Source organism: Pogona vitticeps, chromosome 7 (genome assembly GCF_051106095.1).
Source record: "Pogona vitticeps strain Pit_001003342236 chromosome 7, PviZW2.1, whole genome shotgun sequence".
NCBI lineage: Eukaryota > Metazoa > Chordata > Lepidosauria > Squamata > Agamidae > Pogona > Pogona vitticeps.
In genome coordinates, this window is record NC_135789.1 from 8,041,709 (window position 1) to 8,111,439 (window position 69,731).

Below are 69,731 nucleotides of genomic sequence, written 5' to 3' on the forward strand. Positions count from 1 at the left end.
CAATCCTGATTTCCTTTGCCCCGAACCGATCGCCATGGAGGTCCAGACGGTGGATGGGATTCCGGCTTCCGAGACTGGGCAGAAGTTTTCTGTGTGAGCTTCAAGTCCTTTTCTACGGGGAGGGCTCCGTGACTTGAGAAGCCAAAGAGGGTCGTTGTGAATGGCAAGAATGTCAGAATAGGAAGGGGGCGGGAAATTGGGGTTTGCTTTCCCACTTCATCGTAACGCTCACCACCAGGCATGGGGTTTTCAGATTTTGTGGATGATAGTTCCCAGAGGTCTACAGAAATGACCCTCCCATCCAGACCTCTGGGGTTTTTAAGCAAGTAAGCAAGTACAGTGGTGCCTCAATAGACGATGATAATCCGTTCCACTGAAATCGCTGTTTAGCGAAATCATTGTCTAGCGAAAAGCATTTCCCCATTCGAATGCACTGAAACCTCTTTAATGCATTCCAATGGGGAAGAATCGTCGTTGTCTAGTGAAGATGGACCATAGGAAAGCTGCTTTGCGAACCGCCGATCAGCTGTTTTGTGAGCACGGAGGGAGCTGTCAAAATCGTTGTCTAGCAAAAATTGGTTTGCGAAGTAGGGACCAAACATTGTCCAGCGAAATTCCCCCATAGGAATCGCTATAGCGATTGCAAAAAGTCAATGTCTAGTGAAAAAAACTGTCATGGAGGGTAACTGTCTAACGAGGCACCACTGTAATCCACTAACTTTAGTAATACACCAACATTAAAACACTGACGGATGTTTTAATGTTATTGGATGCAGCCTCAAGCAACCATTTTCATCCTGTGGAGAAGACAGGAGAAACGGGTGGGAGGAGTAAAGGACACGCCATAACTGGCTCCAGCTACAGGAAGCCAGATTTCAGCTGAATATCAGGGAAAACTTCCTAACTGTTAGAACAGTATGACAACGGAACCCATGACTTCGGGAGGGGGTGGGTACTCCAATGCTTGAATGCCTCCATTGCTGAGGCATTCAAGAGAAAATGGGACAACCCTCTGTCAGATCTGCTTTGATCTGAATTCCTGCACTGAGCAGGGGGTTGGATTTGATGGCCTTATGAGCCCCTTCCAACATAGTTATTGTAGGATGTTCTGATTCTCTGTGGGAGTTACAAGGGATTAGGGGCCCCCCTGTGGCACTTATTTTGAGAGACTTCCTGTGCAGAGCCTCATGGGCAGAGACTCCCAACCCCATAAACCTTTGCCATCCCACAGAGCTCAGAGCATGACCTGCTCAATTCCCATGTCTTCTCCAGAGGACGAAAATGCGGCTTGAGTTCACTGCCTCAAGAATTTTTAAACACATGTCAGGACTTTTGATTTCTGAATTTGTGGACTACAGACCCAAGAAATCCGGTTGGGGGGGGCTTCTTGGGGGCTGTTCTGTGGATGATTCTGAAAACCCCTTACCTATTCACTCCAGGGCATTCGACGGCAGTGGCATTAGATGGCGGCCATGCCCACTCCAGCTTCAATGTTAAATGTGCTCTCCAAGGTGCTGAATCTTCTTTGGAAAGAGATTTTAGCCCCATGAAGAGCTCCTGTGAAAACATTCAAGTTAAAACATGGAGCCGGTTGAGATTCAAGTACCCCATCTTTTCATCCTAACCTGTCTTGTGGGACTCTTTCATAAATCTAAAACTCCCTGTTTAGAAGTTGTTGCCTTCCTGGATCTCAATCTTCTTCTGATTTCTTGGCAGCAGTCTCTATTTGGATGGATGATTGATGAGATCCATACCACTGAGGGAATCCCACTTTTCGGGGGACAAATGGGCCCACCTCAGAAAAAGGCACAATTCTGTTGACACTTGGTGTGACCACCCTATTTCTTAATCAGGAGATGTTCTCCTGTTGCTTAGCAGACTACTTCGTCCTGTTACTCCTCTAGGAGTCTCACAAAAGTCCTACTAGCTACCTTTCTTCATTCCATCTCTGATGCCCTGTGGCTTCTTATGTTCCCAATAGGAATGATGCCAGCAAAGGGTTTGCTTGTAAAAATGCCGAGCAGGGAAAAGGAAAGAAATGCTTTGACTATCAAGTACGCTTCACTTGCCCAGAGTCCTACTGTCCTCATCGTGAGTAGCTTCACATTTTTCTTATTGATGTTGCAGTCAGGGGTGGATTGTTATTGGGTTTTTTCCCAGTGTGGAGTTGAGCACAAAATGTGTGGCTGAAGGGAGGGAGAAGTGCAGTTGAAAACTGATCTGCTGGATAGCTTAGTGGTTTAAGTCTCCGGCTGAAGAGCCAGCGGTTGGGAGTTTGATTCCCCCCACTGGGCCTCCTTGACAGGGGCTGGACTGGATGATCCATTGGGTCCCTTCCAGCTCTGCAACTCTAAGATGATGGTGTTGTTGTTGATGATGATGACAACAATGATGGTGCCGTTGACAATGATGGTGAAAAATAGGATATCGGATAAGTAAAAGAAGAAATGAACGTTAGACAAATTATGCAAGTTAAGAGCCTATTTGGCAGTGTCACGTTGCACATTTTCTAAGTGCACATACAAGGGTATCGAACTGGACACTTTTAAAGCTTTGTCTCTTACAGATTTCATGATCTGACTTTTCAAGGTGAATCATAGTTCTGCAGATGGTGGTGAATGGGCAAATCTCCAGACATTTTGGCGCCCATCACTTGGGACAAAGAGAAGCACATCCATCTTCTATGAACCCTATTCAAAGCACCAAAACATCTCTGTGGATTCTCAGATCTTTCTTATTTATCTGAGCAGAGACAGCCAGATCTGTAATCCAACCAAAGGCTGGCATTGAGGTTTATATCTCCCACAAGCACAGCCCATGTCTTTCTATTCCAGCTTTTGTGCTATCTTCAAGCACATAAGGCTCTGGGGGGGGGGGGCTGTCCTTTGCATCACTGGCAGGGAATGTTGTGCCAGTTGATGGATCGTTTGGCCAGGATCAAAGGGGAGATCAAATTGAAATGTAGCAAATGCAAACGGCGATCACTGGCTTCACCGTGGTCATTAAAAAAACAGTGGTTAAGTGGTGACTCGCTTGCATGCATGATAGGTAAAAACAAAACGAAATGAAACTAAAAATAAAAGAACAAATTTAAAAAAATGTGGTGGCACTAACTGTTATATTTTAATGTGAGGTTTCAGGGACAAGTCCACCTCCTCAGATATAATAAGAGAGAGATAACATGGGGAATATTCATGCATGTCATAAAAATACAGAGATGTTGGTTGGTTGGTTGGTTGGTTGGTTGGTTGGTTGGTTGGTTGGTTGGTTGGTTGGTTGGTTGGTTGGTTGGTTGGTTGGTTGGTTGGTTGGTTGGTTGGTTGGTTGGTTGGTTGGTTGGTTGGTTGGTTGGTTGGTTGGTTGGTTGGTTGGTTGGTTGGTTGGTTGGTTGGTTGGTTGGTTGGTTGGTTGGTTGGTTGGTTGGTTGGTTGGTTGGTTGGTTGGTTGGTTGGTTGGTTGGTTGGGTTGGTTGGTTGGTTGGTTGGTTGGTTGGTTGGTTGGTTGGTTGGTTGGTTGGTTGGTTGGTTGGGTTGGTTGCCTGGCTAGCTGGCTGGCTGGCTGAAATCCTGATGCACAGCATAGTGCATCACATTCAGAGTAGGCCCATTGAATCAATGGAACTTAACAGAGGGGTTCACTCCCCAAACCCCCAACTCTCATTGTGACTTACTAAGCTGAGCAACAGGTTTTCTTTTTTTAAAAAAAAAGTCTACTTTGTTTCGTACTACACGAGTCACTCAGAATATCTGGTCCCTGTGTGTCAGCCCCAGCACTCAGCTGGCTGCTAGGATGTTTTCCAAACTGCTGAAATGAAACCAGAATTGCATCTTGCAGTTGGTGCACACCCGGGATAAAAAAATGTGCCACAGGGCAAAAGCACAGGGAGAAAAACAGGGTGAACTAGAAGTGCAACCAAATCAGCTCTTATTCTTACCTTTCAGCCTCTAGTCCTCAGGCTACGTCCAAATCGGCGACATCTCAGGCTGAACCAGAGCAAACCACCCCTTCAGAAACCCACAAGGGAGGTAAGAAGCACTTCCAAGATCAGCTCAACTTGAGGTCACAGTGATGTGGATTAACAAAAAAGACCACTAAATATGGGTGGGCGAAGGTCATGCCAACCTAGCCGTTCAAAAGCATGCAAATGCAAGTAGAGAAATAGGTACCACCTCGGTGGGAAGGCAATGGCATTTTGTGTCTAGTCGCGCTGGCCACGTGACCACGGAAACTGTCTTTGGACAAACGCTGGCTCTACGGCTTGGAGACGGGGATGAGCACCACGCCCTAGAGTCGGACACAACTGGACTCAATGTCAAGGGGAAACTTTACCTTTACCAAAGGTCATGGAGCATGCAAGAAATAGTTGCTTATGTAACTATGCAATAAATAGTTGCTTATTATTTATCAGGTATTATTCTTCTTTTGGATAGACAGTGTGGTGTAGTGGATAGAGTAAGGAGCTAGAACCCAGGACACCTGAGTTCAATTCCACATTCCACCATGGAAAATCACTGGGTGGGGGGTGAATTGCTAAAACAGCTCCGTGAACATCTTACCTACCTTGAACATCTTTATAAAGGCAAATGGCAACAATGTGGAAAATGGAGACATAGTCAAGAAAATTGGAGAGATAAAATGTTTGACTATGCCACAATGGCAAAACTCACGAATTATGGAAACAGAAAGTCAGTTAGAGAATTTTTTTAAAAAAAGGGGAGGGAACTATTTTTACTCTTATAAATAGAAGGGGCATAGAACCAACTTTGCAAAAAGTACTACAAAAAATGAGTAGAGTTCACATTCTAAAAATACGTCACTGTTTGAAATAAAATGTATACTATAGATGTTAAAACAAGAAGGCTATATAAACCATGTAAATGGACTGTCAGTTGTCCTTGATATTCCGTATTTTTCGCTCCATAAGACGCACCTTTCCATAAGACGCACTAATTTTTTAGGAGAAGAAAACAGGAAAATATAATCTGTTTTCTTCGCTCCATAAGACGCACAGACTTTCCACCCCCCTGTTTTGTGGGGAAAAAGTGTGTCTTATGGTGCGAAAAATACGGTATATAAAATGTGTGAAAATATTTCTTTTTCTATAGCTTTCCTTTTGTCCTGCTACATATTTCAAAAATAAATTTTAAAAAAGAAAGAAAGGAAACCTTGTAAGGGCTTCTATAAGTCCCCCGTTTCTCTGAAAATAAGACCTAACCTGAAAATAAGCCCTAGTATGATTTTTTCAGGATGCTCGTCATATAAGTCCTACCCCAAAAATAGGCTCCATTTAAGTGAAACCCCGCCCTCCACCCTTGTGCAGCAACCGGAAGAAGATGACAGGACTGCATCTGAATAAATGTAGATTGTTGTCCATGAAAAAAATAAAACATCCCCTGAAAATAAGCCCAAATGAGTTTTTTGGAGCATAAATTAATATAAGACCTTGTCTTATTTTTGGGGAACTAGAGCAAGCCACCAGCCCTCAGAGCGAGAAGGGAGGTAAAACAGGATTATAAGCAGAATTGGAATGGGTTGCCAATCATGGGGCCTGTATGACAAGGTCATATTCGAGGAGAAAGTTAACCACAAGTCCAGGGTCTACTGTCTATTATGTTTCTTTTGGCTGAAGGATTCAGAGAGAGAGAGAGAGAGAGAAATGAATATGGGATAATGAATATGTTCTTGTTATAGTTGCTGTATTCGCCAATATGAAAGCAGGCAACAGAGATTTCTTCAGCAACCTGCAAATAGATACAGACTCAAATTTCCAGAGAACAGTTTATGAACCATCATTTTCCACAGCTCAAACATGATTGAACTTCAGGAATGATTTTTTTTTCAGTTCCCACCTCCCGGGCTCCTGTAAAGACAGAGACCACCGTTCCTTCAGTGAAGACACCTGAGGTCCCTGTGAAGCCAGAGACCACCATTACTCCAGGCAAGACACCTCAGATTCCTGTGGAGCCAGAGAACACCATTACTCCAGGGAAGACCCCTCAGGTCCCTGTGAAGCCAGAGACCACCATTACTCCAGGGAAGACACCTCAGATTCCTGTGGAGCTAGAGACCACCATTACTCCAGGGAAGACACCTCAGATTCCTGTGGAGCCAGAGACCACCATTACTCCAGGGAAGACACCTCAGATTCCTGTGGAGCCAGAGACCACCATTACTCCAGGGAAGACCCCTCAGGTCCCTGTGAAGCCAGAGACCACCATTACTCCAGGGAAGACCCCTCAGGTCCCTGTGAAGCCAGAGACCACCATTACTCCAGGGAAGACACCTCAGATTCCTGTGGAGCCAGAGACCACCATTACTCCAGGGAGGACCCCTCAGGTCCCTGTGAAGCCAGAGACCACCATTACTCCAGGGAAGACACCTCAGATTCCTGTGGAGCCAGAGACCACCATTACTCCAGGGAGGACCCCTCAGGTCCCTGTGAAGCCAGAGACCACCATTACTCCAGGCAAGACACCTCAGATTCCTGTGGAGCCAGAGACCACCATTACTCCAGGTAAGACACCTCATGTTTCGTTCCAGTCAGAGACCACCATTACTCCAGCCAAAAAGCATGTCAAGCGAGAAACGACATTTGCTCCACCTGAGACTCCTCAAGTTCCCATCAACTCACAGAAAACATTCCCTCCAGCCAAGACTCCTCAGGCTCCCATCAAACCAGAAACCACCTTCTCTCCACCAGAGACCCCTCAAGTTCCCATCAAGCCAGAGACCACCTTCCCTCCGGCCAAGACACCCCAAGTTCCCATAAAGCCAAAGACGACCTTCTCTCCTCCAGAGACTCCTCAAGTTCCCATCAAGCCAGAGACCACCTTCTCTCCTCCAGAGACCCCTCAAGTTCCCATCAAGCCAGAGACTACCTTCCCTCCGGCCAAGACACCCCAAGTTCCCATCAAGCCAGAGACCACACTCCCTCCGGCCAAGACTCCTCAGGCTCCCATTAAGCCAAGGACAACCTTCTCTCCACCAGAGACCCCTCAAGTTCCCATCAAGCCAGAGACCACCTTCCCCCCGGCCAAGACACCACAAGTTCCCATCAAGCCAGAGACCACATTCCCTCCAGCCAAGACTCCTCATGCTCCCATTAAGCCAAGGACAACCTTCTCTCCACCAGAGACCCCTCAAGTTCCCATCAAGCCAGAGACCACCTTCCCTCCAGCCAAGACACCCCAAGTTCCCATAAAGCCAAAGACCTTCTCTCCTCCAGAGACCCCTCAAGTTCCCATCAAGCCAGAGACCACCTTCCCTCCGGCCAAGACACCCCAAGTTCCCATAAAGACAGAGACAGTATTCCCTCCAGCCGAGACCCCTCAAGTTCCCATCAATCCGGAGTCCACCTTCCCTCCAGTCAAGAAACTCGTCAAGCGGGAAACAACCTTTCCACCAGAGGAAACACCTCAGGCTCCTGTTCGGCCAGAAATTACTTTCCCACCATCAACGTCACCCCAGACTCCTCCTGTCAAACTGGAAACAAGCTCTCCACCAGTCCGTACTCTTCCTCCTAAACCACAGCCTGTTACCCTTCCCAAGTGTGATGAGAAAGGTAAAAATATAATAGTTGACTTCTCACAAGCTCTACTAATATTAAAACAACATGCATAGATATATGAGCCTGATAAGAACCATCTGCCTGTTATTTCATCTTGTACTGGTCTGCTTTGCTTCGATTCAGAGGTCAGCAAAGTGAAGGGCAGGGGGCGTTAACTGAAGTGGCAGCCATTTTGGTTTTGTCAGAAAGCCCAGTTTTGGAGTATGTTCTGAGGCATTAGAAAATGGCTGCTGATTATTCACTCCCTATTGGGGGGAAATCACCACTGACTGGATAGCAAACAGATATGTGCAGAAGCACTCCTTCTGTTGCAGACTAGATGGTTAATCTTTTTTTTTTTCAGAGATGCACAAGTAAATGCCATTCAAAATAAAGAGAAATGACAGAAACAGGATTGTTTAAAACAAAGATCACAAGCCAAAGTTCTGTTCTATATGTTACACATGCAGAAGCATGATGGTGTCACCATCAAGGGGAGATTTTAGTTATTCGAGACTTCCTCCTTCTGCGCTGCAGCTTCCCCAACTCTCATGTAATCACTTTCATTATGTGGGAGGCATGGGAGCTGCGGAACAGAGGGAGGAAGTCTTAAAATATCAAAAATCGCCACCAGATGAGTTTATAATCAAACACACTAAATATGAATGAGATAAAACCTGTAGGCATTACCCGCAGATAGACATTTTTCAGTAAATAAAGACCCTCCTTCCATCCCAGCCCTCACATACAATGAAATGGATGCACGAGACAAACCATGGGACAGAAAAAGGAAGTCTTTCATTTCCAAAATGTCCCTCCACAGCTGATGTCATCACCATTTCACAGGTGTAACCTACGCAACAGGACCTTGGCTGTTGGATCAAACTAGAGATTGTGATGAACGTGTTCTTAGAAGAGGTGCTCCAAAGTGGTGAAAGACAGCATTTAGATAGAATGCATGATTTTCCTTACCTATATATCTTGCATTTAGCCGACTGGTCACTGAAAAGTAAATATAGGCTTAATGTACAGTTCTGGTTGCTGAGGTTCTTGATCGTGGCAGGAAAAATCAGTTATTGTTACAGCTACTTACCACCGAGCAGCTTTAAAAAAAACATGCTTTACATTTTGATTCAAATCCAAATAAGAATCTCTCCCAACTCTCCCTCCTCCAGAAAAGACCCAAACGTTTTGAAAGGAATCCCATGTCATTTGGGATCAGAGAAACGCAAGGAACGTAAGATGGACAGAATTAAAGGAACTAAGTATATCTAATTGGTTCCTCCGATTCCATGCTATGTCTGGCAGTAGCTTTGGCTATGCCTCCTACATTGTGTATCTTAAAATTGAGTGCTCGTTTTCTAATCACCTTCTCTCTGCTTTTCAGTTTCAGTTTGCACTACAAACTGGTTTGACCAAGATGATCCTTTTGGAACCGGAGATCATGAATTTCTCACATATATCATGGATCGAAACCCTGATGCCGTTTGCCTGGAACCAATAGCGATAGAAGTCCAGACTGTGGATGGGATCCCAGCCTCCAAAACCGGACAACAGTTTCTTTTGTGAGCTTTCAGACTCCGGTGAAAGGGTTTTTGAACAGTCTGGATGCTGAGTCATGGCAATTGGACTTCTTCTTAGGCTGAAACATTTCGCTACTCATCCAAGTTGCTTCTTCAGTCTGAGGAGAGTTGGTAGGAGACCCCCTGATCTATTATCCTCCATATTGGTTTCACTCCCCCCTGATCTGAAAAGGCTGAATTCCCCCAGGGGGAAGTGAAACCAAAGGGGAGGATAGATCGGGAATCTCTGATCAACTCTCCTCACACTGAGGAAGCTACTGGGATGAGTAGTGAAAGAAGAAAGTCCACTTGTCATGACGCACCTTCCAGGTAACCACACCTGGATGACTGAGAATCTTCACAGATGGTTTTGAACGGTGTTGTGGAAGTATGAGTTAAGGGAGGGATATGCCTTTTTGAATTGTGGTGCTGGAGTAGACTCTTGAGAGTCCCCTGGACTGCAAGGAGATCAAACCTATCCATTTTGAAGGAAATCAACCCTGAGTGTTCACTGGACAGACAGATCCTGAAGCTGAGGCTCCAATACTTTGGCCATCTCATGAGAAGAGAAGACTTCCTGGAAAAGACCCTGATTTTGGGAAAGAGTGAAGGGAAGAGGAGGAAGGGACGACAGAGGATGAGATGGCTGGACAAGGTCATGGAAGCGACCAACATGACTTTGACCCAACTCTGGGAGGCAGTGGGAAACAGGAGGGCCTGGTGTGCTCTGGTCCATGGGGTCAAGAAGAGTCAGACACGACTAAACGACTAAACAACAACATGCCTTTTCCAGATTCTAGGTCTAAATGTGATGTCACAGATTATGTCATGGTGGAATCTTCCCAAGGTGAATTCCCGAAAGAAGCAGATCTTCAGCTAAGGAAATCTATTTACAAGGAGGTTTCCAAACTCTACAAGACAGATCACCAAATAAAGCCTAACCCCACCACCATCCTCCATTGTGTAAATGTAATAGCATTACAAAACTACATTCTGAAATACAAAATAATCCTCTTGTGCTTTTTAACAGCAATAATGCCACCATTGGCTTTTCCTGCATCAACGCCATGCAGGGGAAGGGCGTGAGATGCCTCGACTATCGGGTACGATTCACCTGCCCAGAATCCTTCTGCACTGGTGAGTGTGTGTGCCTGCTTTGTTTCTTGGTGGCAACAGTTCTTCCTGCCTCTTTCTAGTGCCGTTGGCTTTTCCATTGGCTTACCTAGTGTTTTCTCCATCCTCCTACGCAACTCGCGTAGGAGTAGCAAAGAATTTATTTCTGGAGCACAGCTCTCAGAATCACCTCTGCCTTAGCTGAGCAAGTTTGTGGGGGAGTCAGAAAAAGATACTGAAATTAATTCAATCCAATTTTAAAATTTAGGAAATTGCAAATAACAACTCAATTGTGGGATATTTTTTAGACCTTTCTGGGCCTTGTCTGACTCCAGGGAGAGCTGCTGGAGACAGACCCTAGGCCAGCAAACCTAGCCGACCCCATTCTAAATGGAAGAGGATGACGATTGCAGAAGATTTGGCTAAACTGTAAAGGGGGATACAAGAAGGACTCGGAAATTCTATTTAAGTGGGGCAGTCCTCAGTCAGCAGTATCAAACAGTGGATCTTTTCCAACAGGTGGCAAAGAACAGACCACCCCTACATCAGAAACAACGACACCTCCTTCTCTAACTCCCACCTTAGAACAAGTCCAGAGCACTTCAAGCATTCCAGTGAAAGGTATGGGTAAGAAAATGAAAGAACGAATAACGAATGGACGAACGAATGAACAAATAAACAAACGAACGAACGAACGAACGAACGAATGAATGAAATGAAATGAAATGAAATGAATGCATTTTAAAAATTATAATACAACAAAGTAAAAGACTTCAAAGTTCTTTTGACTTATGTTGACCCTACAAGTTGATGAGATACCCAGTGTGGTACAGTGGATAGCGTGACAGACTAGGTTTCTGGAGATCAGGGTTTGAATCTCCATTCAGTCATGGAAACTTACTGGGGGAGGTGGAACTGTTAAAACAACTCCTTTTAAAGTTTGGACTAAAACCCAGGACAACTTCACCACCCTCCCAGGTGCTGCTAGTCCCACTGAGTTAGATCCATTGGAACCTTTGTAGAGTTTATATGGGCCATTATAAAAGTAAACCTCAAGAGCCTGTTATACAACTATTCCTCTTTCTATTTCTGGAATGTTAGAGAGACGTCTTTGCAGCTAACCTTCCTCAAAAGGCTCTCTGCCTTCATGTCCATATTTACAGCACAGGAGGATGAATTTAAACTGTGTTTAATCACACAGCCACCATCGGTTGTTGGGGTGTGCAATTTTGCTGATCCCTCTTCTTTTCTTGACCAGAGTGCAAGACCAAATGGATAAACCGGGACAAACCCACAGCGACCGGAGACTACGAGTTGATCTATTACATCAGAAAGGATCATCCGAAAGATATTTGCCAAAAACCCATTGCACTAGAAGTCCAAACTGTAGATGGCACACCAGCTAATCAGACAGGTCAACACTTTGCCCGGTGAGGTTTATTTCCAGTCTGTTCTCCGTGTGGTGGGTTTATAGATAGGATGGATTTACACCAAGATAGGGCTAAAGCAACGGTGGGAATCGTACTGCCCATGAGCTGTCAAGGCTGTTACTATAGCCCCCTGCATCCCTGACACCATGAGTCTTTTTTCCCCTGCATAAATGAAGAATCACTCTTATGAAATCATGCAAGAATTACAGTGGTGCCTCGCTAGACGATGATAATCCGTTCCACTGAAATCACTGTTTAGCGAAAAGCATTTCCCCATTGGAATGCATTGAAACCTGTTTAATGCGTTCCAATGGGGAAGAATCGTCGTTGTCTAGCGAAGATCGGCCATAGGAAAGCCGCTTTGTGAACCGCCGATCAGCTGTTTAAATTACTGTCTTGCGAAGCTTAGGTCCCAAAAACACCTGTTTTGCAAGTGCGGAGTGAGCTGTCAAAATCGTCGACTAGTGAAAATCGGTTTGCGAAGCAGGGACCAAACATTATCCAGCAAAATTCCCCCATAGGAATCACTGTTTTGCGAATCGCTATAGCGATCGCAAAACGTCAATGTCTTGCGAAAAACCTGTCCTGCGGGGTAACTGTCTAGTGAGGCACCACTGTATAATTCTTGGCTAAAGCAAGAAGCATTTCCGCACCTTAGCTTACCAAATCCCCTTTTTCTGAACCAGAAGTGATATGCTAGTCACTTTGAGTTTCAGTGGAAATGAGAAGCATGGGGGGATTGGAAGGGTGCCCACGAGACCAGATAGTGTCCCTAGTTCTTCTACAAGTGCAGTGGTTAAACTGCAGTACTGCTGTCAAGACTCTGCTTAAGACCTAAGTTTGATCCCAGCGGATTCAGGTTGCCGGTTCAAGGTTGACTCAGCCTTCCATTCTTCTGAGGTCAGTAAAAGGAACGCCCAGCTCACTGGAAGCACTTAATTATGTTGTAAACCATCCAGGGAGAGTTTTAAGCCCTATGGGGCAGTATATAAGCAGCACACTCGGCTTTACAGTGGACAACCTCTGTCTTCTGTTGTTCCAAATATAACATTCCCCAAAGAAATCAGTTGTGTAGAACAGGACACCTGGCTGTCCTTCTCACATAGCTATCCAGTGGTAGTCAAGGATGTAGGGATCTTCTTAATTTGACGCCAAGTTATAAACACATAGAGAAAATCATAGAAACCTTCCTTTAAAAAGCAACGCCAGCCATCAAAACTAGATAGGTTTGTTGGTTTCTTTTCATTTATGGCTTTTAGGAGGAAAAGGCTGAAAGAACTGGGGCTGTTTAGCCTTGAGAAAAGAAGACTGAAGGGAGATAGAATAGGCTTTTTTTTTTTCAAATATAGTTATAAAAGAAGGGGCAGGATCACTTCTTGATCATCCCAGAGTGCAGGATATGTCAGAACGGGCTCAAGTTACAGGAAGCCCGATTTCGGTTGAATATCAAGAAAAACTTCTTAACTGTTAGAGCAGTACAATAATGGAGCTCATGACCTCAGGAGGTGGTAAGCGCTCCAACGCCGGAGGCATTTCAGAGGAAATTTAGACAACCCTCTGTCAGACCTGTTTTGATATGGATTCCTGCCTTGAGGAGGAGGGTTGGACTTGATGATCTTAGAGGCCCCTTTCCATTCCATGATTCTAGGATTCTTTGATGGAGCCAGCTGCTGAAACCCAACACAGAAGGAACGGAAGCCGTAAAGAGTGTTAAAATCCTTTAGTGCTCAAAATGAAATTCAGGAAGATGACACAACCCCTTTTAAGGGGGTGTAATAATAGGAGCTCATTTAAAGTTCAGACTAAAATTCACCCCTTTTACAAAAGCACCAGCCTTCACTACTGTGAATCTATAGCTTACTCTATCAGTTTCTTTTCCCATGTGCAGGAATGATGTGGTCAATGGGTTTGCTTGCATCAACGCTGATCAAGGAAAAGGGCGCTTCTGTCTTGACTATAAGGTGCGGTTCACCTGTCCGGAGTCCTTCTGCTCAGGTGAGTGTCTATACTGTATATGTAATGATGCTATACTGAAATATACAGTATAGTGTTGTGCAGCCATTTCTAGCCCATCTCTGTGGCATCCATTCATGCATCTACCCAGAATAAACCTCACATGAAAAAGCATAAGAGCCTTGGCTCCTTTTTCATGTGGCTACCCCATGACCCCCATCAGAACTCTGGAAGTAATTTTAAAGTAATTAGTTACCATTGCAGTTACCATTTGTAAAAGTTTCTTCCTTTTTGTCAAAAGTAACTAAAACTGTTACATTCATTTACTTCGACAAAGCTAAATACTATAAGCCACTGGCTTAGTGCCCTTGTTACTGTCTCCAGTATCCAGAGCCAGAGCACAAGGCAACAACATTATGTTCACTAAAAAGTAGAACTTGAATCTTAAATTTTATGACAGTCTTCCCCCAACATTTAGTGATGGTGTGTTACTATTGTACCTATTAAATTGGCTAGTTACAGGTAACAAGATAATGTAACAATTTAATTTTGGGAAAAGAAATAAAGAAGCTAGTAGTTACAAAGTAACTTTTGTGCATAAAGGAATGACAACTTGTTACTTTCAAAAATTACTTTTGAAGGAATTTTAGAGCAATTTTGAAAGGATTTTTTCCAGCTTTATGCCAGCCTCTGAGCAATCCTAAATTGCAGATAAAGTATTGCTTCTTTCTCTATTTTCATAACTGTTTCCAAGGTGCAGTTTCAAAATCAGCCACTAGAAGGAACCAGAGAGTAATTTCCAAACATTTTTTGCAACCAGGTGGTGACAAGGTTATGAGCATTGCAACAAATGGTGTGCTTGATCAGAGCCATGATAAGGCTATGGCGAAATCTGCCTGATGAGAAGTAACGAGTTGCCCCAGGAGTTCCTTTTAAAATGTTACATGCCAAGCTCTGAGCAGGACGAAGACAATTGAATTAGTGTTGCACAGCCAAGGCAGAGGGAAGTAGAAAATACAGTGGGTTCTGACCTTCAAGCTGAATTTCTCATTTTTTTATTTGTTTGTTTCCTTAAGGAGGTGACCAAAAGGATCCTACAGGATAGGAAAACTCACCATGAACATAACAGCCACCCGAGTCTCCAGCTAGCTACAGATCTGTATATCTGACTGAAAGAGGATAATGTATTTTGCTTGGTCACTCCTGCCAGTGTACTTGATTGAAATAAAGTTTTCCATGCAATCCATGGCTTGTCTAGGGGTCAAATCCCATCTTCAAGGTATATCTCTTACAGTTCGCTCCAGGCCTACAGTTCCTTCAGCACGTTGTGTCATCGTTATTGATTGATTGATTGATTGATTGATTGATTGATTGATTGATTGATTGATTGATTGATTGATTGATTGGAGTTCTATCCTGCCCCTCTAGACCAAAGGTCAAATACTGATCAGATTTGAAAATGAAGCCTGTGTTGACCTCTTGGTGACCAATTGCAAACTGAAAGCAAGGTAACTGGCAACATGCCAGGGAGGCCAACTTTCGGGGGGGGGGATACACCTTTAACTCCTTGAGGGAGCTCCGCAGAATACAGAGAATACAGCTAAAAATTGCTTAGTGTACGACTAGAATTCTGAATCAGATTTTGGGGGGAGGGGGACTACAGAGACCTTAGCTCTCCATTCTGGATGTTCTGCCTACCTTGCGTACATTTTATCAATAGCCAAATGTAGCTTACCTGGATGACTAGGCCTCAGCTGTTAGGCTTTGATGCGTAACTAGGCCTAGCTCTGACCAAGCTTCCTACTCAGAAAGAAAGGTTCCCAGCAAGCACTGGAGCAGGAAGAGGAAGCTTGGCCAGAGCAAGGCCTAGCTTTTCCAATTCCAGGGATTTTGGTCCTGGTTATAGGAATGTAGAGGGCACAAATTGATGGAGTATAAACCAATCTAGCATCATGATACATTCCAAACCCCAATTAAATAGGGAGGAACCTCACACAGCCTTATTTTCCCCCCTCACATTCATAACAGAGGAAGAGGGAACTATTTCACTGCCTGAAACAAAGGACAAGACCTTTCATCTACAGCAGTGGTTCTCAGCTTTGGAAACTTCAGTTGTTCTTGGTCTCCAGAAGCCTTCACTACTAGCTGTGCTAGCTAGGATTTCTGGGAATTGTAGTCCAAGAACATCTAGAGAGCCCAGGTTGAGAGTCATTGATCTAAAGAGAGCTGATTTTCTTCAGGGCTGGTGATGGGAGACTGTCCTTCTATAGACCCATGGATGGTGTTGGGTGTTGATTTGCATATGTTCCCTAAGACAGCAGCACCACGCTATCTAATGGTAGAGCCAGCACTACACATAGCACATATTCTCTCTGCCCAGGTTCTGTGAGAATGGTTGTTAAGATCATAGGGCGCAGAGAAGCCCAGAGAGGAATCGGAGGTGATGTCCCCATCTTGGATGATCAAAATGTCTCAAGAACTCACTGCCACAAGATGGAACAGCAAGAGTTGCTAACCTGGACAGCTTTAAAAAGGGGACTGGATAAATTCAAGGAAGTGAGGGCCATTGTTAGCGGATCATCTCCAGTTATAACATGCATTGGTTTCTGATAAATCCAAATTGCTGGGCTAAATCCACCCGATTTGGGCCAATCTGAGTGTGTTCTTTTCCAACACTGCACCTCATAGAGGCATCCATGAAAGCCAGCCCATAATTTGGTGCACATCTTTCACTCTTCTTCTTCTTGGTTGGCCTAACAAAGGTGTCCAATACAGATATCAAACTCTTTGTATGGCTTCGGTGTTCAGCCATCGTTTCTGCTCAATAGGGCTGCCGCCGCATTCTGCATTTCAAATATACTTATTTCTGTTCTCCGTACTTATGGAATATAAACCCAGTGAGATGTAATGGATGGCGTGACAAAATAGCACTCAGGAGCCCGAGTTCGAATTCCAGCTCAACCATGGAAACTCACTGGGAGTAGTAACAGTAGTACTGTACTAAACCCCCCCCCCAGTAATAAAACCATTTACTACTGCTGCTACTTATGGAGGGAGCTGAGGTGTCAAGGCACAAGGGTAACAGAGGAACACTTTGGAGGAGATGTTCTGGATGATGCTCCTTCCAACAACATTGACTCTACCAGCTGGGTGTGTTTGATGGGAAGGCATTCCAGTTGTTTGGGATGCACTCCCAAACATCTGGAGGAAATCAAGTTGGTTGAAGAATGACCCAATGATGAAAAGGAGGAAAGGAGAGAGATCGAGATCTATGGAGCCCTTGGGCATATCTTGACTCCTTCCCACCTATTAGAATGATGGATTTTCAACATCAACAGTGACAAGATGATTTATATGATATCTTCCACCTTTTTGATTCCATGTGGCAAACAAGGACAGCCAGCACTGTGGATGCCTCACTTTTCATCTCATCCCCCCATCCACCTCCTGCTTTGGTTGAAAGCATCATTCCTTTCGTTCAAACTTTCACTAAGACAGTGGCCAAGTGTTTTTCCCTTGGTTTCAGCAAACTGACTTCAGCAGACTCAAAAGAGAGGGAAAGAGACACAGAGCAGAGAGGCGGGTCTCTCTTTGAAGTCAGAGGCATGAGGGAACTATTGGTTGGTACTTGATAGATGGGGTCACCCCAGCTCAGAAAGGACACTCCCAGCCAAACAAACTACAGGCTACATGCGAGTTTGTAAAACTCCAACAGGAAAATCAAATTATTGTCTTCTCTAAGGCTTGCTCTGAGATTTGTCTCCACTCCTGGAGATCAAGAAAAGCAGAGCGAGTCCTTGAGATCATAGCCTGGCAGCCTTGATTACCCACCAAGTCAAATGGAAGTGGAAGAAAATGGGAGAGGAACATTTTTGAGCTTGCAAAGTCACCTCTGGATGGTGGATCTAGGCCCAACCTAGGGTTCTCCTCCAGCCAATCAGATGCTTTCTCTCCCCACCCTGGGCAAGAAGTCACAATGGCTGATATCACAATACCTGCATTTTCAAGTGGCCTGGAAGGGTTTCCCCAGCACCAGGGGATCACTGGGGGAAGCCCCAGAGAAATGGCATGGGGCAGCGGCAGGAGCTTCGTAGATACCTGGCTTGAGCACGGAGCAGAGAGTGACCCATGTCAGGGCAACCAGACAGCTCTGTGGGACACGCTGATGCTTCTGGACTTTCGGTAACATTTCACAGATTCCGCCCAGAGGGTCGCCACTTCCCACACTATCACTTTACATGGGTGGTGGTCAGATGATAATTATGGTAACAGGAGTTTTTACTCCTTGATCTTCTTTGGGAGGTTGCAGATGGCACAAAATGCAACAGCCAGGCCCCTTAATTGGACCCTCTGTCATGAAAGAGCAATTCTCGTTACCAGTTAGATTATACACCATCTTCAAGGTGCTACAACTTGGCTATAAAAGTATTGGATTTTTTTTTTTTTTTGCAACTTTGCATGCTGCCTTTAGTAGGTGCAGTTAGGAGGGACCTTTCTGGTCTGGAGTGACTTTCTGTATATCCAGCACTAACCAATATTTCCCTCCTTCTTATAAGTTCAAAGAGAGCCATACCTTTCTGCGAAGTGCACCTTTCCCTTGCTTTTGCCTGTTGAAAGTCAGCGAGTCTGTTAAGGCCTGTTGCTCAAAGCAGTCCCATGTTCTTGGTTTGCTGTTCAATGTGTTCAGAACTGTAAGTAAAGAAAATGTTCTCGTATGACCCAAACCTTACCAGTTTGGCAGGGAAGTTCTTGCACAGAAATGGTTCAGCGCCTCTCTGGACAGACATTAACCAATAAGCCATCCCCACTGAATGTTTTGGATCCCCCATTCTACTGGAACCCTTTGAGCCCCATTTCACATCATTCAGAAAGGATCTCAGTTGTTATGAGTAGAGAATCCAAGGGGATTTGGTGGCACAAACGGAATTCCATACAATCATCTCTGGATTCCTTATTAAAATATGTCCTTGTTTCCATCTATAATTTCAGGGAAGTATCATAACCACACTTTAAGAAGGATGCTGACAAACTGGAACAAGTTCAGAAGAAGGTTTCATGGATGGTCAGGGGACTGGAAACCAAGCCCTAGGAGGAAAGACTGAAAGAACTGGGCAGGATTAGCCTTGAGGAAAAAAGCTTGAGGGGAAATAGAATAGCATTTTTCAAAGATTTCAAAGGCTGTCCTCCAGAGGAGGGGCAGGATCTGTTCTCAATCATCTCAGAGTGCAGGACATGTAACAACGGGCTCAAGTTACAGGAAGCCAAATTTAGGCTGAATAACAGGAAAAATGTCTTAAATGTTGGAGTAGTACGATAACGGAACACATGACCTCAGGAGGCGGTGAGCTCTCCAACGCTGGAGGCATTCAAGTGGAAATTGGACAACACTTTGTGATATCTGCTTTGATTTAGATTCCTTCATTAAGAAGGGGGTTGGACTCCATCACCTTATAGGTCCCTTCCAACTCCATTATTTTATGATTGTGTCATAAAAGCACAGTGTAATTATTGCACAACTCTTTTTGAAGCATATTTAATTGTATAATTCTCTCTCTCTCTCTCTCTGTCAACAGAAATCTTCTTCCCTTCTTCTCTCCCTTGGCTCCTTATTTCACTCACGATGACCTCCAGTCAACAAAAGGGGCAGCCATCACTGCTCAAGACCAGGCCTCTTGGCCTAAAAGAAGGTAAAAGCCAACAAACTCTTATTCTCCTTGGATGGACGTGGATGGATGTCTCTTGATAATGCAGTGGTCCCTGCTGGTCACTTCCTCTTTCTTCAAAAAAAAAAAGCTATTTAAGATTCTGGAAGAGGAAGTAGTCTTGATGGCTGGGACATGTATATTTGTGGAGGGCGGGACTTCCCCAAGTTCAGTGTCAATCAGATGAAGACCAGAAACACAACACAATTGAGGGGACCTTGAGGGGTGCAGCCAGTCCCTTCTGAACAAAGAGCAGTTTAAAGCAAAGTCTATTGTGGTCAACCTAACAGAAGCACAATTCAGCACTAGGATTCTGGCCAACAAACCCAAGTTCTTCCTTTTACTGAATTGTCTGTTTCTGGAGCAGTTGCTGCTGTTCAGTGGGCACTTCTCCCCTCTGATCTAATATTCGTGCATCTCTTTGCCTGCAGGTCTAGCAGAAATATACCAGGAAGAGCTGCTCTACGATGCAATGCTCATCGCTGATGGACAGAGATTCCCTTGCCACAGGTAGGCTCTGGGGCAGAGAACTGCTGGATAGCTCAGTGGTTGAGGTCTGTGGCGGTGGAGCCAGAGGTCAAGGGTTGGACTCCATAAGATCCCTTCCAGCTCAGCCATTCTAGTTCTAAGGTTGAGGAGCATTCCTGAAAAATGGAAGAACTGGTAACTGTACACTGGTTAGCTTTGTGGTCTGCAAGGTTTATTGGGTTCATCTCCAGTTAGTAAAATACTCTCTATAATATCCATTTTTAGCCACAACTAAAGTAGACCTGTTGAAGTTAATGGGACTTGCATTCATGGTCCAGTCTACTTCTTTTGACACTTCATTTGGGCTTAGCTCTATGATCCGGTGAAAAGCCTGCTCAGTAGGTACTTGGCCCAGTGAGCCAAACACAAGAATATAAGTGAGCAGCTCAATGGTATGGAAGAGGGAAATAATGAACTGCTGGATAGCTCAGTGGCTTAGGTCTCTGGCTGTGGAGCCAGAGGTTGGGAGTTCAATTCCCACCAATGGACCTCCTTGAGGGGGGTTGGACTCCATGATCCAGAGGGTCCCTTCCAGCCCTGCAGTTCAACTTTTATTATTAAAAGCTGGTGGTGGACCATTGTCCCAGCAGGAGTGGTGGTTCCATCTTCTCCTGGCGCTGCTTCTCCATAGAAGCAGGGGAGGAACACAAAAAGTTGTCTTACACTGCATCAGACTTGTTTATCCTAGTTCAGTCCACGCTGTCTACCAGCAAGCTGTCCAAGGTTTTCAAAAGGGTTATCTCTACCTGGCTGGAGACACCGAAAATAGAAAGAAGCCACTTATGCCTACTCTGAGTAGGTATAAGACCATCTAGCCCAGTATAGCCAGCTCCAAAGCACCACTTTAGGGGTTCAGACAACATTATAGATGCATGAGAGCTACAACTGGCTATTGTGCAGCAGAGCAACTCAACGTTCCAAAAGGTAGTTCTAAAAATGGGAGCAGCCCAAACCAAAAATGATAACTTTGAAACTGGGCTTCAGATCAGCATTTAATTTAGTACGACCGCAGCAATCGGCTCCTTCTCCTTCTTGACAATTGGTCTGTGTTTTGGAGAGAAGTGGTTAACTGATTTTTAAAAAAAAGTCGGGTTCTGGGATCTTTCCCTGCTTGGTGTCACTTTGTGAATGTTAGTGAGCACAAGAGGGGATCTTGCAGACCATCTTGACTGCTGCCATAGGTGTTGTCAACATTCAAGCTGCCCTTTGCTATGTAAAGCTTGGAATCCTTTTTCTTGCTGTCAACATGGGCATGATATTGTGGAGCAATACTGGGTCGTTTCCTGGAGTTTTGAACCATGGACAGAGCAGCACAATATCCTACATTCATAAACCGGAGGTGTTTTGAAGAACTGAATTCTTTCCTAGGCCTGTATCTGGAGATGCTGAGGATCCAAGTCGGGTCCATGCTCCATCCATGGAGCTATAACTCTCCCCAGTGCAGCCCCTGATTTTCTCTGGAGGTCTCCCATCCAGGGACTAACCATGCCCAAGCTTGCTTAGCTTCCAAAACCACATGACACCTGTGTCTTCATGGTTCCTCTTCCAGGATGCTTTCTTATAGACTCACATCTCTGGAGAGTTTTGGGAATGTTGCACCCTACATTTTCGGGTTCTTTTGGGTTTTCATTCAACCAAAGCTACTAGAGGTTCTTCATTCCAGGTTGCTGTCCAAGAACCTATCATTTCTTGCCTCGCAGGGCACTGCTGGCAGCCATCAGCCCCTACTTCCGGGACGTCTTCACCACTACGTGGAAAGAATGCAAGGACAAAGAAGTTGTGCTTCAGGATGTGGCCCCATCAGTGGTCCAAAGCATTCTGAAATACATCTACACAGAGGACGTAGCCCTTACTTCGGAGGCGGCCCCACTCCTCTTTGCAGGAGCGAGCAGGCTGCAGATCATTCCTCTACAGAACATATGCTGTAGGTAAGCCACCATATCTTTCCAGACCCCTGATCCTCCTGGTTGCCCACCTCTGAACTTGCTCCAGTTTGTTGGCATCCTTCTTCAAGTGCAGTGTCCAGAATTGGTGGTGTGTGAATCACTAGCTAAGAATGATTCCTGTATCTCTGTATCCTCTTCCCCCCCCCCTCTCCAGGTTTCTTGTGACTGCCCTCTCAATGCAGAACTGGTTTGAGATGTATTCTTTGTCTCAAGTGCATAAGAACCAGACTCTGCTCCAGGGTGTTTTACAGCTCATCACCCAGAATTTTGACAGAGTCGTCGAAGGGGACGATTTCCTTCAACTCGACCTCAGCAGCCTCACCGCCCTGATCTCCTCCAGCGAGCTCATGGTAGCTTCGGAGTACAAAGTCTACCAGGCGGTGCAGCGCTGGGTGCAAAAGCAGCCCGCCAAGCGCCATGCCCTGCTGCCCGAGTTGATGCTTCATGTCCGCCTCCCTTTGCTGAGCCCACAAGAGCAGGGGGAACTCCAGAAGGACCTGGAGCGGTGGAAGGATCTTAAGCTTGAATGGAAGCTTCTGGATGGGGAGGAGAGGTTGCGTCAAAGCCAGGGGCTCCGGGAAGGCATGTACAAGCCCTCCATCCTGTGCATTGACTCCCAGATGTGTGAACATCAGGAGATGGAACACTGCTGCATGAGCTGCTATGACCCACAGACCGAGATGTGGGAGAAACTTCCTGGGCTGGAGTCCCTGACACATGCTTGCTGTACTTCCGCTGGGGACAGGATCTACATTTCTGGAGGCATCTACAAGAATTCCTACTCCACCGCCGTCTATGAGTTCAGCTCCTTCACGAACCGGTGGGCGCAGCTGCCCTCCATGGCCACGACCCGGGCCGCACACGCCTTCCTGTTCCACGACCGGAGGCTGTACGTGGTCGGCGGCTGGCGCAAATTCCAGATTTTCCTCAACCTAGCCGAGAGCTTGGATCTGGCCACGGGGATGTGGGCTGCCATTGCTAAGCTCCCTTTCCCCCTGAGCCACCCGGCGTCGAGTGTCTTCCAAGACAGGCTGTACCTCCTCGGGGGCGCAACGGGCATCTCCAGTCACTGGTTATTCCACCGAGGAATTCTCATCTACGAGCCTCGCTCGGATGTTTGGACCCAGGTACCTCTGTCGGTGGGGCTCTTTGCTGCCGGCGCTGTGGCGATGGACTGTGGGATTTATGTGATTGGGGGATATGCAGAAAAGAAGAGGAAGGACAGCGCGGATGGTACCCTGGTACCCGAGAACCGTTATAGCACGCGTCGGTGTTTCTTCATCAGCGGGTCGGGCAAAGTGAACCGCAGCATCAGCATCCCGAAGCTGCCCCGGGGGATCGCCAATGCTGGCGTGGTCCGCTGCGGCAAACGCATCTACCTCCTGGGTGGGGAAGACTTAACCCAGCACTACAAAACCATTTACCACTGGGGACCCGGAGAGCCTCGATGGCACCGGAGCGCCATGGAGGTGCCCGTGTTCCGGGAGGGCATCAGCCGGTTTGGGTGCACCACCCTGATGAGGCCCAAACCGCACATCCTTCAACTTTTCCAGGCTGCCTCCTTGGTGCCCGTGGCAGCTGTCTGCAAATAGACAAAGGTCCCCCCCCCCCATCCGCTCATCCCTTTGGAGTCAGAGAAAACCAAGGCTGATGCTTAGGAAATAAATGACAGAGAGATTTTTCTTTATTTATTTCTCTCATCCCCACCAAACAGCAGGACCTAAGGTCCTGGAAAATAGATTTAAAAGCAAACCAACCCACAGATACGAGTGTAAAAAAAAAAAAATGATACGTTACAGAATTAAAAGATCACAAGATGCTAAATGAATGGTTGATTTCAGCTAACGTGCTCTCTATTGAACGGATGGCCCAAACCCTCTTGCTTAATGTCATCATGGATCATAAACTGCTGGATAGCTCAGGGTTTTAGGCGTCTGGTGATGGAACCAGAGGTTGGGAGTTCGATTCTCTTTAGCAAGAACTTCACCATCAGTTTCATTGCCTACAATGGGCTTACTCTGATTGTGACTTTTAAAGAGTATCTTGGGGTTCCCACTTCTTGAAGGCACGGTTTAACATGGCGAGGGTGGTTTGGGAATGTCAGAGATGCCAAGATCAATGCCATCAGGAGGCTAAACTCCATGATCATCTTGGATTCCTGGTAGCACCAGCCAAGGTGGAACGTTCACCGCTAAACCACCAGATTAAGAGGCATCCAGGAGTCACAACCATATCGGCCGAAGAGTGGGGAATTCATTGTGGATATATGAAGGTAGTCCCACCTACCTTCATATATCACAATGAATTCCCAAGTGTTCAGCTCAGATGTATTCATAAAAAATAAATTTCCTTACAGTGGGGCCTGTACATCTGGGATATCATTGCGTCCTGCCCTTCCTCTCTAGGACAGCCTTCATTCATTCATTCATTCATTCCATTTTTATACTACTTATATCTGACCGGTGGTCACTCTGGGTGGTTCACCACGCGATAAAATGTAATGGTAGCATCACATAGCCGAGAGCCCCAAAGGAAAGTAACTGCTATTAAGGAACAAGGATTTAAGCGATTAAAAAACGATTAAAAGTAGACCTTAACGGAGTTAACCTAGAGGCAAAATCCGGAGCTGGAGTCCTGAAGGCAGTTTGTGTCGTTCTGCCACCTCCTGCGACGTTGCTGGAACCAGTTCTGTTGGCTCTTGCCTTTCCGTTGGACCATTTCAGCAATGTGGAGAGGGGGATCTGCTGCTTGGGTAACAGCCTATCCTCCATATTACTTTACCCAGGCTTCATGCTCTAGAGAGGACACTCCTCGATACAAAGCATGTTACCATAGCCTCTCGAGACTGAAGGATGCCTATGTATGTATCATTGCGTATCCGTTCTCTGGACTGCGTCAAAATTTTTCAGACCTGTACGGAGTACTGCCAAAGAGAATGCCAAACTTCTGGGATAGGGAGGTAGCTTAGGGCTCCCCCCCCCCCCGCATCTTCTCAGATGCCTCTTCTCTTCTTCGGATATATTTTCCTCTCCTGGAAAATCCGAGCAGGCTATCTCAAGCCTACAGAACTTCCATCAGCGGTTAAAATTGAGAGAGAGAGAGAGCTCTCAATTTTCAGCCTCCGGCCCATCTTGGCCCTGCCTCCCTCCTCCCATAGGTTTCTCATCTAATATGCCCTATCTTCTTCCCCGTGGGTATCTTAATATTCCACAATTGTTCTGGAAAGAGGGAAACTTAGAGTGTGATCACATGGCGCAGATTATGGACATGGTGGGTCCTGGGTTGTAGCCCGTGTGTGTAGATTTTGCACACAAGGTTTCTAACATAAAATACACATGAGGTATAGATATGGGAGTGTGTGTTTGAAAAAGGCATCTTTATTGCTAATGTTAATGCTACGTTTCTTCTCCCAGTGTCAGCTACCAGCACTACTAGCCATAAGCTCAAGGATTCCTCTCAATATGCCTCGTGTTCTGTGTTTAGCTGCAATTTACACCTCTTTGAGTTCATGGCTGTTCTCTGTGTGCTTGCTTGAATTTGAATCATCGCTGTGCTTTTATCATCGTAAAATCACAGAGAATAGTGTATTGCACTTTTCTTTTTAAAAAACACCCCGATGAACTGCAGTTCCCTGGAATCTCCAATAGGGGTCACTTTACCTTTTAAATTTGGCCCCTGCTTAGATCACTCACCATCCCAAAATACTCTCTTTTTTCCCAAAAAAAAATTGGAAGTAGACTTCTAGAGACTTGCTCCTTGTTAGGTCAAGTCAGAACCGAGTTATAGTGACCCCAAAGTGGTTTCTTCTTCTTCCACGCGACGGAGTGAGCGCCCATTGCTTGTCCCAGCTCCCGCCAACCTAGCGGTTCAAAAGCATGCAAATGCGAGTAGATAAATAGGAACACCTCGGTGGGAAGGTAACAGCGTTCCGTGTCTAAGTCGCACTGGCCATGTGACCACGGAAAGATGGTCTTCCGACAAAACGCTGGCTCTATGGCTTGGAAACAGGGATGAGCACCGCCCCCTAGAGTTGCACACGACTGGACAAAAACTGTCAAGAGTAACCTTTACCTTTACCTATTATTATTATTATTATTATTATTATTATTATTATTATTATTATTATTATTATTATTATTATTATTATTATTATTATTATTATTATTATTATTATTATTATTATTATTATTATTATTATTATTATTATTAGTGCCTTTTCTGGCTGTCAATGTAAACCCCTGTAGGGTCTCCAGAGCAGAAAATCAGTCCCCGGACTTGCTAATGAGAACCGCTCCTGATTGAGAGCCAATACATCCATTTCCCAGCTAATCCCGGAGCTGAATCTTTCAGCAAACAGGGCGTTGCATGTGTGTGTTTTGCTGGCCTCCCTCTAAACCTTTGCCTGCCCTGCCTCTGTGACATCACAAGGGCCCACACACCCCCATGTCATCACAGAGACCCACCACAAGCTCCCAGGTTTTGGCTGTCAAGGCATGGGGGGGATATTGAGCCAGCGAGATCAAAAAAATAACCCAACACAGGTAAGTAGAGAATCATTACCGCTCCTCTTTCTGTTCTAGACCTCTGATTAAAAACTGCCTCTTGGTTTCTCCCGAGAGATGTTTTCCAGGGAACCGAAGCAGCCCAGCGGCGCCACTAGGAATTCAGCATTTCGATCGCCGTGAGAGCCACGGAGGTCTTTCGGAAAAGGTCTAAGATGGGCTTCTTGGGCAGCTTCATGGCCGTGCACCCAAAGCCGCTCAACCCCCAGCTGGTAAAAGGCAGCCTGTCCTGGCACTGAACCCATTTGGGGGCTCCCGGCTCCCAGTAATAAACAGTATTGTAGTATTCCTCGTCGTTTTCGCCCTCCAGGTTATTGTAAAGGTAGGTGTTCTCTCCCCCCAGGACGTAGATCCGGTGCTTCCAGCGTACCACGCCGGCTCCTGCCAGCTCTATGGGCAGCCTGGGGATGGTGACACTCTTGTCCACTTTGCCGTCTTCTCCCAGGAAGAAGCACCGCCGGGAGCAGCGCAGGTTGCTCGAATCCGGCCTGCGCTCGGTGTGATGCCTGGACCGGCTCCGAAAGTAGCCTCCGATCACGTAAATCCCATTGTTCATGGCCACGGCCCCCGACCAGTAGCACTCGTTGTCCAGGAAGACGTGGCTCCACAGGTCGGCGCTGACGTGGTAGATGAGGACCTTCCGGGAGGCGTACCACGAGCCCACGGAGTCCGTGACCCCTCCCACCAAGTAGAGCTTGCCCTTGAGCACGGCCGAGGCAAAATGGCTCAGCGCCAGGGGCATTTGGGCAATGGGAGACCAGGACTTCTCGACCAAGTCGAAGCACTCGCCCGTGTTGAGGTAATCCTCGTATTTACACCAGCCTCCAATGGCAAAAAGTTGCTGGTTGCAAGCTAGAAATCCGTGGGACGCTCGGGCCACGGACATGGAAGGGAGCTGGATCCAGCGGCCCTTTAGAGGGCTGTATTCGTGCAGCGTGTCTGAATACGTGTCATCCGTGTGGACCCCGCCCGTGACGTACAGCTTGTCTCCCACGGCCACGCAGCGCGCGCAGTACAGACATTTCAGGAGGGGCAGCTTTCCCCACGTCTCGGCTTGTGGGTCGTAACAGCCCACCTGGAAATCTTTGGTTTTCAGCTCTGGGCCCTCCATGTTGAAAAGGTCCACGCAGACGATGCAGGTGGTGTACATCCCCCGCCTCAGCCCACGGCTGTGTTGCAGCCTCTCGTGGCGGTTCACGCGCTTCCATCGCAGACGGAGCTCCCGGTGACAGGTCACGTCTGTCTGGACCTCCCTCAGCTCTTCCTCGGTCAGGAGCGGGAGGCGCACGTGGGCCAAGAGCTGACCCAAGAAAGGGAGGCGGCTGGCGCTTTGAGCTTTGACCCAGCGCCACACGGCGCGGTAGACGACGATCTCGGAAGAGACAGCCAGGCTGTCCAAGGAGATGATGTTCATCAAGGTGCTGGGATTCAAGTCAAGGAAGCTCTCGTCCTCTTGAGAGAGGCGTCGGAAATGGGCATTGACCAGGTTCTTGGCTTCTTGCAGCAGAGCTGGGTCGCTGTGCGCATAGCCGAGCTCGTAAAGGCGGAGGCAGTTCTCGGAGGAAAGGTGTTCCAAGAGGAATCTGGTGGGCAAAAAAAAAAAAAAAATAGGAATGGAATGCCCATTGAGTAACTAAAGGTCAACCCTGACAGTGTCCAGCCCAAGGGCATGACCCCTATGTGGATGATCAGGAAACTGGAAACCAAGCCGGAGGAGGAAAGACGGAAATAACTGTTTAGCCTTGAGAAAAGAAGACGGAGGAGAGATAGGATCACACTCTTCAAAGACTTGAAAGGTCGTCCTACAGAGGAGGGGTAGGATCTGTTCTCAATCATAATAGAGGGCAGGGGACGTAATAATGGGCTCAAGTTACAGGAAGGCAGATTTAGGCTGAATTTTTAAAAAAGAAACTTCTTAACTGTTAGAGAAGTACGACAATGGAAACAATGACCTCAGGAGGTGGTAAGTGCTCCAGCGCTGGAGACGTTCAAGAGAAAACGGGACAACCCCTCTGTCAGATCTACTTTGGTTTAGGTCCCTGCATTGAACAGGGAGTTGGACTTGATGGTCTTAGAGGTATCTTCCAACTCACTGATTCTGATTCTATGAATAAAATTGCATGGGCTAGTTAGTATGGATGGATGAAAAATAGGAAGTGATTTGAGTCATTTAAAGGGAATTGAAATTCATCTCACTTAAGACAGTAAGCAGGCAATCTGCATGCCTGGTATTTGGCACCTCCTGTCTTCAGGAATTCTCAATCATGGGTCCCCAAATGTTCTTGAACTGCAGCTCCCAGAAATTCTGAACAGCACAGCTGGTGGTGAAGGCTTCTGGGAGTTGTAGTCCAAGAACAGCTGGGGACCCAGGGTTGGGGACTACTGGTGCTAAATAAATATGAGCAACTTCAAGATCTGTATTCACAAAGGCTTTCACAGCTGGGATCTAATGGTTGTTGTGGGTTTTGGGGGCTCTTTGGCCATGTTCTGAAGGTTGTTCTTCCTGATGTTTCACCAGTCTCTGTGGCCAGCATCTTCAGTGGACAGAGTTCCTACTCCAGTCCTCTGAAGATGCCAGCCACAGAGACTGGCGAAACGTTAGGAAGAACAACCTTCAGAACACGGCCAAAGAGCCTGAAAAACCCACAACAACCAACTTCAAGATCTCGTTCTTCTGGTTCTTGATCTTTAGAAAGGACTGTGCTGGCTAAAGGAGGGCTCTTGGCCACCCTATCAGGAGCACTAACGAGATGGCTTCTGAGCCGTAGATGTCAAAAGCCAGTTTGAGCTTCTCAGCCAACTGGATTTATCTGCCCAAAGGGGTTCAAATTGTGGATGATTATGCCACACTTACCTGGAACAGCTCTCTAGCAGTGGGAGGATCTGGAACCTGCTGGCCGCTACAAAGAGGTCTTGGGCCATGCCTGGCACCAAGGTGATCTGCTCTGTGTAGTAATAGTTCAGCATCGCTTGGACAATGGAGGGGTCCATGTCTTGCAAGAGGACCTCACCATCCTGAGACTCTCGGAAAGGGTTGGAGAACATCGCTCGGAAGTAGGGGTTGATGGCGGCCAGGAGCATTCTAGGTAACAGAGGACAAGAGAGAATCAGTTCAAGCATCTGAGATCCATGGTGGAAGATGGGCTTTTACAGAATTGTTGACTTATCACTGGGCACTTGACTCTGTGGACATACTGTAGCCGGAATCGGGCCTTGGAAGATAGATAGATAGATAGATAGATAGATAGATAGATAGATAGATAGATAGATAGATAGATAGATAGACAGACAGACAGACAGACAGACAGACAGACAGACAGACAGACAGACAGACAGACAGATAGATAGATAGATAGATAGATAGATAGATAGATAGATAGATAGATAGATAGATAGATAGATAGATAGATAGATACAGTGGTGCCTCGTATAGCGACGTTAATCTGTGCAGCAAAAATGCTGCTAAGTGATTTTGTCACTATGCGATTTAAAAAGCCCATAGAAACGCTTTAAAACCTGTTTAATGCATTTCTATGGGCAAAAAACTGACCTTAAAGCGAAGATCTTCCATACAGCGGCCATTTTCGCTGCCTCTTAAGTGTGGAATCTGTCCCTAAACACAGCAGGCGGCCATTTTTTTACCTGGCGGCCATTTTGGAACTGCCAATCAGCTGTTTTAAAATCGTCGCTTTGCGATGATCGGTAAGCGAAACAGGGACCCGATCATTGCAAAGTGAAAAAAACCCATTTAAAACACCGCAATGTGATTGCTTTTGCGATCGCAAAATCTTCGTCACTATGCGGTTTCGTCGCTAAACAGAGCGCCCATTAAGTGAGGCACCACTGTAGATAGATAGATAGATAGATAGATAGATAGATAGATAGATAGATAGATAGATAGATAGATAGATAGATAGATAGATAGATAGATAGATATGATTTACATACATACATACATACATACATACATACATACATACATACATACATACATACATACATACATACATACATACATACATACATACATACATACATACATACATACATACATACATGCCCGGATCCTAGGGAAGCCATCCAAAAGACCATATATATGGTTTAAAGCTGTAACAAAAAAACAACAACAAACCCAAACATCCTACAAGAGAGACAAGCAGCAGTGTAAGGAGAACAATGCTGTATTTTCAGGGTAAAATATCTGGTTATTACATTCTGCTCTCAATGCCATCCAAACGAACATTGCCACTTGCAACAAAATAGGCCACAGATTTGTTTTGCATCGTTCTGTTTCTCCAGAGAGAAAAGTTCAAACGGTGCGGGACAGAGAGCATCCTGTTGGAATCAGGAATTCTTTCAGTAGTTTAAAAAAAAAACACAGCTGATTGTCCAAGCCTAAGCTTTCTCGCTTTTGTCTCTGGCAAATTACCGGCCCTTGTTTCTCATTGGTCCCTGGGAGGTAAACACAGGTTTCGCTTTCAAGCCTGATTGCTCAGACATAAAGCTCTACACAGTTCCAATCCATTGCCAATGACGTGCTGTTTGTATGGTCCGATGTGATGCCCAGGGAGGGGGAAAGGAGGAGAATTAGCCTGAGGCTGTACATTTCAGGATCCTTGTCAGTGTCAAAAATGGACATCTAAACACACCGTACCTGTGACAGGGAAACCGCTCGCCCTTGGCTACGATGGTTGTATCACAGAGGAGCTGTTCTTGATGCAAGTGCTCCAGTCCTGTAAAAGCAGTGAAATGGAGAGAGAGAGAGAGAGAGAGAGAGAGAGAGAGAGAGATCCATCGGGAGAGAAAGGAACATCCAATGGCCCACACTGAGTCACAGAAAGCATGAGCAAAATTCAACACACTGAAATCGTTACTTCTGTGTCAAACAGCAGGCCAAAGCACACTGCTGTGTCTTTGGGGGGGGGGGGGAAACATTTTCAGAGAACCATTTCCAAGTTACTTTCGAAATGTGACTCCTAAAAGAGCAGATGTGTCCATTTGCTTGTTTTGCAGTTTCACGTTTTGGGGCCTTTTTCAGAGAAAGGTGGAGTAAAAATACTTAAAATGGTAGGAAGGAAGGAAGGAAGGAAGGAAGGAAGGAAGGAAGGAAGGAAGGAAGGAAGGAAGGAAGGAAGGAAGGAAGGAAGGAAGGAAGGAAGGAAGGAAGGAAGGAAGGAAGGAAGGAAGGAAGGAAGGAAGGAAGGAAGGAAGGAAGGAAAAGAGAGGGAAGGAAGGATCATCTATCTATCTATCTATCTATCTATCTATCTATCTATCTATCTATCTATCTATCTATCTATCTATCTATCTATCTATCTATCTATCTATCTATCTATCCATCTATCTATCTATCTATCCATCTATCCATCTATCCATCTATCCATCTATCCATCTATCCATCTATCTACTTTTATCCACCCTTCTTCTTAAAAAGGGTCCATTCACATCATTAAAAGATGGTACTAAAGCTAAAAATAGTAAATATACAAATATTACATAGGCTCAAACAAATGCCATGCTAAAAAAAAAGCAACATTGAAACACATTCAAAGCAGTAAAGTACAACAACAATCCATTTGAAAAACCCCACTCATGGGGAAGCCTGCCTGAAGAGAAAGGTCTTTGCCTGCCTTGAGAAAGGACAGCCAAGATGGGGCCAGATGGGTCTCTAGTGGGAGGCAGTTCCACAGTCTGGGAGCAGCCACAGATAAGGCCCTCTCCCGGGTCCCTACCAAATGCAGCCCTGAAGGTGGTGGGACCAAGAGGCAAGCTTCTTCTGATGATCTTAAAGCCCAGGCAGGCTCATAGAGGGAGACACAGTCTTTGAGATTGCTTGGACCCTAGCCATTTAGGGCTTTTTAGGTTAGAATCAGCACTCCAAATTGTGCCCGGAAGCAGACCGGCAGCCGGTGGAGCTACTCTAACAGGGCAATAGAGTTTTGCTCTCTGATAACTTGCGCTTGCCTGTTTTATTTTGGAACTGGCAAGCTGAGAGACCGCAGTGCTTTGTTCCTTCATCAGATGTCTCCAGCGCATCGTATTTAAAATGTTTCATGCTGGAAGAATAACATGAGAAAGGAGAGAAAACATTTTCTGCCTTCCCGTGAGCCAGTGCCATACAACTAGGATGATTGCGCATTCCGAAGCTCATTCTAGCCAAAGGCGGAGCTAGATCGCAAGGGACATACCCTCCCGTATGTATTGATGCAGAGGTTTGGGTTCGTCTCCCATAATATCTTCATATCTGTCCAGCAGTGAATCCATCTTTCCGCTCCGAACTTAGTCCCGGTTCGTAATGCTGTACTATAAATTATTCCGAGGGAAGACAACAGAAGCATCATCATCTTAGGACAGCAGAATGGGAAGGGGTGCTATGGGTCATCAAGTCCACCCCGTTTCAAGTAGACCCAGTGGGGGAATCGAACTCCCAACCTCTGGCTCCGGAGACAGAGGCCTCAACCACCAAGCTAACCAGCAGTTCAGTTCAACATGGTGATCACACAGCCAACGACATGGCCCTCTGGATCAGGGAACCCCAAGGAGGCCAAAGGAGGACTGGAAGGTCTTCATCCCATTGATGGACCATCTTGCCAAATCCCTCCAGGAGAGGAGAAATATTCCAACAGTTTCCCAGGGAATTGGGGCCCTCCTTTAGGAAGCCCGCTAGCCGTTTCCCTGAACATGGATGGGACGTCTGGAACCCTGTTGGTCAGTTATGCAAAATGCGTAAGTTTTAGCAGAGAACGGCCGTAGATTAAGAAAGCTCCGAAATCATTATCTGTTGCATGCGGAGTTGCGCAGCTACGCAACAGGATTTCAGCCCATGTGTAAAAAATAAAGCTGCGGACACTGACCGAATCAGCCTCCCAACTGAAAGGGGTCACTAAGGTGGCTACCCTATTACATGACTTAACCATCAAATGGCATTTAATTTATGGCACCCCTAATAGGTAAGTTTTCAAGGTAAGTGAAAGATTTAAGGAGTCGTCTAACTAGTGCTTCCCCCCTGTGAGTTTTAAGGATTAGAACTCAGGTCCTCCTGAGTCCAAGACCATCATTCTAGCAACCGCACCGGGCTTATTCCATCACCGGTCCCTATGTGTTCACCTCCTCTTGTGTCCAGGTGCACAGATCCACCACCTGCTCTTTCGTCCTCCAAAACATGGAGAGTAACTGTGACCCCCCTCCCACGCGAGTGACCACCTCCACCCTCCCATTGGGCTGATGGGGCAGAGGTGTCATAGACCATTTTGCATATTTGGGCTGTGATTCGCTACACCCCAATTGTGTGCCTGCCAGGGTGGAGGCTTTAGGGGTGGCCAGCTGGGGTCCTGGCATCACCTCTAGCAAGTTGGAGAAAGTGAAATCTTGGTTTAAAGAAAGCGGAATGACTGAATTATCCCTTAATTATCAGTTAAGCTATGGAATGGTAATATCGAGGTCAATGGAAGCTGGGGGTAGCCTATTGAAATTGTAAGTGTTGAAATTATCCCTCCTTAATGAACAGGAAGGCATTGATTTTTTAAAAAAAACAATAATGGTCCACACAGCATCAATGTATTCTTGTTGGTACCCTGCCTTTTGATGCCTTGAAATCTTGGAAATATTTTATCTTTATCTTAGAAATGCAGAGCAGGAAGGGACCCTACAAATCATCAGGTCCAGCCCCCGTCACAGAGATTCCCTTCCAGCTCTCCAGTTCTAAGATGATTATATCCTATTGGTCCAATTTTTATATATATATTATTTGCAAAGTTGCAGTCTATCTGTTGCCACATGGTCTACAAAAGGCAGCCGCTGTGAAATGAATGGATGTCTCGTTTCTTGTCCCTCGTAGCTGTTGCGTTAGTTTGCAATAAGAATAGTGTTTACCATTTTAATATAATATTTGCTTAATTCTTATTAAATATTTGTATCCTTTACTGTTTTTAGCTTTTAAATATTGTCTTTTTAATGATGTAAGCCACCTTGGGTACTTTAAAGGAGGAAGGCTGGGTAAAAATAGTTTAAATAAATGAATAAACCTGATTTTTTTTTCCTTAAGCAAGGAAGAGAAAAATGCCATCGCCCTGAGATGCAACAGAACTTCAGTCCTAGGAAGATGTGGGGGTATTTTGTCTGTCCCGGCACTGCCAGATTAATATATACAGTATACAGAATGAATATATATTCATTCTAGGTGTAGGAATGGATCATTTCTTGTGGAGTTTCCACTGTAGATCAGCAATAAAATATTATGTAAGCTTAGCTTACAATATTAGTAATGATTTGGTTAAAAGGGCGGGAAAATCTTCAGCCACCTCCTCTGAAATGATGGGAAATCCTATGACCAAAAATGACACATTTCTCGTTATTGTGATGACCTCGGGATTTGAGTAATAAAGACTTGTTCATGTTCATTTAAAATTTGTCTCGTGTTTGTGTGTGTGTGTACGCACGTGCATCTGCCTGAATCTTGGGCGCAAGACCAACTTCAATTGAACCGAAGCATATTCTGGTCTGCTCGTTTGATCATTATACAGGAATTGTAATTCTTCTTATTCTCAGGCCCTGAGAGTAACTATTCTGATTCCTTTTAAGGAACAGAAAAGCATTACTTTTGAGGAACAGAAAAGCATTACTTTATCAAAGGGATCCTAGTAGTGTCAACTGCAGTTTTACTTTGTAAAACAAGGTTTTGGGGGGTTTGGGCTTCTAAAATAGATGTGTATTTTTTTTTTTTAAAAAAAAATCATTTTTGACTTGAAACTTACATTTCTGAAAGAAAGGAAATACAGGATTTTTGTGAAGTTTGGACGGAACAATAAAACAGGGTTTTAAGCTCACGACTTTGATGCAGAGATGGGCACGAACTAGAAAAATTGGTGGTTCTTGGTGGTTCGTGGTTAGCCACGAACCACCACGAATCTCAGGAAAAACAAACCCTTTTGCTGAAGCAAAGAAAACAGGGAAGGGGCAGGGAAGCTTGGTGCTTGTTTTGCTCTGGCAAAACGGGATCCTTGAACTGGATCATGAAACGAACGATGAGCCAGCCGGGTTCGTCGATTTCTTTGGCTTGTGGGGTTGTTGTTTTTTTGTGTGTGCCCATCTCTACTTCGATGTAATACATTCCCCTGCGATGAGTAACTTGCAGGAAGGACAGGGGAATGAAGGTGTAGCAAAGCTACGTTTTCAAAGTAATGTAATGAGTGGGAATGGAAGTACAGCATCAGTGTAATAAGTAATTCTGACTAGTTTACTTTATGAGCCTTTGAGGGGTGTTTCGACAAGCACCTGCTCAAGCTTTATGCTCTTCGCCCTTCAGGATTCACAAAAGTGGCCCAATTAGCAACGTTAAGGAGTTTGCTTCTAAATCCCAGAAATGAGTGACAGCAAAACACAGGATAACAGATCATGAGAACCAATTACTTTTGAAGAATAACTTTTCAAGCTTTGTGCTAAACTGTGATTTAACGCAGCGGTGGGCCAGGGTAGCCCAGCTCACTCCCCGTGTGACCCCCGAGGGTGTTTCGGAGGCCTCCAAGAGCCCCCCCCAACCAAGTTTTTAAAAGGCACAAAATAAAAACCCCTTTGCATTATTAAATGGCCTTGCACTGGCATCACACTCTAGAGTGGGCTTTTTTTGGAGCAGCCAAAAGGCAAGCTACTGAGGGGGGAATACATCCAATAGGGCCTCAGCCACCATTTTGTCTCATCATGGTTGCGAAGGTTGATTGCCCAAGATTGAGTGTTGAGAAAGGATATACATATATTTTCCCCCTTTTGAGACCTATTTCCTCATTCCAGTGCTCAAAATAGAAAGGGGCTTTTATGGGAAAAGAGATTCCTCACGTTGCTTGAATTACTAATCTAAATCTGCTCTCTCTGTGTCGTTAAGTCCAAACCAGCTTCTGTCCACCTTCAGCTTGCGGGCAGTAGAGTCCGTAAGCAGACCCATCTCGTATTTCTTGCGACGCCAACAGCTATGTGGCTTGTCAGGATGGAACCGACCAACGCTGGGTAGAACCGGGAGGACATCTCCCCCAAAGTGTATAAAACCTTGCTCCTTTTCCCCCCTAGCTTGGGTTCAAAGAAATTCAGAGCACAGAGGCAGGACGTTGACCAACCCAGAACGAACGATGGTGAAGCTCCAGAGCGTGGTGAGTCAAAGAGGGAGGTGCTGCTTGAACTCCAGAATACTGTTTGAGAGTTGGCATCAAAAATAAAATTAAAAAGTCTTGTGGCACCTTAGAACCTTGACAGAGTTGGCAAGAGCATTTCCAGGGATTCGATCCACTTCTTCAAACGAGTTACCATCTCTGAAACCTTATGGCAACGAAAACTTCATGAGGCTTTCACGAGTCACAAGACTCTCTTAGTCATTTTTTGCTGCAACAATACCCCCAAAAAGAATCCAGAAATGTAATGTTTCCAATACCTGGGTGAGGTTTCCTCTTGATTTTGCTTAACTTGGAAGGAAGAGTATGGCTGTAGCCCCATTGTTTCCATGGGAGCAAGCCACATGGAACTCTTTCTGAGTAGATATTTTAAGGCGGAAGAGCAGGGCATTTTTAAACAATCGCTTCCAAGTATTGTCAGTCTAATTCTGGCACTTCCCAAATGAAAGAGAGTCCGTTCCAACATAAACAAAATTAACACTGAGGCAACATTGCTAAAGGTTGCAGAAAATCAGGAGAGAAAAAAGGAAAACACAATAATATCTATTTTGTTAATTTCTGTCTAAACATTATAGTAAGGGAGAGGTGGGAAGGAAGGAATGGAGCTGAGTGACTGATAAATCTGCCTTCTAACCCTAGAACACGTTTTATCAGGGTGTGGAGGGCTCCAGCTGTGCTTTGTGGTGAGCCAAAGAGGGGACAGTGAGGTTGGAGCTGAGTGACTGATAAATCTGCCTTCTAACCCTAGAACAAGTTTTATCAGGGTGCGGAGGCTCCAACTGTGCTTTGTGGTGAGCCAAATGTTAGGAGACTCTTTGCCTATCAGTTGTGTATATGTCCTCTTGAAAAATGGCAGGTTTGTTGCTTTGGATCAATTGTGTTAAGTCTCTGTTAAGTACAGTCTCTATAAGTCCTGGCTGAGATTACTGGTTTACGTATCTGGCTGAGGAGCCAGAGATTGAGAGTGCGATTCCCCACTGGGCCTCCTTGAGAGAGGCTGGACTTCATGATTCATAGGGTCCCTTTCAGCTCTGTAGTTCTATGGTGATGATGATGATCTTTCCAACCCCAACATGTCTTCTGCCTGCATGAGTTGCATGCTCCAGGGGTTTCAACCCTACAACTTCAATAGGCTGCCACCAACTTCCATTGACCTCGATATTACCATTTCATAGCTTAACTGAGGCAAGGACTGGAAAGGATTCTGAAGTTTGTTGAAATGGAAAAGGAAAAAAAAAAGAAAATTATAATTAAAAATAAATAGGAAAACAGCTGCTGATTCTAAATGTGGGCACGTTACATTTAGGATCGGACATAAACAACCTGGCTCCAAATCAGCCTGAACTGCGGTGGGCATGTTTCAAAAGTGCTCGGTCTGCTCTGCCTCTTCTGTTTGGTGCATGTAGTTACTTCTCTTGTCTAAGTGGTGTTGGGAACGAGGATTCTTGCTTCATCTTGTTCATGAAATGGAATTTACATCTTCTTCTGCTTCCGTTCCTCAGCTTCTCGTGACTCTCCTGGCTGTTCCAGCATGTGGTAAGTAGTCATTTCTCCCTTGTCTCTGTGATCAGTGACCAAGAGAATTGTTTCAGGATTTTGCAAAGTTTGATGGGACTATTTAATGAGAGATTTCTTCTTCTTCTTCTTCTTCTTCTTCTTCTTCTTCTTCTTCTTCTTCTTCTTCTTCTTCTTCTTCTTCTTCTTCTTCTTCTGCTGCTGCTGCTGCTGCTGCTGCTGCTGCTGCTGCTGCTAACAACAACAACAACAACAACAACAACAACAACAACAACAACAACAACAACAACAACAACAACAATAATAATAATAATAATAATAATAATAATAATAATAATAATAATAATAATAATAATAATAATAATAATAATAATAATAATAATAATAATAATAATAATAATAATTGCTTTCTGGCTTTTTCTCATTAGTTGCAACTTGCATCACACGCTGGTTTGACCGGGACGACCCTTCCGGAGTGGGAGACTTTGAAACACTCGTTGATTTGAGGAACGAATACCCAGGACTCATTTGCCTTCAACCCACCGGGATCGAAGCTCAAACTTTGGATGGAGCCCCAGCGTCTTCTGCTGGGCAGATCTTTAACCCGTGAGTGATGCTAAGTCAGCTCAAGAGCATCTGTCCAAGGTGACTTGTAGGGAGGTACATTTTGGACTCCCCCCCCCCACTTCAAATCCCACAATTCTCCTCTTCACCTGAGAGTGTCTTTTTCAAACAGGAAGTTAGGACTACACAAGCCATGAGGCCTGCCAGTTGGCTTTTCTCTCCAGGTGAGATGTCTGTAAGGTCTTGGTCTTGCAGTATAGTCTTTAGAAACAACTCTTTGAACGGCGTTTGGAAGGAGCGAGCGCGTACTTGCTCCAAGGAAGTTCCCAACTGCGTCCATACCGTAGCCAACAAACACGGATCCTCCATCGTTTCTTTTCGCACTTCGGGGCGCGAATCTCCACCGGTGTCAAGGCCATGCCAAAAAATCCTCTTTGCAATTGTACTTTCTGTTGCCCTCCTTCTCTTTCATCTGTGGCATTGCATGTCTCTATCCTCCTCTTGCTTGTTGCGATAGGTTCAACACCGTGGATGGATTTGCTTGTGTCAATAGCCAGCAGTCAACGGATCCATGCAAGGATTACAGAGTTCGCTTTATCTGCCCTCCAGACTTTTGTTCAGGTGAGTAGAGCTGGCAGGTTGGTTGGCGCCTCCAGATGGGTCACCTCTACCTCTATCTTTTACTGTACATCCTTTTCTGATGCTTGTTTGGGTCATTTACCAAATGTCACATCCTGATTGGTGGGTGGTTTAGCGCGAAACTGTTTCGCTGTTCTTTCACCACAGTTACACAGGTACAGTAGGAACCCTCCACATATCCGTAGGGGATGGGTTCCAAATCCTCTCCTGTGTGGATGCTGAAAACCGTGGATAATAGCAAACTTTATACATAGCTTGGTAAAAAGGAGGAAAATTCACATGCCTTATCAGAAGTGGCCATAAGACGGAGCCAGAGATCATGATCTGGATTCTTGTTGTTGAAGCCCAAACCCAAAACAAACCCCAAAGCTTGGTCTGACCTTTTCTTGTTAATCTGAAACAGCCTGAGACCCTCTTTGAAACTGAATTTTGCTTCTAGACTGAATGTAATTTCCCAAGTAAGAGAGGGAGGGAGATGGCAAAGGAGGGGGGGGGAGGATAGGAAACGTCACTCATAGCCAAGAGAAAGGAAATCAGAACTTAGAGACGGAGATGCCCTGGAAGGGTTTCAGTGGGTTTCACAGTGGAAGTATCTCTTTCTTTCCCTTTCCTCTCCCTCGTTAGAGTTTTATTTGCATCCTGCCTGTATTTTGAGTGACTGGGAGAAACTTTTCTGGTTTGAAGCAACTGTCTGTCTATCCATCCCTAACCAATCATTTTCCCCCCAGTTTTTAAATTCAAAGCGAGTCCTTCCTCTGCACTGTTTGTTTCCCCCTCTCTTTTGTCTGTTGAAGGCTGTTGTTTGTTTGCTGTTGATCCTTTCGGTTGACTTCAGTGAGGAAAACAGCAAAATGGTCAAGAAGTCAACAAATCAGTCCTTCTCTCTTTTATACTCCAGCCTTACAGTTCTTTTGGTTTGGACCATGCCTGACCCTCTCCCTGAAAACTCTGATCCGAGTCAGATGGCCCTTCTTTGTCACTCTTCCTTCCTTAGGTTGCACAACCCGTTGGTTTGACCGAGATAACCCCTCAGGAAATGGAGATTATGAGACCCTCACAGATCTACGAAACGAATACCCTAACAAGATCTGCGATGAACCCTACGCAATCCACGTCCAGACTGTGGATGGGATCCCTGCCTCACAGACCGGGCAAATATTCGGAGAGTGAGAAACTGCTTTTATTGGCTATTTTCAAAATCATGTTTATAACAAAGCAGCAACACACACACAGACAAACCCACCAAACATTTGTGGCACCTTGATCCACAGGAAATTTATCAAAGCATGATCTTTGGTGAACAAAGGGTTACCCAAAGGCTGGGAATAATGGTTGGCAATTGCTGATCAGGCCAGTGAACAGCTGGGTTGAGTTACTCTGAGTTTCTGGGCATGGCGAATTCATTCCCATTTTTAATCTGAACTTTATGGCATTTATCCAGGGTACTGAAGTCTGTCCCCCCCCAATGTTCCCCACCTTGGATAACTCAAACTGCCACTGCTTCCCCCACCTCAAAGTTGGAGCCATCCAACTTCATGGCCACTAAAGTATTACAACCATGAAATCATCTGGGTTCAGAAAATACACTTTTTCAGACCGAGCACTACAGAAAATGGGGGTTCGGGATGGGACAGAAGTGAAGCAGAAATGTCCAGTAAAGTATGTATGTATGTATGTATGTATGTATGTATGTATGCATGCATGCATGCATGCATGCATGCATGTATCTAGACCAAAGGTCTACTGTATCTGGGTGGTTAATTAATTACATTAATGGTTGCAGTGTCTGGATCTGACCTAAATGATTCCAGATGGAAACTGCAAGCCTGGTGCATGAGCTTTAGATAGCATGTTTCCCCTCAAGCAGGAGGGTTGATTTATCTTTCCCTGTCTCTGGAAAAAATCTAAGGCCCTGCATGGCTGAGTCTTCTTCAGAGGGTGAAAATTCACAATGGCCTGTTTCAGCAGGAGGAAGCCAGAACAAAGGAGGACTGGAGGTTCTAGCCAGTAACTTTCTCCCAGAGGTACAAGGAATGGAAGCAGAACCTGGCCCTGCCTGGAGAAGAAAGAAGTCACTGATCATTTCAAGACAATAGATCCAGCCATGTCATGGTGTGACTGCAGGAAAAAAAAAACAGAATATGGATTGATCACTGTGATTTGCACCAGTGGAAATTGTTTTTCCATGGTTGAATTCAGTTTAGCTGGCCAGATAGGAATCAACACACAGAGAGAGGAGGAAACTGCCAATCCACACTTGTTTGCAGCTTGTTAAGGGGACATCAGCTGTAGCTGTCCAGATTTGCAGGAGTCAGCAGGGGCAGATGTCCAGGTACATTAAAAGGTGCCCTAACAAGCTGCAAACAAGTACTGATGGGCAATTTCCTCCCTTTTCCTCCCTCCTCCTTTTAAATTGGTCTTCTAAATGCTCTAGTTCAACTTTGTTCCAGGGCTGAGTGGGAAAAGACCAGGTTAATCTGCATTGATTTGCAATGTAGTGTAGTCAAGGGAAAAATAATATGAACCTGATTCCTGGAGCAGTTCCTCTACCTTTTTGGCAACACAGCCTCTCCCTCTCTCAACGCAAAACTGCCGGTGGCAGCTACGTGGTAGAAGGAGTGGTTGTAGACAGCAAAGTCAATAGGACGTTCAACCTTGAAAGTTTACATTGTGATAGCTAGATTACTAACACACATCCGATGAAGCAGTCTGTGTTTCATCGAATAAAGCAAAGGGTAATGCCTGTTAATCTTTGAGGTTCCAGATAAGGTGGGCTAGCAAATGATTAACACCGCTCAGTCACAAAACTACCACTGATGAAAACACAAAGGTCCCAGCGTGGTGTAATTTAAGTAACACATCATGTTGAGTACGATAAGATTTTCTGGTGATAGACTTGAACTTCCTAATGAACTCAGCAGGCCGTCTTCCCCTCAGTTTCTGTCTCTCTCAAAAAACAAAAAAAAAACAAACCTGTGATGTCGTCTTTATTGGACCACCAAAAATATATTCAGTAGGATCGCAATGTTCATAGGAGCTTCGTTCCAAGCACATGGAGAAGAACCTTACCGATACTCCGAATTCTTGGGCTCAGAATTCTCCAACGGTGGTTGCACTCATCCTCTGTGGAGAGATCTTAGGGTTCTAGTAAATAATAACAGTGATCCAAGCCTGCCTGCTCTGCCGTGTTCTAGATAGTGGGTTACAGTGGTGCCTTGCTAGATGATGATAATCCGTTCCACTGAAATCGCTGTTTAGCGAAATCATCGTCTAGCGAAAAGCATTTCCCCATTGGAATGCATTGAAACCTGTTTAATGCATTCCAATGGGGAAGAATCGTTGTTGTCTAGTGAGGATCGGCCATAGGAAAGCGGCTTTGTGAACCACCGATCAGCTGTTTAAACAGCTGTCTTGCAAAGCTTAGGTCCCGAAAACACCCGTTTTGCAAGCACGGAGGGAGCTGTTAAAATCATTGTCTAGCGAAAATTGGTTCACGAAGCAGGGACCAAACATTGTCCAGCGAAATTCCCCCATAGGAATCACTGTTTTGCAAGTCGCTATAGCGATCGCAAAAAGTCAATGTCTAGCGAAAAAACTGTCATGCAGGTTAACTGTCTAGCGAGGCACCACTATAATGTATTCGGCTACGTGAACTGTGACACGGCCGAGGTAGTCACATTTTGGAAAGCAGAACTAGGGGAGGCCTCTCGACATTTCTCGGCTGAGTCTTGGTTGAGTCACATGTAATTTCCTTCTTGTGGTGGGGAAAGTGATCTGCGAAGTTTATCGCTCTGGGAAACGTGAGTGTTGCCCGGAAGCCCGGGCATCCCTCTCCTCGTTTCCAGCTATTTCCCAGTGTTGATTGTTGGCATCCTCAAGTCGGAATTCTCATGCAGAATTCTAGAAGCCCAGAAAACATTCGGAGATCAGCTGTATTTACTTCCATCAGTGCCTTTCTTTGGTCTGTTTTCACTTTCAGAATCCGAGAAGCTGTTCTGCTGCCACCTGGAAGTCAAAAGCTCTTCCTGGGAGTTGTAGTATCCCTGCCCATTAGGCGCTACAAAGGGCATCTATGACTCCCCAGGTGCCACTGGAGGGGTGCTTCCTGGATTTTGAAAATAGAAAAGGACCAATGAAGGCGCTGAGAGAGCTAAATACAACTGGTGTGTAGGCCTGTGCTTCTGGGCTCCACCTCTCAGAATTCTGCCTACGGAATTCTTCAAGAATTCTGCGAGTTGGGTTTTAAAAAAACAACAGCAATGAAAATTCCATCCCTGGAGTGCTATAGCGCTCATGCCATGCCTGCAGGCTTTCCAGAGACATCTGCTTGGCCACAAGGGGGGAAAAAGGATGCTGGATTGGCTATTCCTCAGATCTGGCTGCGTTCTCATCTCCCTAGTTGCCCATCTAGGCTGGTCTTGACTAACCTGACCAGCAGCAGGTCTCTGGGGTCATCTGGGTCTAAGAAAGGGTCTTCTAGGCACCATCCCTCTCATCCAGTGGGGGCAACATGTTCTTAGACTAAAACTCTCAGAAGCCTTCACCACCAACTGGGCTGGCCAGGATTTCTGGGAGTTGTAGTCCAAGAACATCAGGGGACCCTAGGTTGAGAAGCACTGCTCTAAGCCTTCTTTACAACGTGCTCACCATTTCTACAGTAGATTTGTCCAAAAACTTGGGAGTGGCCTGGTAGTAATGAAAGAAATGAGCTGTTGAGAGCCAGTGTGGTGTAATGGGTGGAGGATCAGACCAGGACTCAGATGACTTGGGTTCAAATCTACACTTGGTCATAGAGGTTCATTAGGAGAGATGGCAATGGAACTCCTTGAGCATCTCGTGTCCTTCAAAAGCACTGTTAGAGTCACTGTAAGCAACTTGATGGCACATGTAGACAACAGACATTGTCTGCAGCTTCCTTGTAAAAGCTTTGGAACCGGGTCTACAGAAGCAAATGAATTGGGTAGGGATACCAAGAATGCCCTTGGCTTCAAACATGGGAGGTCCCCAGTGGCTGGAGTGGGTCTACAGCTCCCCCTTCCACCCTGTGGTGGATGATGTCTTTGAGGTTTCCCCTTTCCTGTCTGCCAGAAAATGGCTTCCTTTCCTTCCTGCAGGGAAGATGTTCAACCTGGAAGAGGTGTAGCAGTAATGATCACATAGTGCACAATTTGCACATTTGATCTCCATCATCTTCAGGCAGGGCTATCCAAGGAGCCAGAGAGTCGATGGCATAATGGTCTGCTGACTCTTTTAAAAAAAGGGAAGCCTTCCATGCTTATTAGGAGCATCCATCGCTCATGGATAGAGTATCTGGTTTGCAGAGAGAAGGGTTTGATTGCAAGCAAGGAGACCCAATGGAAAAGCAGTGGCCAGTTGGTATGAACACCATGGAGTTAGACTGGGGGCAGGTCCCTTCGCTAGGATAAGGCAGTGTCCTATGTTCTTCCGTTGTTTGTTTGTGATGAACAAATGCCACCTCACATCATGCCTCTACATGTGCAGGTTCGATCCCCTCAAAGGGTTTGCTTGCGTTAACGAACAACAGACCCCCAGCAACGAACCGTGTCGTGACTACAAGGTTCAATTCACCTGTCCAAAGACATTCTGTTGAGGTAAGTAGGGTCAGTGGTAGGACGGGGGTGTGTGTGGGGGGGATGATAGACAGAGGGTTTTAGCTCAGATGTAGAACATGTGCTTTTCCAATGCCGATGGTCCCAGGTCCATCTGTTGAGGCGGAAACTTGGGAGCTCGATTTTTTAACAAGTCGGCTTCTCGGGATCACACCTCACTTCTTTGCTTATATTTCCACGTAACAGACAGGAGGCCGTTTGAAACCCTTCCCTGTGGTCTCCTTGTAAGGAAGCTAAAGTTCATGGATGGCTCAAAGAGAGGGGGGCTTTCTAGTCCACCCCGGAAACCAGGCAGCCAAAAATCCAGACACCTCACCCCAAAAAATAGACGGAAGGAGGAAATTCAGCAGGAGAGTTAGACCTCGCCGCCGTGCCAAATCTGGCTCTCTCTCCAGTGAAGACCAAATTTGCTTCCCTGTCATGCTATTATCTCAGGGTTTCCGGAGTTTCCCATGACTTTTCCCTCATTGTGAAGGGTCGACCGGCTTCCTCAGGCAAGGAGCAGATTAAACCTATAACCAGGTTCTACCTTTTCTCCTTGGGCACTACCCGCTACTGGAATGCAGGGTTGCCACCGGGGCACCCAGATGTAGACTTGAATTTAATGGTGGATGTTAGGAAACAGCTCTCCTTATTTTTTTGAGGGGATGTTGTTTGTGGCTCGGGACAAAAGGGGTGGGAGGGGGTGCCCAAATGGCGACTTCATAGCTGAAGTGCAGATCCCATACCCAAGAACATATCTGGCACTTGGTGTGGTCCTGGTGTTGAAAAATGTTCCCCATGCTTGATCTGGTTTGTGCTTGTCTCAGATACGGTCCTGGTTTGTCTGATACTTACCTCTGACCGGTCCTTTTGCTACTAATGTGAAACCTGCTTCTCCTGACGTACTTTACCCTAGGCCCTATCAAGATCCAGTCAACATTTACTCACCAGGAGGTGAGTAAATCATCTCCAGGAGGCTCAAGCATCTAGCTGGTTGCCATCTATGTTTCTCCCTCTTTTACATATTTTACCCAAGTGGCTACACCCCCAATGTCTTAAACTGTAGTTCCTTTGACATCTAACTCCATCAAAGTCCTGCAGTAAACTCTAAATTGTCTTGCATTGTGTTGCTTGTTCTGTTTCTGAAAGGGTGCGGGTTGTTGCAGTGTTTGGTTTCTGGTGATTTTACACACACACACACACACACACACACACACACACACACACACGGGAGAAGTACAGTGACTCACACAGAAGAATAGTTACCAGTTCTTATTAACTGGCACTTACAGTCTCAGTGACTCACTCTGAATGTGTAGGAGAAAGAATAAAAAAAATGTTTCATTGATGTGAACAGATCCACAGCAAACAAAACCACTGCTTCCAACAAACTAAAGAGAGGGAAAGGAAACACTCAGCGGAGAGGCGGGTCTCGTTCACTTCAGAGGTGGGAAAGAACAATTGGTCACTGATGGATAGATTGACAGTCAGCTCAGCCCAGAAAGGCCCCTTGAACCACTCAAAGCACAAGCAACATACTACAAGTTTGCAAATAAAACTTGAATAGGGGTTGACTTATTCCTCAGGGTGGGAAAAAAATCTATGACATCCAGGTTGTTGTCCACTACAAAGTTTACTTCCAAGTAACCAGTAATATTAAATGAATATGCTTATATTATATTGATATGCTTTATCAATGCATTCATTTTCCATGGTGGTCCCTTAAGGATTTTTCTTTGTTATGACCAGGGTGTTGTTGTTTTCTAATAACAATAACAAACTATGCAGCCAACAAACAATAAACAAAGCAACCACACAAAAGCAAATGCAATAACAGTACAGGAGATAATAATCAACCATTAATTCTGGAGCAATTAAGACCTTACAAGTATTGATCCACAACCTATTTATGCCTTACTCTCTCAGAGAAGGATGGGTGATTTCAACAGGGCCAAAAACCATTTTTCAGATCCGTGAGGCGCTTGAGGGGGTGCCATGTGGACGGGGGTGGGGCTAAAAGAGAAGCAAGAGATTTGCATATTTGATTTTATCCTTTGGCAAAGAACGGGGTTTGTGTTAATCAAACAATGAAAAAGTTTTCAAAAATGTGCCCATCACATACATACATACATACAGACAGACAGACAGACAGACAGACAGACAGACAGACAGACATATTTTGGGGTATACTTTAAAAATAAATAAATATCACTGAACTGAACAAACCTTTCCATTCAGACCAGGAGATCTGAGAAGTTGTTGTAAGCTGAATTAATAAATGGATACCAATGCTTGCTTTTTTCTTTTTTTTAAAATTGTTTTTAATCATTTATCTATTTATTTTTCTTTTCTCTGGCCAAAATCCAGTAGTAAGTTGCAACTAGAGTAGGTCCGTCTGAATCCATGGAAGGTACACAAGGGCTGATTCACTAAATCCCCAGTGATTCAATGAGGTTACTCCAGCTGTGGTTTACACCACTGGATTTTAGCCACTGCGACCCACTTTCTCCATGGGTGCGGCATATACACAGCTGACTTTCTCATGGGATCAAAGGAAGTCTGGGGCACTTTTCCAAGCAAAGCATCCCTCTAGTCGTGCAGGCCTCCAGGAAAGGAAGCCTCCCTCCTTTTATTAAATCAACAAGCAACCAACTCTTAAATTGGATAAATAATCATCTTAAAACGGCAGAGCTGGAAGGAACCCTGTGGATCATCCAGTCCAGCCCCTGTCAAGAAGGCCCTGTGGGGAATTCGAACTCCCTACTTCTGACTCCGCAGACAGATCCCTAAACCCCTCAGCTCTTCAGCAGTTATTGTTTTGAATTCTTATTGAAAGTTGCAGGGAGAGGCAATAGTAGAAAATTTCTTAGTGCAAGTACCCATGTCTTGATACAGTAGTTGTGACAATGGTAAAAATGGCTCTCTGTACATGCTCAAGGGCACATTTCCAGCCTCAAAGATGCAACCGCTGGAACAATAGTCCTCTGGATATGTTCAGAGATTGCAGGGTCTCAGCTGGCACTCTGTACACTCTCAGAGGCACACCTTGAGGTCTGGGGAATAGCAAAGACAAGCCAGATTCCCTGTCCTTGATCGGAGACATTACTTGAAGCTGAGAAGCAGCAACTGCAAAGCAAGTTCTCTGCACATGTTCAGAGGCATTGCTGGGGAATTGGAGGATCAGCCACTGCCCACTGAGTCCTCTGCACACGCTCAAGGGTATTACTTCAGGCCCAGGGAAAACGTCAGTTCTCTGTACATGCTCAGAATCACGTCTGGGGGCCGAGAGATTCAGGAATCATTACAAGTGTTCTCTGCACATGCTCAGAAAACCATCATGTCCAGCCTGGGGAAACCAGTAAGCCCTCTGTAGCTGCTCAGAGAGGTTGCCTGTAGAACCAGCAGCTGCAGAGGGAGTTCCGTGCTCAGAGCCATCGCCCGAGGACAGAGGAATGGGCCAGTGTCAATCCAGTTCTCTGTACATGCTCAGAGTCACGGCCAAAGGCGGCGGGGGTGGGGGGGAATCGCTTAGCTACAGAGCGAGTTCTCTGTACATGCTCAGAATCAGCAATCGCCCGGCCGGTTCTCTGCATGCGCTCAAAGGCATGCCCCCCGGAGAATCGGCACGGGGGTGGTGGTGCGCTTTGTACATGCCTAGAGGCACGCTCCCCCGCCTGACTCAGAAGGAATTTCCTGCTTCTCTGATGGGAAGGCGCGCCGGAGCTTGAGAGCCAACCTTTCTCCTCCTTTTCCTCTCCTCCCCCTTTTTGAGACCGCCCCGTTGGGCTCGCTTGCCCTCCGGCTTGGCTCCGGAGTCACTTCGGTTCCTCCCTCGCTCGCGTGCGGCACGATGCGGCGATGTCTCCGGCGCCCGTCGGAGCGCCTTTTTCTGTGCTCGGCGCTGCAGCTGGTCGCCGCGCAGGTAAGTGAGCGCCCGGCCCGCCCCATCCCAAGGAGCGCCCCCCCCCAACGGACCCCCATCCCATCCTCCCCTGCTAACCTAGGACAGCCCCGCTCCAAGGCTTGGGTTACGTGCGTATGTGCGCGCTCGCGTGCGCGTGTGTTTTAGCCCGCTCCCGCTGCAGAACCCAGCTAAGAAAAGTTATTTTTCCCCAACTTGCGACTCCCAGAAACCAAACTTTTTCCCTCAAGCCCCATTCCGTTTCAGGATGTACGCGGCTCCTGGTCCTCCTATTAAAGTCTCATCTCCTTGCCTGCAAAACATTCCCTTCTTAAGATTTTTTTGGGGAAATGTATTTTTAAAAAAATGCTAGGAACGACTTCTAAATTCCTATTAGCATAATTCTTTTTTAAAAAAACCCCAAACCACCAACTCACACCTGGTGCAGAGAAGTTTTAAATACCGCTTTTTGTCTGTAAGAACGTCTAAAACAAGTTTATTCATGGGTTTCAGCTTGTTTACCTGCCGTTTTCTGGCTTGTTGACTTTTTGTTTAGAGAGAATGAATTCTGTTCTTTCTGAAATAACCAGAGCCAGGAAGTGTCAGGGTTTTAAGAAATGAGCTAGATTTTTAAAATAGTTTTTTAAAATAGTAGCTGTTGAAAAAGCTACTGGATCTTGCAGAACTAGATATGCTTTCAGAGGTAGTGCGGGATCAACCGAGGTCCTTTGTAACGGAAAAGATGGAAGCTGATGTACAATTGGGTTCAGAAACAGACAGAAACATAGGGGAAGAAATGATCCTGGCAAACCAGTGCTTACAAGAACCCTTTGATGATATTAGATTACCTTGACGATGGTGGAATCTGTGATCTGTATATGTAATATGGATGTGCTTGCTGTTTTTGTTATGTGTTACTTTGTTGCTTTGTATGTATAACAATAAAATAGTTAGAAGAAGAAGAAGAAATGAGTTAGATTTGGTGAGCAGGAGGGTGATACCTCTAGCCGTTCACATGCAGCTAGACGGTAAAAGACTTTCCCAGTACAGTGGTGCCTCGCTAGACGATGATAATCCGTTCCACTGAAATCGCTGTTTAGCGAAATCATCGTCTAACGAAAAGCATTTTCCCATTGGAATGCATTGAAACCTGTTTAATGCGTTCCAATGGGGAAGAATCGCCATTGTCTAGCAAAGATCGGCCATAGGAAAGCCGCTTTGCGAACCGCTGACCAGCTGTTTAAATCGCTGTCTTGCGAAGCTTAGGTCCTGAAAACACCTGTTTTGCGAGCGCGGAGGAAGCTGTCAAAATCGGCATCTAGCGAAAATCGGTTTGCGAAGCAGAGACCAAACATTGTCCAGCAAAATTCCCCCATAGGAATCACTGTTTTGCGAATCTTTATACCAATCACAAAAAGTCAGTCTAGCGAAAAAACTGTCATGCGGGGTAACTGTCTAGCAAGGCACCACTGTAGTTCTCAACCGCTGCTGTTCAAAGGTATACTTCACTGACACATGGAGGTTCTCTGGATTCATCTTAAACCCAGTTTCCTGGGACCGAACTCCTTGAAACTCGATGGGATTTAACTTCTGAGTTCCAAACCACACACATATTCTTGTGGCATCACAAAGAGGAAGACGTTGACTTTGATTGTTGGGCCCCGCTTTGTCAGATGGACGAGGGTGCTGCCTCAGCTGACCAATTCTTATGCACACCCGTGAAGGGGTGTGTTTGAGGGAATCGTCATCTGTGGGGTGGAAGTGAGATGCAAAAAGCGATGGTCAGTATCAAACAGTAGTCGGGAGGAAACCGGAACATTTCCCGGGTTTTTGAAATGTGGGCCAAAATCCTGTAGGGAAAAACCTCTGAGCAGAAAAGTCCTGCACAAGCAGTGACCCCCTGCCGACCCTCAGCTTGGCAACGCGTCCGACGTGTGATTAGTTGTGCAACTAGTTTTGCAACCAGACTCCCCCCCCCCCGGGCAATGTGGGAAGAGCTTGTGTAATAACCCTCCTTTCTTAATAAACATGAGTAACGGGTTGAATGGACTGATAATTGGACCCCTGATAAGAACAATAATATATAGATTTAAAAAATACTGTTTGATGTAGAAATGGAACAATAAGTCCAGATCATATATTGGGGGCATTGCTTGCAAATGAAGCATTTCATCCTCTTCCCCACCCTCAGTCCACCTTTCATTCCCATTTCAAAGTCCTATCAGTGTCTTTTCAAAATTTTCAAAATTTCCACACCCACACCCTGCTGCTTTTCCTGCAGTGATCTTCAAAGAAAATTGTTTCACTCACCTTACTATCCCCATTGGCTGGAAATCAGGGCAAAAGTAAGGAGACCCCATCATAGCCAACTAGGGAGAAGGAAAGTGAAGAATTCTGCAAGATTATTCCTTCCTTCCTTCCTTCCTTCCTTCCTTCCTTCCTTCCTTCCTTCCTTCCTTCCTTCCTTCCTTCCTTCCTTCCTTCCTTCCTTCCTTCCTTCCTCTTTCTCTCTTTTCCTTCCTTCCTTCCTTCCTTCCTTCCTTCCTTCCTTCCTTCCTTCCTTCCTTCCTTCCTTCCTTCCTTCCTTCCTTCCTTCCTTCCTTCCATTTGTTCATTCGTTCGTCCTTTCATTTGTTTCTTTTGTTCATTCATTCTTTTTCTTTCTTTCTTTCTTTCTTTCTTTCTTTCTTTCTTTCTTTCTTTCTTTCTTTCTTTCTTTCTTTCGTTCGTTCGTTCGTTCGTTCGTTCGTTCTTTCGTTCTTTCACTCATTCATTCAGTGCCAGATCCACCTCCGGAATCCCCTTGTCACTGACTATGCTGGCCAAGGGATTATGGGAGCGGGAGTGACCAGGGAGTTAATGTTTGCAAACTCTGTTGTAATGGGTCACTGCGGTTTCATCTTGGATGCCACAAGGCATTCTACACTGCTGGTAGAAGTTAACCTTTCGGCTTCATCCGCTGTTGCAGACCTGACTCAGACTGGGTGTGAAAAGAACCACAACTGCTGTTAACCAAACCAAAGGTTGTAAGGTGTTGCACGGGAGACTTCTGCAGTTCTTGTCATTGTTGTTTTCCCACTCTTGAAATGAAAACATGAACGTCGCTGGCAGAAACAAGCAACTTTTCTGGTTAGCGTCAATAGCCTAGCAGTGTTTCCCTACCTTGGGTCTCCAGATGTTCTTGGACTACAACTCCCAGAAGCCTTCCCCACCAGCTGGGCTGGCCAGGATTTCTGGGAGTTGCAGTCCCAAGAACATCTGGGGACCCAAGGTTGGGCACCAGTGGCCTAGAGGATTGCCTGATGAAAAGGTAGGGATATTGCACATCTCCATACATAATATTATTTAAATGTTTTAGCAAATCAAATTTTTCCTAGACGTTCCTCTTTACTGTGATGCCCTTCACGTAACATGTCCAGCATGTGCCTTAGCGCTCACTGATAGCCTGACACTCTTGGGTGGAAATGGACTTCTTTCATAAGTTTTTGGTTCACTCTTTTTTGCTCCCTCTGGGCACCAGACGGACAGACTTTCTCAAAGCCGCTGGATTTTCCACCTCAAAAGACGTGGCTGCTTCTTGTTCTGTCGTTAACGTGTGTGCTAACGCCATTCTCATCTAGAGGCTAAAGCTTTGCGCTCGGGATCAGGCAAAAACAGAAGAAGAAAAAAGACAAAAACATTGTGACACCTTACAATGTAGCTCACGGCTACATTTCATTGTCAGTTCCTGTGGACTTTCCTTGACCACTTCTTCAGGCATAGGAGGTGCAATGCAGAAATGTTGACAATGATGACTGAATTCCTTCTGAAGAGTAGGGTGGGCAACACCTTTTATAATTGTGCCCCGTTAAGTCATTTCAAAAATGTGTGACCTTTCTTGGGCTTTTCTAAGTGAGCAGTCCAGAAAAATCCCTCCTAACACTGCTCTATTTAACACTGTTTCATCGCAGTATGCTTTTCATGACCTTCTCAAGAGTCAGTCAATCAATGCTTCTTTGGTTGGGGGGAATTCCCAGCCTCTTTTCACCTCTCTCTCTCTCTCTCTGAGAGGGGAGGAGAGGAACGGAAAAGTCCAAAAAACGATCCTTACAGGTTGATGCTGCACCAGGATCTGGATTAAAGCGAAGTCCCAGGGTGGAGGCTGCAAATGTTTTGCATCATTTTAAAGTATCAGGTTTTAAGAGCAATTGTCTCCTTTCATCTGTGTAGTCATGAATTGTGAGTCATTAAGTGTTCCATCAATAGGCCTCCCAAGCCTATTCCGAGGCTTCCCAAGCCTATTCCGAGGCCTCCCAAGCCTATTCCGAGGCCTCCCAAGCCTATTCTGAGCCCCCCCAAGCCTATTCAGAGTCTCTTTCTCTCCCAGCCCCCAAGAAAGCCCTGATTTTAATTTTAGAAATGGCTCAATACTGGAAAAGGAACACCTGTACTCAGAAGTGGTTTGCCATTCCTTTCTGTGCAGCTTGACCAAGGCCACACAGGCTGGTTCTCCTAGGATGCACAGTGGGGAAACTCCCAACCTTAGCTCTGAAACCGATTACCTATACCACTGAGCGATCCAGCCAGCTAAAACAAATAAGAAGAAAAGCAAAATCTTTTGCTGAACAATGGCCCAGTGAGCTCTCTGGAGCAAATGTCCAGTGCCTTCCCACCCCCACACTCCCGGATTGTATGGGGGAGGCAGAATATTGAAGCAACACCACTTACAGGAAGCATGAGTCAAAGCCAGTCCTTATGTGTGACTCTCACGTTTACTGTCTTTCTGAGTGTGCGTTTTAGAAAACACGAAAACGAAGGCACCCAATGATGAGTCACAGCCAGTATCAGCTGTCTTGCTCTTCTTGCTCATGGCTTGAGTGTGGGCTTGATTAGAACTTGACCTTCTGAGAGATTACAAGGTTTGTAATAAGCCAAAAAAAATTGGATTGGTTGAAATCCTGTTGTAGAGCTCTGGATATGCAACAGCAATTATGTCATCAAAAGTGGCCAGTTGGTTAAAGGGATTCCTTGGACAAATTTTGGGGTGCCCTTGACTTTGTCACATTGTTATGCCCTGGAATCCCCTTTAATCGGTGGCTGTTTGCTGCTGTTGTGTTGCTGACTTCATTCCTGCTGTGTGAATGGAGTGGTGCAGCTGGATTTCAGCCGTTATTTGAAGAGAACCCATCTTGTTTACACCATGACTGTCCACTCAGCTGGAGAGGAGGGCATTATGAGAAGGCCAGCAGGATCCACCAGCAATGAAACCGGCCGCTCTTATGAAGATGACACTAGATTCGTGCCCATCTCTAGTCACAAGAAAAACACTGAGGATGTTTTTGGCTCAGTGCTGCTCCAGTGTTACTCTGATCCTCAGCTCAAAAAAGTCACATTTCTGGACTACCAACCCCAGAAGCCTCCACCCATCATATATAAACCACATACCTTTATTTATGCCAGAGATGACTTGAAGAAGGGGTTTTTAAATGTTAAGCGCTTAATGCGATTTAAACAGAGCGACAGCAGTCTGAAATCCTAAATGTCACTGTAGTAGATGGGAACGACCTAGAAACAATTTCCGTTAGCTTAACAAATATGCAAATTTAAATTAAAAATGTAAATATCAAATGGCCACATTAAAAAAAGGTTTTAACTCAGTGGTGAAGAGAATAGAGCATCAGTACCAAATGCACTTTCCATAGCAGAGCATTTGAAATGGGGCACCACCGAATCATTAAGAAGTCTTTTTTCCATCATAAAAGACAAGCGTGGGCAAGCTGTATTGACAGGTGAGGTGCACAGCCCCGCGCTGAACCCACCAGGCCCCTTGCCCCCCTTTGTACTGTGCATTTTCTGCATCACGGCAGAGAAAACCCACCTCATTCTGCCTCTAAACAAGATGCACCAGGTGCACTCCCTTGTTTTCAAGGTGATTGGCACGAGCGTGCACCTCGTTTCCAAGCTAGTTTAACACTCCTGCAGATGTGGGCGCCTGTTTCAAAGAGGAAATTGCAGGCTTTGGGCTAAAGAACTTCTGAATAACTCCATGGTGGAGGTCTCTGGCTGCGGAGCCCGAGGTTGGAAATTCGTTTCCTCCACCGGGGCTTCCTAGACAGGGGCTGGACTTGATGCTCTAGAGGGTCCCTTCTAGCTTTGCAGGTCTAAAATCCTCCTCCTTATCAAGCTGCTGCAGTTTGGATGGTAACGGAAGCACGTAGTTTGGGTCACCGGCAGAAGGAAGCATGTCATCTCCACCTACTCTGGAAAGAAGGTTCCCCCCCCCCCCGCTTGCCAATCTCAGCTACCTTTGTTCTCCAGTCATGACCGGTGTCTTCACCTCCACAGTGCAGAGTTTTAAAAAGATTCCCCTAACGTTGTGAGGTGTTTCACAGCCGTGCGTTTCTTTGACCTTCACGAAAAGGGCTCTAAGTTGTGTGCCTCGACCACTGTATGAGGTTCCCCCCCCCATGAGGAGAAGTTGGGGCCCATGTGTCAGAAACCTTCAGAAATGCCCCTCAAATGCATCAGTGTGGTTCTTGCCCAAGAGTGTGGTTTCCAAATGAATCACACACTTTGTCCTGGACTCCCACGTTGTCTTCCTGGCTACCGTCTCTCAGAGTTGACCTGGTCAGTGGATATTCATTTGCCTTTCAAGAAAAGAGAAAAATGCCGCGCCATTTCTCCTTTTACCAGGCTCAGCTTGCAAACACACACACACACACACACACACACACACACACACACACACACACACACACACACACACACACACACACACACACACACACACACACACACACATATCCTGGTGTGTAAGAATGTGGGAAGCTTCGTCACTGTGGTTTTCTCACATCGCCCATGGCAGCAGTCATGCGTGCTATTTATTCTTGCTCCTTTTTTCCATCTCTACCTCAGCGTGAGGCCTTTCCGTCAGCCGTCTTCGAGAGTTGCAGTGACAGCCGGAATATTTGGGGGGGGGAGGGGCTCACGTGCCGACCTGCGACTTCCTTTTTGAAATGTGCAGCCCTCGCTTTGTGGGGTTGTGTGGAATTTGTGGGGTTTGTTTCCTGCGTTAATCGGTGACTTTAGGCTATAGGCGGTAGGGGGCTTTTTTAACATTATGATAATGATGTGAAGAATATTCAATGATATTCTTAGCTCTTCTTAATTTCGACCAGCAGTACCCAATCTTGGGTCACCCAGATGTTCTTGGACTGCAACTCCCAGAAACCTTAGCCAGCCCAGCTGGTGGTGAAGGCTTCTGGGAATCGTAGTCAAAGAATCCCTAGCTGGGAACCACTGACTTAGGATGTTTTAATATCAAGGGGCAGCTCAATGAGGAGTTTTCAAATTCCCTGAGATCCCTCACCTCCAGTGAGGTAGAAAAGAAGCCTAATTTTCCTCTTGAGGTTTCTGCAATTTGTGCGGAACGCATTTGCACAAAATGACAGTCGTTTTCTCCTTTTGTGAAGCCGAGTGCTTGTGCAAACATGCAGCCAGCCCAGAAGGACAGGATATTGAATCAGAGAGATGGAAGTGTTTCTGATTTTTCAAAGTTTAGGCAACAAGGGAGCAGTGACCCCAAGTGTGTTTTTTTTTAAATATGTGTGTGTATTTTGTTTATATAAAATTATTCCCGAAAGTGTTGAAATACTGGTCAGTTCCAACAGAAAATACCTCACGGTGGAAAGAATCCAAATATTTATTCCTGTTGTGTGTCATTAAATTATGGTAGAACTATTTATTAACCACATCCGGGGGTGGGGGGGAGAGAAAAACGAGCAAGAGCATCTTGTTCAGAGGGGGCGAGGGCGATGTGTGTGCATGAAAAGAAAACCCACCCAATCTGGCACAGAAATAATTACAGAACTGTAGGTTGTCTGCAGTTCGGGCTCAGATTGAAACGATCCAACTGTGGGGCAAAGGGGGTTAAAATAAAACAGCATTTTGTATACTGCTATACTTCGTATAATAAATATAAAAATAATTGCAATTAAAAAGAGCCATGGTGACCTTGCCCAAAAAATACTTTGCAGTCCGTTTGGGGGTCCAGACCCCCCCCCCAAGCTGGCACCCAGTGGTCTAGATCAGTGGTTCTTAACCTTTGTTACTCAGATGCTTTTGAACTGCAACTCCCAGAAACCCCAGTCAGGACAGCTGGTGGTGAAGGCTTCTGGGAGTTGCAGTCCAAAACTCCTGAGAAACCCAAGGTTAAGAACCAGTGGTCTAGATCCAGAATTCATGTTATGCTTTTTAAACATGACCACCTGTCGGATCATTCAGACCAAAGACGAAAGTAACACTCAGACTGTGCTTTTTTGGCCAAAATCCATGCAGGAAGCAGACATAATATGGTGGACCAGAAAATGAGCATCAGCTGAACATGGACGTAGGGGATTCTGGAAGTTGTAGTCCAAGAAGCGAACTTCCCCAAGTTCTGAATCTGCTTGTTCTATACCGATGGGCCTGATCCCAGCCAAAAACCACTGCTTTTCCTTTCAGCTGCCTCTCTCCTTGACATGCAGCACATCAAGATAAGCGCTTGTTGGAGAACTTCGCTTGTTTGGTGCTTTCTGATGTGGTTGATCTTATCATCCTCATCGTTTTCTTTATCCCTGAGCTTTAGACCTCTAGATTACAGGCGCACAATATTGCAGCTGCGTTCTTGGTTCACAGAGGAGATCAACATTCCACAAGCATGCTTTGCTTGTCTTGAAAGAGAATGGTTGACCCCACCTGCTTTTTAATTTGGAAAGAATCCAGGATGCAAGAAGGGTTTTATTCCCTCTTATTGAAAAACAGCCCTGATTCTTGCTTTATTTTTTGATGAAGGCAAATGTCAAAAAAGAAAGAAATCAGCTTCTGGGATTTTCCCTTGCTTAGTGAATGGTTAGTGAACAGAAAAATGTACCCCGTAGACCAGTGGTCCCCAACCTTGGGTCTACAGATGTTCTTGAACTAAAACTCCCAGAAGCCTTCACCACTAAACTGTGCTGGCTTGGATTTCTGGGAGTTGTAGTCCAAGAAGACCTGGGTGACCCAAGGTTAGGAACCGCTGCTGTAGACCATCTTGACTGCTGCCGTTGGTGTTATCAACATTCAGGCTGACCTTTGCTATCTAAAGCTTGGCATCCCTTTTTCTTATAGCAATGCGGGCATGACATTGTGCAGCAATATTGGGCCATTTTCTGGCTTTTTGAGTCATGGTGGGTACAGAATCACAATATCCCACAGTTATGAAACAGAGATTTTCTTTTTTTGTAGAATTGAATTTTGTTTGTTGGGTGATGCAATCTTTTTTTTTCTTAAACCACATGAGACTGACCTCACAGCAGCCACTGAACTACAATCAATCAATCAATCAATCAATCAGTCAATCAATCAATCAATCAATCAATCAATCAATCAATCAATCAATCAATCAATCAATCAATATTGGCTTAAAAGCTATTCAGTCAGTAGCGAAATTAATTCCTTTCCTTCTCCCCTCCCTTTAGACACATACACAGAGAAACATACGTATGTATGTGATCCTACTTTGATAAAGTTTTGCTGCCAAAAGTGGCATCTGTTCATGTTTGCAAATATTGTGGTTTCTCTATTGCTCGCTGTCTTGTCCTGCATGACAGATTTAGGAGCTGTTGACCCGTGAACTGAGAGTTTGAGAGAAGTCCTACATCTCCTCCTGAGATAGTCACCAGGAGATAGCTTTTTATCTCCAACATTGTTTAGAAATGTTCATATTTTTTTAACCCCAAGTTCTCACGTTGGGAACTGCTGGCTGGGGGGATCCCAGGAGAACCCCAAAGGAGCCTTTTGATGTGCTGGCAGTGACGCAGCATTTTCATTTTGGACTGATTCACCCATGGGCAATTAGCACTTCAACCAGAAACGCAAGACAACCAACTTTGAAACCTGACTATGAGCAACCCTGCGTCATCCATGGATCCGTCTGAATCAGTACCGTTGGCATTGATAGGAAGTTGGCAAAGTTAAAGAGGGAAAAAGAGGGGGGGAAGGCAAAGAATCATAGCACTTTAAAGACGGATAGATTTATTTCGCTCTCTTGGGCTTTAAACGTTCCACAATATTTTGCCTTTTATAATAATAGCCTTAGAACCGAGAGGTGGAAGGGACCCTACAGATCTTCGAATGTAGTCCCTGTCAAGTGGGGAATCGAACTCCCAACCTCTGGTTCTGCCGCCAAAGACCGAAACCACTGAGATATCCTTTACTCCCCCCCACCAGCCTTTCACCCACTCCTTTTCCCCTTTACATTTGCCAACATGCTCAGCCAAGGTAGTATATCTAGTGCTTTGGCTATGAGCAGGGAGAGGCTCTCTGAGACACGAAAAAGATAGTAAGAATCATGCACTAGAGAGTTCTGCATAAGAGGAGATGCCCTCTTCTCTACCCTCAAGGGAGGTTGTGTATGGGTCATGGGGTGAGGGGCTGCTGGCTGATATAATCTCAGGCCCTTGGTCTGTCTAGCTCAGGAATGGCTGCAGGGGCTCCAGTTTATGGCTGTGCATACCAGAGACAAGCATAGTTTTTGGGAAGGGTTGCAGGAATTTGTTGCCCTTTGGTGCTGGAAGAAATGGATGGCGTGCGGTCTTTGGCCAATGAAGCAGCAACTGAATCTATCCCCAAAGAGGTTTTCCGCTCTTGTTTTAGGTCAAAAGACGGGGAAATCGTTCCCCTCCATCCGTTCTTGGAATCCATCTCCCATCTCCATCGGCTGTCATGGTCGGGGATGGCGGGAGTTGCAGTTCAATCAGACCTGTGCGCTCTCTACCTTTAAGGAATCATGGGGTCCGAGATGATCATAGAATCACAGAATCATGGAGTTGGAAGGGGCCTCTAAGGCCATCAAGGCAGGAGTCCAAGTCAAAGCAGATATGGCTGAAGGATGTCCAATTTTCTCTTGAATGCTTTCGGTGTTGGAGCGCTTGCCACCTCATTGGTTCTAACAGTTGGGAAATTTTTCCTGATATTCAGGATGCTGGTGGGGTTGCAAAAAAAAGCAGTGGTTGTTAGATATGGATCTGGAAGTACATGTAGGGGAGAGGAGAGGAAGTATATCGTGAGTAGGAAATACTATAGCAGGGAAGTGAAAAGTAAGGAGGATTCATTACTGCTTCCTTGCCTCACTTTGTGCCAAATTCATCTCTCCCCGCCCCTAGCTATTTTGGACCTGTCAGATTGTTTTAATACAAGCATGACTTCTTAATCCTTTAAGGAATTTTGTTTCCACCTGGGAGATGTTTAAGACATCAATTAGGAATTCTGCAATCGGCTATCATGAGATTCACCCCCTGTGTGCTGAGCACTTGGCCAAATATTTGCTTCTTGGCCAAGTCATCCAGAGGAGGGGCAGGAACGGTCCTCATCCATCCTGGAGACATCTAGTAGAGTAGATTCCCGAATCTAGATGGGCGGGGTAAAAATGGAACAAATAAAATAAATATATAAATAAATAATGGACTCAAGTTACAGGAAGACAGATTTCGGCTGAATATCAGGAAAAACTTCCCAACTGTTAGAGTAGTACTCTAAACTTCCTGATATTCCTGTTAGAGCAGTACGACAATGGAACCCATGGCCACAAGAGGTGATGAGTGCTCCAACACTGAAGGCTTTCAAGAGGAGATCGGACAGGGGATCAACTCAGTGTCCTTATAGGCCCCTTTCCAACTCAATGATTATTTGATGCTTCTGCCTTCGCTGCTGCTGTATCCTCACAATGACCTTGCAAAGTAGGATAGTTTAGCTCAGGGTCATCCAACGACTAGATGAGGGTTAAAATCCAGATTTCCCCAAAGTTCTGCTCAGACCCTTTTACTCACCTCCCCATCTTGTTACCCTCCTTGGTGGCGGCATCTGCCATTCACATACCGCCTTTCCTTCCAAATTCTTTCTAGCACCGAAGCATCGCTGGCCATTCTCAGTGGGCTCCTTGAAATGAGAACGTGCACCTCCTTAACGAAGGAAGTCATTAGTTGACATCTAGCATTTTTTTCTTTTTCTGAGCTGAGAATTAAAGCCAAGAACAGCCAAAGCCAGACCGGTAGTCACCTCTTCCTGTTTTTTACTGTATATTTAATTTTCATTTTTGGTCACATCCCGAACAGAGTCACTGTTTTTGCCCCGTGCTTCTCAAACGTGTTAGACACTTAAAAGGCAAACAAGAACTTGCCTGATCTTTCTCAGCCGGCTTAAACGGAGAAGTGCCCTACTTCTGTATCCTATTTTTAAGCTGTTGCTGAGAACGACTAAAAATGCCATCCTGTTATTGAAATCCAACCATTTTTCTCTTTCTGCAAGGCTGAGAAACGGAGGATTTCTCTTAGCTACCATGGGACAATCTTCTTTAGTTCCCTGGGGTTAATATAAAAATAATGTATGTTTGGGGCCTATACCTGGTTGGTACTTGATCAGTTCCTCTACATTTCATGCTTCTCCTGATGGTTTTACACACCTAAATTTAGGACGGGGAGTCGTTGGCGCAAAGGAAGACTTGCAGACATCACGATCAGGATCTTTCCCTCCCACAACGTCCCCTTTTTGCACCCTGGACTGTTCTAATCGTTGTTGTTTTTTTAAAGTTAGTAATAGCATATAACACCAGGAAACTCCTACACTTGAGCTACTTCAGAATAAGCCTCATTTTCCTCCTTGGAAACAACGTCACCACGCACACAGGGTGTGGTGTCTCGGTTTCCCGATCTCCGTGCCTCCTTGGCTGGGCTTTGGAAGGGTTCTCAAGTTGAGGGGGCTACGTTGACTGCCTCATGGGTGGGTTTTTGGGCACCGATTATGGGTTCCCTCAAGCAGTGTTGGCTGATAGACAAGGGAAGCGAAGTCAAAGTCAGACGTAGGTGGTGCCAACTGCTTCTTGTTTAATTTCCCTCCTGTTCCTTCCCGTTGACACAGTAGGACAACAGCTTAGCATTTGACTTCTGACTGAATGGAAAAATGATCTCTGAAGCTGGCTGCATCAGAGCCCAATGCTTTGTGCTTGATTCTCTGCTGGGGAAAGCGTCAAGGGAGCTGGGGCTTCTTCTTTGCCCCAATGATCTGGCCTCCAACGACACACAAGTCTCCTCTTAACCCCAGGGCTACGTTGTCCCCATGTTGATCATCATGAACGAGGGAGTCTGTAAAGGCGAGTGCTTTGACTCACCCAGGAGCACCTCCGCAATGACTGGCACTCCGTTCTGGTAGACCTTGTCCTCTTGAGAATTTGATACTGATTGTATGATGATGAAAACACTTACACCTCATCTACTGCCAACTAAATAGCACTCTTCAAAGACATGAAAGGTAGTCCTACAGAGGAGGAGGAGGAGCTGATCTTGATCATCCCACAGTGCAGGGCATGTAATAATGGGCTCAAGTGATCGGAAGCCACATTTAGGCTGAATATCAGGATAAAAACTTCTTAACTGTTAGAGCAGTATGACAACGGAACCCATGAACTCAGGAGGTGGCGAGCGCTCCAGCATTGGAGGCAATCAAGAGGAGATTGGAGAACCACCTGGCAGATCTGCTTTGATTTGGGTTCCTTGCCTTGAGCAGGGGGTTGGACTTGATGGCCTCACAGGCCTCTTCCAACTCATTAATTTTTTTAGAAATCTCAGTCTTTCATGACGTATGCTTTGCATAAATAGCTCATGGGTTTCCCGTCGTGCCAATACATGTTTATTGTTTATAGAGTCCAAGTTTTCGATGGCAATAATCCTGCGCCATCTTCATCAGGGAAGACAAGATATGAACTGAAACAACGCTAACGTTAAGAACAAGGTGCAATCAAAACCAACTGGGTAAACTTTCAAACCAAACTCAGGCAAATTAACATTAGTGTTATAATCCACATTATAGAAGGGCAACCTGCCACGTCTATCCAGTTTAAAAAACAAAGGCTTCCAAGCAAGCACTAAAAGCATCACCATTATTTCTGTGGATGGAATGTGGCTCAAGTTTTATCCAGAGAGCCTCAATAATAATTGTATCCCAGAATTGATTGGGTTTTGGCCAATACTTGTACCCCATTCCGTTGGGGCTGATGACTCTGGATACAACATTCCAGCCGGTCCAGATTTGTCAGACGGTTGCAGTCTAATATATCGTGAATGCCAGGATATTCTCTCTGTAACAGTGAAGAGGGTGCGTACATTTTATGTCTCTGATGACACTCTGGATAATTGGGGGGGAAGGGGGGAAGCAAGGAATGTCTGGTTATGGGTAGAGTTGTGCAGAGTTGGTTAGAATTGGCAGCTTCTTTCACTATGTGTTGTGAAGGTAAAGTACAGTAACACCCCTTTCCCCCTCTCTCCTCCTCCCCCCCACAGGTGCTCTCGCTACCGTACACCCCTCAGCTTCCGGAGAAGTGTCAAAATCCCAATTTGGAACACTATGTTGAAGCCATCAATAAATGTTGCAGCTCGTGTCCTCCAGGTAACAAACTCCTCTAAGCCTTAAGTATTGATCTAGTTGCTAGGAAAAGTTGGAGGCAGCAGGGAAAGAGGAAGACTGCGCATGGGATGGACTAAATCCACAAAGGAAGCCACAGACTCAACTTTAGAACAGCTGGGCAGAACTGTTGAGGGCAGGATAGTTGTTCAAAGCCTCACCTCCTCTGGCCAGAGGTTAGGAGTTTGATTCTCCATGGTGCCTCCTTGACAGAGGCTGGACCCGACGATCCAGAGGTCCTTGCAATTTAGTTCTCCAGTTTTCTAAGATCTGATAGCGTTGTGGCACATGTAATACAGAATTTTTCTGTGGTCTCACTCTGACCGGCTTATTTTAAGGCTCTCAAAATATGACTCGGTCTTTTGCACCAGACTGTGGGTGGAACTACAGTATACAGCAGGGAAAACCTGTCTTGATTTGGAGATTTTCAAAACTGGGCAGCATTCCACAGGGGAAATCGCTCCAGCCATCCGGACGAATGCAGACAATCATCATGTTGTGGCAGCCAGCAGAGGCAGAAAGATGTGAAATGAGATTAGCAATTTCTTCCTGGATGACCCTTTCAATTCACTTCTTTTATTTATTTATTTCCATTTTTCCAAAGTGACATAGCGCGCATCTAATGCAGCACACACTTTGGAAAGTGTTGAAAAGAAGCAGTTTGGAAACAACAGGCGCTTGTTTGAAGGGAACTGACACCCACATGTGACTGTTTATCGGCCAGTCACACTGGGCAGAAAGCAAAGAATCAGTGCAGAATAAACCGCTCCTTGCTGGCTGAACAAAAGAGATAAATCCTTATTGAAAAACACAGGCTTAACCATGCCTAACTGTTTGCCATGTAATAGCTGGGTTTTAATTTGATTTCCTCTGTGCCGACAAAAACTGTGGAGTAAACGGCCCATGTAGTTCCCACTGATCTTCGGGAGCAATCCTGCCTAGATTAGCTGGCTCTCGTGTTTCTCATTCCCCTTTCTTTCCGGAGAAAGGTTTGGCACAGTTCTGATTAGATAATTAAATGGAGAAGAAGAAGAGAAAAAAAAGGTAAGAGGAAGCTTCAGACCAATGTTTGAACTGATAAAGCACACAGGAACTTCAGAACGAAAACAAACAGCACACTGCATACCAGACTCACAGGCCAGGAGAGCGATCCGTGACTTCTGTACAGCACTGATTGGCTAGCGCTTGTGTCACTCAGGACACTCTGGTGTCTTGAATTTTGAAATATTGTTTAAAAAGGAGAGGAAGGAAGACGGCGGCAGCTGATAAAGCATAAACAAACACTTGAGTCAATAACCATCTACAAAAGAAAGGAGAAGTGGAGTGAGTGAATACCATGGCGGATCTGCATTCAGTTTAGATTGAGATGCATGGATCCTAAGTGGCGCAAAGGTGTGTGTACAGATGAATCTGAGCAAATCATTATCTATGTCTCTGCAGTTTAATATATTTTCCCCCTCAAAGTCTAAGCTCCCAGGGGTTTAAGGAGTCTTGGCTTGCAGGGAAGGGTGGCTTCTTCCCCATCTCTGCCCCCCCTTCACCCTGGAAGAAGGCCAATGAGTGTGCAGAAAGTGTCCATTAAAGGATCTCTCATCCTCTTGGGTGTTTCACAACCCACCGATTGCAGGGATCCTCCAATCCAATTTAGCTCCTTCAAATGCAATGTAGGAAAAGTGCCTCTTGCAGGAAAAGCGAACCACAGTTCATAGGATCATAGAACAATGGAGTTGGGGGGGAAAAAGCCTAGAAGGCCATCCATTCCAACCCCTGCTCGATGCAGGAATCCCAATCAAAGCAGATCTGATAAGTGGTGGTCTTATTTTCTCTTGAGCGCCTCCAGCCTTGGAGAGCTCATCACCTCCCAAGGTTCCATTGTCGTACTGCTCTAACAGTTAGGAGGTTTTTGCTGATATTCAACCGAAATCTGACTTCCCGTAACGTGAGCTCATTGTGATGTATCCTGCACTCTGGGATGACTGAAAACAGATTCTGCCCCTCCTCTGGATGACTGCCTTTCAAGTCTTTGAAAAGTGTGATCCTATCTCCCCTCAGTCTTCTTTTATTAAGGCTAAACAAGCCCGGTTCTTTCTGTCTTTCCTCCTAGGGCTTGGTTTCCAGCCCCCTAATCATCCTTGTTGCCCTCCTCCAAACTTGCTCCACTTCATTGGCAATCCTTCTTAAAAGTACAGTGTCCAGAACCGGACCCAGGACTCTAGATGAGGCTGAACTAGCGCCGAACAGAGAGGGAACTAGCACCTGGTGGGATTTGGAGACTAGACGGCTGTTAATGCAGCCTAAAATGGCATTTGCCTTTTTTGCAGCCACTTCACACTCATCTTCAGCTTGTGATCTACAACCATTCCAAGATCCTTCTCACTCGTAATATGAATGAGCCAAGTATCCCCCATCTTGTAATTGTGTGTTTGGTTTTTCCCTCTCTCCAAGCCAGCTTTTTAAATCTTGGCCATGAACAGTCCAGGACAGATGTGATTCTAACTAAGCCTTCTGGTGTTTGCTTGCTTTTCCTGTCCCTGGGAAATAATATTTCACTGGAGGATTTGGAAATCTGGCTTTCTACAGAGAAGGAAGTCAAGTTCGGGCTTCCTGTGGGAGGGAGGCAATGACCGCATGTACTTTCTTCCCGAAAACGCTTCAAAAGTAAGCAAAGTCAAAGGGCAATGCCTTGTGTTTACGCTCTCCAGTGTGTTGCTGTTGTAGAAAAGTTCAAGAAAATGACCAAGAAAAAAAAAACAGAAGGAAATGAGCTTACGTAAACAGAGCAACAAGTTACTGCATGCAGACATGTCTGAATGTGTATCTATCTGAATAACAAAAGAAGCTACCTTATAATGACCAGTAGGACAACCTCAGGTCGATGCCCATAAGACCCTGCAGCTTGACATCTTTTAAGCTCAAGGTTCAAGTTCTTAATTAAGCCTTAAGAAAGTTTTTCCAAACTTTCAGGATTAAAGGGGGAGGGAAATACTAACAACAGGGAACAAAAGCTGTATAGGGAGCTTAGAGAGCTAGCTTAGAAGGGCCAGTTTTGTCAACAGGGCTCAAGGTTGCTGACCCCTCATCTAAGAGGCTCACAAGGCTTTTAAATATTATTATTATTAGTTTTATTTATATGCCATGTTTCTCCCGTCAAGGGACCCAAAGGGGTTCACAACATTAAAATTCACACGATCTAAATATTAATCTCTCCCAGCCCAACCTGGTAATGCTAAAGGTTAAAATCTTTTCCCAATCTTAAAAGTTCAAGATAAATACAGAAAGAACATAAAATTACAGGAATGTAAGCGTGTCCAGAGTCAATACTGTCTTTGTGTACACAGTTCAAAAATCAGTAGCAGTCTTTCCACTGACACAAACCTTCGTAGTTTCTGGGAACAATCCCTCTCAAGCAAATGCCATTTTGCTGATCTCATTTTTTTTTCTTTCATACAGCCTGAGTCAGCTGAATGATCCACCCCTGAAGATTCATTTCTTTTTGAGACAACTTTTCATTTCCTTCCTGCGGAAACGCTTTCACGAGTACCTTTAAAATTTGAACAGTTTTAGATTTTGTTTTTTTTTTAATTTGTTGATTTTTCGTGTTTTTTTTTAAAGGGGAAAAAAAAGAACTTCAAACTTTTTAGGAGCGATCGCAAAAGATATACATCTGTAATTTCTCATAAAAAAATTAAAGAAATAAGGATTGCTTTGATGAAGGGAGGGCTTAAAGTTTCAGCGGCAAACCAGGTGGATGGCTTGGGTTGCAAGTTGCAAGAATATCTAGGGACCCAAAGTTGGGAAGGAGTGCATAGAGAATCGCATGGCTCACGTAGTTCACTCAATGCACGAGGGCTCCACGTGCAGAAATAAAGATCAAAGAGGATAAATGCCTCCACGACACTGAAGCGCCGTGGAACACAAGTCTTCTAAAGAGATCTGTTCTCCCGTTTTTCCGAGAGCATTTGTTGTTACTACTATTTTTGTCTTTGTAGGTTCTCGTGTGCTTCGCAGCTGCAATGAAACTGTCGATACACAGTGTGTGCCATGCGAGGAAGGGACGTATACACTGGTGTGGAGCAGAGCGGAACGCTGCTTAGGATGCGACCCGCCATGCAGAGCCGGTAAATGGATTTCCTTCCTTCCTTCCTTCCTTCCTTCCTTCCTTCCTTCCTTCCTTCCTTCCTTCCTTCCTTCCTTCCTTCCTTCCTTCCTTCCTTCCTTCCTTCCTTCCTTCCTTCCTTCCTTCCTTCCATCCATCCTTCCATCCATCCATCCATCCATCCATCCATCCATCCATCCATCCATCCATCCATCCATCCATCCATCCATCATCAGCTCCTCCCTCCCTCCCTCCCTCCCTCCCTCCCTCCGTTAACTTAAGCACTGGCTTCATAGATCAGGGGTTCAGGTGTCAGCCGTTCCCCACCTACTTGCCTGACGACCTCTATTTCCGTTCGAATTAGGATTTGTGGAAGTGACGGCATGCAAGGCGACACAGAACCGGCACTGCTGGTGCCAGCCTCACCAGTTCTGCAGCCAGAGGATCTCCAAAGGGGTGTGTCTCCGCTGTGAGGCTCTTCCCTTGTGCCAAAGAGGCTATGGAGTCGTGAGACCAGGTCAGTCTGGTAACAGCCAAAGTGGCGACCGGTTGCATATGGGTGGGTAAGCTGTAGCTTTCTGGGGGTTGTTGATCAGCCGGCTCAGTCCCATTGTTCTTGTCTCACTGTTCCCTTTCTATATAACGTTTCAAGTTGTGATGAAGCATGGGCTTTTCTAAAGACTTGGACTTAGAGGCCCCAGAAGTCTGCAGGATTTTCTATGCAATGGTTCCCAGCTTTGGTGTTCTTGGACTACAACTCCCAGAAGCCTTCACCAGCAACTGTGCCGGCCAGGATTTCTGGGAGGTGTCATCCAAGAACATCTGGGGACCCAAGGTTGGGAACCACCATGGCATGGCTTTATATTTAATGGATCTGCAAGGCATTATAGGCCTCGTAGTCTTCCTGCCTAGAATGCTCCATCCAGGAATGTCAGGGAATGGAAACATGCTATTGTGTGTTTCCTTGCACAACACAAAGCGACAGGGATGGGAAATTTCTGTGACGAAAAGGGCAAGAAATTTGGCAGAAATTTGGAGCGTAGTTACAAAGAGCCAGGAAGGCTGTTTTGACTCTAAATAATAGAAATAAGATTTCAAAAAAGAGCATGAAAAATAATTATGGCTTAAAAGCCTTCTAACTATGCAGTGTATAAAAGTTCAGAAACCTACAGAGTAAAATTAGCTTTAAAATTACTCTCCCAACAGTGGACCACACGTGATTGCTTAGTTCTTGACTGGCACTTACTGTCTCAGTAACTCTCTCAGAGACAGTGGTAAGAGAAAGAATAAAAAATAAAAATTTACTCACAGTTTGGGATAGATTTTTAAAAACCCTGCACATTGTAGAAAAATAATGGCAGGTTACATGAACAGAGTGTAACTGATTAACTAGCTGCATACTGACGACATGCATGACTGACTACGTACTTTAACTGAAGACTCCTCACTGTAAACCGTCTAAGTAACTCCTGAGGGACTAAAGAATGGGAAAGGAAAACTAAAGTAGAAATCGTGTCTCTCCTTTACGGCAACATTGTCCAAAGCAGCCAGAGGATGGTGTGAGCCAGGTTTTCTCTACTGTAAAAACATGGGACTGGACTTAAATGAAGCTTGTTCTTTCTTTCTCCATTAGGGGTCAACTGGCTTTATTTTTGAGGGCTGTTTTTGTTTATAAGGTGTATTGCTTTATAGGTACAAAAACCAGAGACCTGGAATGCGCCCCTTGTCGTCCTGGAACATTTTCAGATGTGGAATCTCCTACTGAAGAGTGCAAGCCCCACACGATGTAAGTTGCCACATCTCTTTTGTTTATATGTCTCAGCACCTCTGAGAGGGAACGTGTGCGGTGGTAATCACGGGGGTGGAATTTGGGTTTATTTTCAGGCTGAACATGTGATTTGTGGGTGGTCTGGACTACAAACACCACAATTCTCCATTCTAGGGGTTCCACATGACAGACCCACATCTGTAGAGGCCTAGCTGTGGCTCACCTGGAGCAAAGGCCTAGCATGGGCATCGTTTTGGTCCTTGCATCCTGTTCAGAAAGGAACTTCCTGGTTAGCAGTGGGGCAACTTCCTTTCTGAACAGGAAATGAGGCCAAGAACGATGCCCACGCTAGGCCTTTGTTCCAGGTGAGCCACATGTAGCTGTGTGTAGGTGTGGATCTTCCTTTGGAGCTCACAGAAAGTAGAACTATGGGATTTGTCTTCCTAAACACCCTAAATCCCATGGCTAGAAAAGCTGGGTGCATAGTTCAGTGAGTTGGGTGCAGGTGTCGGGAGTTTGATTCCCCATTGGGCCGCCAAGAAACGAGCCCGCCCGGATAGACTTGGGCAAGCTGCAACGTCCAAAAGGATCCTCCGTGGAAGGAAACAATAAACCTCTACCAAGTATCAGAGACCTTAATCCCTGAGCTATCCAGGCCTGTAATGTATTTGTTCCAGTTTTGATCA

General features: G+C 45.5%; 5 protein-coding genes across 6 annotated transcripts in view; 4 read left to right on the forward strand and 1 right to left on the reverse strand.

Moving 5' to 3' along the window:
- The first annotated feature begins 10,152 nt into the window (after window positions 1–10,152).
- On the forward strand, window positions 10,153–14,806 carry LOC140701720 (cartilage intermediate layer protein 1-like). The gene is made up of 5 exons (XM_078379130.1): window positions 10,153–10,245; window positions 10,741–10,842; window positions 11,480–11,651; window positions 13,540–13,646; window positions 14,681–14,806. The coding sequence occupies exons 1-5, from the start codon at window positions 10,176–10,178 to the stop codon at window positions 14,707–14,709; spliced, it is 480 nt and encodes a 159-aa protein (XP_078235256.1). The 5' UTR covers window positions 10,153–10,175; the 3' UTR covers window positions 14,710–14,806.
- Window positions 14,807–19,156: 4,350 nt separating this feature from the next.
- On the forward strand, window positions 19,157–23,383 carry LOC110070511 (kelch-like protein 35). Its single transcript, XM_072977704.2, has 4 exons — window positions 19,157–19,291; window positions 19,738–19,816; window positions 21,535–21,762; window positions 21,935–23,383. Exons 1-4 carry the CDS (start codon window positions 19,225–19,227, stop codon window positions 23,370–23,372), a joined length of 1,812 nt encoding a protein of 603 aa, XP_072833805.2. The 5' UTR covers window positions 19,157–19,224; the 3' UTR covers window positions 23,373–23,383.
- Window positions 23,384–26,086: 2,703 nt separating this feature from the next.
- On the reverse strand, window positions 26,087–32,606 carry LOC110070510 (kelch-like protein 41). Its single transcript, XM_020778192.3, has 4 exons — window positions 32,531–32,606; window positions 30,997–31,168; window positions 29,197–29,424; window positions 26,087–27,925 (listed from the first exon to the last, which is right to left on the reverse strand). Exons 1-4 carry the CDS (start codon window positions 32,604–32,606, stop codon window positions 26,437–26,439), a joined length of 1,965 nt encoding a protein of 654 aa, XP_020633851.3. The 3' UTR covers window positions 26,087–26,436.
- Window positions 32,607–37,943: 5,337 nt separating this feature from the next.
- LOC144584025 (cell migration-inducing and hyaluronan-binding protein-like) lies at window positions 37,944–46,160 on the forward strand. Its single transcript, XM_078379131.1, has 6 exons — window positions 37,944–38,035; window positions 38,443–38,620; window positions 39,096–39,199; window positions 40,212–40,383; window positions 44,720–44,829; window positions 45,746–46,160. The coding sequence occupies exons 1-5, from the start codon at window positions 37,966–37,968 to the stop codon at window positions 44,826–44,828; spliced, it is 633 nt and encodes a 210-aa protein (XP_078235257.1). The 5' UTR covers window positions 37,944–37,965; the 3' UTR covers window position 44,829; window positions 45,746–46,160.
- A 2,435-nt stretch (window positions 46,161–48,595) lies between these two features.
- The window catches only part of LOC110070508 (tumor necrosis factor receptor superfamily member 1B), a 31,641-nt gene continuing 10,505 nt past the window's right edge, over window positions 48,596–69,731 (forward strand). The window contains exons 1-5 of one of the 2 annotated variants that reach the window (XM_072977705.2): window positions 48,596–48,751; window positions 63,061–63,166; window positions 67,171–67,299; window positions 67,642–67,794; window positions 68,970–69,063. In XM_072977705.2, the coding sequence (XP_072833806.2) occupies window positions 48,680–48,751; window positions 63,061–63,166; window positions 67,171–67,299; window positions 67,642–67,794; window positions 68,970–69,063 (554 nt within the window). In that variant the 5' untranslated portion in view covers window positions 48,596–48,679. The remainder of the gene's footprint in view (window positions 48,752–63,060; window positions 63,167–67,170; window positions 67,300–67,641; window positions 67,795–68,969; window positions 69,064–69,731) is intronic. The other variant, XM_078379132.1, reaches the window with a different exon arrangement.

Bases quoted from the DNA above. Each gene is read 5' to 3' on its own strand.
- LOC140701720 (XM_078379130.1), top strand. From the start codon at position 10,176: ATGCAGGGGAAGGGCGTGAGATGCCTCGACTATCGGGTACGATTCACC. The intron at 10,843-11,479 runs GTATGGGTAAGA...TTTCTTGACCAG, and splicing joins TTCAAGCATTCCAGTGAAAG to AGTGCAAGACCAAATGGATA. The intron at 11,652-13,539 runs GTGAGGTTTATT...TCCCATGTGCAG, and splicing joins ACAGGTCAACACTTTGCCCG to GAATGATGTGGTCAATGGGT.
- LOC110070510 (XM_020778192.3), bottom strand. From the start codon at position 32,606: ATGGATTCACTGCTGGACAGATATGAAGATATTATGGGAGACGAACCC. The intron at 29,425-30,996 runs GTACGGTGTGTT...TCTGTTACCTAG, and splicing joins GAGCGGTTTCCCTGTCACAG to AATGCTCCTGGCCGCCATCA. The intron at 27,926-29,196 runs GTAAGTGTGGCA...TTTGCCCACCAG, and splicing joins CTGCTAGAGAGCTGTTCCAG to ATTCCTCTTGGAACACCTTT.
- LOC110070511 (XM_072977704.2), top strand. From the start codon at position 19,225: ATGACCTCCAGTCAACAAAAGGGGCAGCCATCACTGCTCAAGACCAGG. The intron at 19,292-19,737 runs GTAAAAGCCAAC...CTTTGCCTGCAG, and splicing joins GCCTCTTGGCCTAAAAGAAG to GTCTAGCAGAAATATACCAG. The intron at 21,763-21,934 runs GTAAGCCACCAT...CCCCCTCTCCAG, and splicing joins CTACAGAACATATGCTGTAG to GTTTCTTGTGACTGCCCTCT.
- LOC144584025 (XM_078379131.1), top strand. From the start codon at position 37,966: ATGGAATTTACATCTTCTTCTGCTTCCGTTCCTCAGCTTCTCGTGACT. The intron at 38,036-38,442 runs GTAAGTAGTCAT...TTTTCTCATTAG, and splicing joins CCTGGCTGTTCCAGCATGTG to TTGCAACTTGCATCACACGC. The intron at 39,200-40,211 runs GTGAGTAGAGCT...TTCCTTCCTTAG, and splicing joins CCCTCCAGACTTTTGTTCAG to GTTGCACAACCCGTTGGTTT.